The sequence below is a fragment of the Theropithecus gelada genome, chromosome 1 (genome assembly GCF_003255815.1).
Source record: "Theropithecus gelada isolate Dixy chromosome 1, Tgel_1.0, whole genome shotgun sequence".
Classification (NCBI taxonomy): Eukaryota; Metazoa; Chordata; class Mammalia; order Primates; family Cercopithecidae; genus Theropithecus; species Theropithecus gelada.
Genome location: NC_037668.1, coordinates 44,405,326 through 44,474,191, shown reverse-complemented (window position 1 = coordinate 44,474,191; position 68,866 = coordinate 44,405,326). Strand labels below are relative to the sequence as shown.

Here is a 68,866-nt window from a genome sequence, read left to right as displayed (position 1 = left end):
CCTCTCCCCCGGGACACCCCCGAGGAGATGGAACCCCGAGGGCACGGCGTGGCGGCCTGTGCGGGCCGCTCGCGTTAGGACCCAGAGGCTCTGGGGCTGGAGGGCGGGCGCCAGCCCCGTCGGGGGCCCGGAGGGGGACTCGGAGCGGGCCAAGGGGCGGCTCCGGCTGGCGGACTCGGAGCGGGCGGCGGAGTGACCCGGACAGGTAGGCGCGGGCCTGGCGCTCGGGGGCCCCGGGGGGCGGTCAGGGGCGTCGGCGGGTCCCCCGGCGCGGGGACGGGGGTGCCAGGCTCTCCGGGTCCCTGATCCTGGGGCGACCGCGGAGGTCCTGAACCCAGCGCCTTCAGAGCGGACGCCAGGGGGGCACCTGGAAAGTTTGGGGTTGCTCTGCAGACAAAACGTGAATTGGGAAGGGCGGGGAGCCCGAGTTTGGGGGGAGCCAGAGGTGAGGGCGTCGGGGGATGGGACATCTTTTGTTCTCCCGGGGAGGTTGGAATGTGGCGGGTGGGGTGGGGGGCCCCGGTGGGAATGGCCGAGACAGAGACGCAGAGAGACAAAGAGAGATCAGAGACGGGAACACGAGGGCGCGCGGAACAAGTTTCCGCGGCTGACTGTTCCCAGCTGTGCGGCGCTGCAGCATCTGGGTTCCCCCCGCTGGGACCCCTCCCCCCCTAGCTTGGCTCTGGAGCGGGCAGAGCCCTCCGTCTGAGGTCTGAGCCAGCGTCGGGGCCCCCTGTCCCCCTCCTCCCAGGACGCAGGGGAGTCGGGGTTGGGGGAGGCCGCAGCTGTGGAAGAGGCCAGAGGTGGGGGTGGGGCAGCCTCCCGGGCAGGTCCTGGCCTCCCGCACGCCCCCAAACCCCTTGGTCTAGAAGTGCTTGGAGATGTGGTCCCCTGGGAGGAGCCCATGAACTCCACACTGACTTCCCTCTTTCCTGTCTACCCGCTAGCCCGTGGGCCTCCCTCCCCCAATAAGCCTGGGTTTGGGGGCCAGTCGTAGGGAAGAAGACTCCACGGAGGGGACCAACAGGCATCCCCCAACACCTTGCAGCCCCTCATGCCCCAATTCAGCGCCTTCTGCTGAGCAGCGGGGGCTCCAACCGGCCTGACCGATGGGGAGAGGGACAACGATGGGGAGAGGGACGACGATGGGGAGAGGGGCGACGATGGGAAGAGGGGCGACGGTGGGGAGGGGGGCGACGGTGGGGAGAGGGGCGACGAAGGCTCTGGGGTCTTTTCATCCCCCTTCCATGAGGAGGTCAAGGGTCTTCAGAATGGGGTGTGGGGAGTCAGCTATCCCTCACCTCTGGGGCAGCTTGGTCCTGAGCCTCCTCTCCCCGCTCCCACTCCACCTCAGTGAGGTGCCCAAAACGCATGAGAGGGCCGGGGGTCAGGGAGGCCTCAGGATTCAGAGGAAGGAGGGAAAGACCCCATGCTTTCTCCCCTTTCCCTCCCCTCCCCCTGGATTCCCAGTGGGGAAAATAGAGCAAAGTTGGGGTTTCCAGCTGGCTTTCTGGAAAGACTTCCTGGGTTGCAGCCGGGAGGGGCCCTCCTGGAGAATGGACCCCACCCTCGCAGCCCTCCCTACAGAAGGCTGACGGACCTGAGGTGGCCCTCCACGGAGCTGGGGCTGGATGTGGGGAACCGGAGGCTTCCCCAAGTCCCACCGAGTGGCCAGGACTGGAGGCTGGGCTCTTGAATGTCAGGATCCTAATGAAAGCCATGACCCGGTGCCCTCTCCTTCCAAATGACATACATACTTGCCTACAATGTCAGGGGGTGCGGAACCCCCAGGCCGGGTGATGTCACGGTCCCTTCAGTGCTGCCGTTCTGGAATCCAGAGGAGTCCCCTCAGACTTCACTCTAGTGTTTCCTGCTGCTGCAAATAGCCCAGGTCTCGTGAGCCTGTGATGAACACAGCCAGGTCTTGCGAGGCCTGGAGGCCTGGCAGGAGAGGAGTCTTCTGGGCGCTGGGAGCCCTGCCCGGCCTGGCCGCTGTGGGGGCCCGGCAGGCCCATGTGTATGTGGTTTTCTGCTGAGCAGGATGCTCAGGGCCCAGGGGCTAATTGGGAGCAGGTGGTGGGCTTGGCAGAAGCTGCTCAGTCCAGGCGGTGATGCCGGTTGGCCACAGCTGGGGTCCCAAGGATGGGCCTGGTTCAGCGATTCATGCAGTCAGTGCCTTGGACACCCGGGGAGGCACTGGGCCAGAGGGCTGAGCATGGGTGTGGGTGAGGACAGAATGGCCCGGGCTGGGAGCACGTTAGGAATGTCCCCTTAGTGAGCAGGGCAGGGTCCACCCTTCCCTGACTGTGTCTAGTACACACATGACACGGGGTGTGCTTGTCAGGATCAGCCCTGGAGCTGGGTTGGAGGCCTTATTCCTTGTGACCTGAACACCTGGGCAGGCCAGCAGGGACTGGGATGTCCCTCCACTCCAGCCCTCCCATGCCTGGCTTCTGGGTGCCACTTTCTCCAGGGTGAAATCAGGGGATCAAAGGTGGGCTCTGCTGTCCTGGGTGTGGCCCTGGGTAGAGCTCCCACCGGTCTTTCCCCAGCTGTCCTCTCTGACACCACTCCGGCCTGCCTCTTCGTTGCCATGAGAGCTGCCTACCTCTTCCTGCTATTCCTGCCTGGTAAGTGGCTCCTGGGGCAGAGGGTAGCTCCCCTTATGTGGGGGTGGGGAGTAGGGTTAGTAGGGGGGATTAGCAGTGAGCCTGTGTCATGACTTATGGCCAGAACTCAGCTCCCCAGCTCCCAGGGCCTCCTGCCTGCTTGGACCACAGACTGGACTGGCCAACACTGGCAGCATCTGGAGGCAGCTCCCGGCCCTTCCCCCAGCCCTCCACAGCAGCAGGCAGGCAGGGCTCTGGAGGGCACGTCCCAGGCACAAGGACTCCGTGGCACAAGGCACAACGCCCCTCTGGGAGCCGATGTGCAGGTGGAGGTGCAGGGGCACCCAAGGCAGGGAGTCCGGACGCTTGGGTTCTAGATCCATTCAGGGCCCTTCAGCTCTATACAGTCTCGACCTTGGGGGGGTCCGTACTGGCCAAATGAGGAGAATCAATGAGGACCACAAAAGTCCTAGCAGGGCCAAGATTCATTCATTCAGCTGTGATGTGTTGAGTCCCTACAACGTGCCAAGTGCTGGGCTAGGCCCTGGGGATTCAGCGATGAACCAGGCAGACATATCGTTGCTCCTCATCATGCGGCCAGTCCAGGGAAGGAGGACAAACAGGAAACAAGCAGATGTGAGAAACGCCAGCATGTGCTGAGTGCCGGACGGAAATCAGCAGGAGGGCCGGTGGGCTGGGGTTGGGGCGGCCTCTCATGAGTCTGAAATTCCAGGGAAGACCTGAAGCAGCTGAGCAGGCCTCACAGGCCCAGGGAGCATCAGGTGCAAAGGCTCTGAGGGAGGCAGGAGCATGTGGAGTCCCAGGAACAGCCAGGAGGCCAGCAACAGGAAGGGGCAGGATGAGGTCAGGGAGGTGACCACGACCAGGGTGGGGAAGCGTCTTTACCATCGAAGAAGAGTCTGGATCCTCTAGGAATCTGCTTGTAGGGTCCTAGGTTCTTACAGACCTGCCCTTGTGACCCCCGCCTCACCTCCCCAGAAGCGCCTGAGGCCCCCATTGCCCCTCCCCGTGGGGTATCCCACATGCTTTGCCTCCCCACAGCAGGCTTGCTGGCTCAGGGGCAGTACGACCTGGACCCGCTGCCGCCGTTCCCTGACCACGTCCAGTACACCCACTATAGCGACCAGATCGGTAAGGGCCTTCCACCCCCAGCCCTGCCGGGTCACGGAGGCCTGGCTGCTCAGATGTGCATGGCTCAGCCAGGGACCGCACTGGACAGGCTGATGGGAACTCTGGGGGTTGGTCCCTGGCTCAGCGGGGACCTTGTTTGCCCCTGGGGCTGGGGGAGTAGCCTGACTCCCACCAATTCCACTTTCATCTTTGTTTGCAGACAGCCCAGACTACTATGATTATCAAGGTAACAGGCTGGGGGTAGGCGGGCAGCTGGGGTGGGGAGAGCCCCTGGGAGGGGTAGAGGGAGCAGACCCCCTTATCCTCCCCTGGCTGCAGAGGTGACTCCTCGGCCCTCCGAGGAACAGTTCCAGTTCCAGTCCCAGCAGCAAGTCCAACAGGAAGTCATCCCAGCCCCAACCCCAGGTAGGCGCCAGACCCTGCTCCCACCCCTGCCCCAGCTCCTGCCTCACCCTTCCCCACTCTGTCCACCCTGGGAGTGGGGGTCTGCCAGGGCTGGGAGAGGTGACTCCCCTTGCCCTGAAGATACCCCTCCCAATGATGTCTGCCTACCTCTGTCTCGACACCAGAACCAGGAAATGCGGAGGCGGAGCCCACAGAGCCTGGGCCTCTTGGTAAGGGCTTTCTTGAGCCAGAGAAATGGAGGCACGGCCTGAAGTTGGGGTGGAGTAGGGGGCGGTGCTGGTGGGCTGGAAGTCTTTGTCCCTTGCCCATGTGGGCTGTTGGCAGTAATGTGGGCAGTATGACTGCTGTAGGCTGGCATCCCCAGGCCCCCCTAGGCAGCTCCGGGAGGTCCCACCAGTCCCCAGCGTGCCTGACTGGAGGCTAAATTGGCAGCCTAGGAAGGCCCCTGTCCTCACAGTTACTGGGGGGGGCAGGGAGTGTGCTGGGGACTTCCTGTCAGCCAGAGAGACTGGGTGGTGCCCATGTGGAGGCGAGGAAGGGCCAGGGAGCGCAGGCTGGCTGAGCGGTGCCCCTCCGGCTGCCCCAGCTGAGAGCTTGAAAGAACAAGGTGTGTGTGTGTGAGAGAATCCGTGTGCTCACCCTCGTGTGGGTTGGTGTGTGTGTTCCTGTGTGGGCTTCTGTGAGCGTGGGCAGATCTGCTTGGAAGTTGGTATGGGCTTTTGTGACGATGCATGGGTGGGTGGGAATTTCTGTTGAACTTAGGCTTCTATAGTAAGTGTGGTTGTGAGTTGATACATGAATATTACAGCCCTGGTAAGTCTGACAGTGCTGCACGTGTCTACGTGGGCATGTGTAGGTATGGGTGTCTGCACGGGGCCTGAGGGTACAGGGGGGACTAGGCCCTGCGAGCCAGCCTCAGGTGGGTGAGGCTGGGGGCCGCCCCCCAACTCTGGGCTCCTAGTCTGACCCCACCTGTCACCAGACTGCCGTGAGGAACAGTACCCGTGCACCCGCCTCTACTCCATACACAAGCCGTGCAAACAGTGTATCAACGAGGTCTGCTTCTACAGGTGAGCACAGGTGGGCAGCTGTCGGGAGGACTCCGGAGTTTGGGGGGCTAGAGGGCACACGGGACAGCTCTGGCCAGCCAAGGTGGGAGTTGGAGGAAAGATAGTGAGTCCTGAAGTTGAGCTCAGTTCTGTGGTTGAGCCTGGGCCAGGGACCTCCACTCCTGGACTCCAATGCCGGGTTCTGTCTGGGCTATCCCAGTGGGGTTGGGTGGAAGTGGGGCTGAGACCTCCCATGCCCTGTCCCTGCAGCCTCCGCCGTGTGTACATCGTTAACAAGGAGATCTGTGTCCGTACAGTGTGTGCCCACGAGGAGCTCCTCCGAGGTAGGAAGGCCTCCTCCCCAAGACCTCCCCTACCCTACCCCCAGGTCCACTTCATTATCTGGCTACCTAGTCACCCACCTGATGTTTATTCAACACGTATTATCCACCAGGCCCACTTCCAGGACACCCTGAGCTCCCCTCCCTGCTACTTTTCATCCTCAAAACACTCCTATCACCAGAGCTGGGGGAGGGACAGCGGTTCTCATCTCCCAGCTCCACCCTGACCCCCCTCCTTCCTGCCCCTAATAGCTGACCTGTGTCGGGACAAGTTCTCCAAATGTGGCGTGATGGCCAGCAGCGGCCTGTGCCAATCCGTGGCGGCCTCCTGTGCCAGGAGCTGTGGGGGCTGCTAGGGTGGTGCTGGCATCCGGAGTTCTGGCCCTCCTGGGATCTGGGGCCCTCGGGCCCTGCCTGACCTGGTGCTTTTTCCCCCATCCCCATGTTCCTTTTATTCTGTAAAAAGTTAGTGGACTGCAGCCCTGGGGGCTGCAGGCTTCGGTGCCTCAGGCCACTCCTTCAGCCTGTGGCCACCTCTGGGGCATGATGGGAGCTCCCCACTGCCTAGTCTCTGCCCCTCAGGTTGGGGGGGCATCCCAGGCCTCTCTGTGGGACCTTGGCCCCTGACGGGCCTTCTCAGCCCCTTTTGAGGACAGACAGTCCCCCCTTCACAGTCCCCTGAGGTAGGCTACGTCCCCCCACCCCAGCTGGTCTGCTTGGATTTCCTACAGCCCCCCTGGGCATGGACCACCTTTATTTTATACAAAATTAAAAACAGTTTTTACAAAAGATCGAGTCACTTTTTCGGTGGAGAGCACAAAGGGGCCAGCCAAGTGCCCCCAACGCAGACTGTCCTGAGAGGCTCCCCACCCCTTGGAGTGAACGGTCTGCTCAGGTGCCCTGTGCTTCTGCAGTCCCAGCCCCACCTCCTCACCCACCGGCTCCAGTTCTGCCCTGCCCAGAACACTGCGTCATGACAGTGTACGTGCGCACGCGTGTTGCAGGAATTGCATGGGAGATGGAAGGCTTCAGGGACACAGCTTTCTCATGATCAGGGCTGCTTGGTGAGGACATGAGTTCCCATCACCAGAGGGACACAGTGAAGATGGGAGGCTGCCCATGGGGTTGGAGGGCATGGGATCAAGGCAGGCGGACTGACATCCAAGGCCTTTGAGAAGTTGGGGAGATGGGTGCCATTAAAAGAAAAAAAACGGCGGGGTGCAGGGGCTCACACCTGTAATCCCAGCACTCAGGGAGGCCGAGGCGGGCTGATCACTTGAGGCCAGGAGTTCGAGACCAGCCTGGCCAACGTGGCGAAACCCTGTCTCTAGTAAAAATACAAAAAAAATCAGCCAGGCGTGGTGGCGTGCGCCTGTAAACCCAGCTGCTCAGGAGGCTGAGGCACAAGAATTGCTTCAACCTGGGAGGCGGAGGTTGCAGTGAGCCAAGATCGTGCCACTGCACTCCAGCCTGGGCAGAGCAAGACTGTCTCAAAGAAAAAAAGAGGGCAAAAACGAGCAAGCCATTATAACACCTCCCTCTGACCAGCACGTGGGGCCTGGGCTCTGCGTGAAGGCTCGCACACTCCTTAACTCTGAACAGGCATATGTGGTGGATGTAATTCATATCCCCCTCTTAGAGACAGGAAAACTAAGCCCAGAGACATGAAGTAACCCACCCAAGGGTCCCACCCACAGGTCCACAGCTGTCAGCGGCAGTGCTGTGGCCAAATCGGGCAGCTGGACTCCAGCAGATGAGGATGAGTGTTAATTTCTCCTTCAGACACTGATTGAGCACCTCCTATGTGAACTTCCCCAGTCGCCCTATGCGGTAGGTTCCCATTTTACAAATGAGCAAATTGAGGCTTTAAGAGGTTAAGCAGGCTGGGCGTGGTGACTCATGCCTGTAATCCCAGCACTTTGGGAGGCCAAGGCAGGTGGATCACCTGAGGTCTAGAGTTTGAGACCATCCTGATCAACATGGTGAAACCCTGTCTCTACTAAAAAAAAAAAATACAAAAATTAGCTGGGCATGGTGGCGGGCACCTGTAATCCCAGCTACTCAGGAGGCTGTGGCAGGAGGATCACTTGAACCCGGGAGACGGAGGTTGCAGTGAGCTGAGATCGTGCCATTGCGCTCCAGCCTGGGCGACAGCTTTGCTCAGGATCACCCAGCGGAGCCAGGCATGTTCACACCCAAACCTGCACTTGTTTGCCATGCTGCCTGGAAGGCCTGTCACTGTCCCGAGGGTGGGCTTGGATCTAAGGAGGGGCCAGAGAAAGGGGCAAGAAAGCACAGACTGGAAAGAGTCGAGCTGCCCAGGCTCGGCCCAGTCCCAGGCTTCAACAGCCCCATCTGTTCTATGCACCGGGTGACTCAGGACCCCAGAGGCCTCCCCATCTGACATCCTGTGAGGCTGGCAAGTTCCCTTCCCAACACAGGCCTCTCTGCCTCTCCCTGCCACCTCCCCAAGCACCCCTCCCTACAGGGCCCCATCCCTCTTGCCCCAGACCCCACCTGTCTCCCCCCGACCCCGTCTCCTCCAATCGTCTAGAAGAGGGACACATCTGTACAAACTTTTTAGAAAAGGAGATCTTGTTACAAAAAACAGTTCTGAACAGTTAACATTGTAAAAAGGTATAAAAATACAGGGACTCTGAGCATTCTGAGGCATTTCCTGACACACACTCTCAACTAAGGCAGACAGATCCCTGGGAAGCCAGAGTCAGGGACTGGGCCTCTGACCCCTGCCCTGGGCCTGGCCCCTCTCCTCTTTCCCACAAACCCTTGCTCCAGGGCTGACCAGAGACGAGGGCTCTCCCCAACCCTGGCTACGGCTCAGCCCCTCAGGGAGGAACTTGTACTATCTACAGTGGCTCATCCTGGAAGAGGGAGGCTGGACTGAGGTGGGGCCTGCAGGCGATGCCGGGAAGCCTCGCCACGCCTGGAGCTGGAGTACCCCTCCTCAGCACTGCCAGCGGAGCGCCTCCTCATCCCACCCTAGCTTGAGGCCCCCAAGGGACTGGGCTCTGGGGGGTGGGCTGTCCAAAAGGAGGGCCCTCCCCTGTCCCGGGCATAGGGCCTTTTTCCAGATGCCAGCAGGGGCTCATTTCTCTGGGGGGCCGGAGGGTGGGGAGAAGGGTGCTGAGCTCCTTCGAAGCTCCTGCTGCAACTGTCCCTTCAGTGTGGACACCTGGGGAAAAAACGGAAGATAAGGCCAGTCAGGTCGTCAGCCTGGCTTCAGAGAAAGGAAGGCAGCTGGGAACCCAGAGGGACACAGTGCCACGGTTTCAGGAAAGGTCTGACCTGACTGAGAGCCAGGGGCTGTCCTGCCCTTCTCATTTTGTTCCTTACGGCAGAGTCAGGCGTCTTCTGACTGTCGGCACCTTTCAGGGCAACTCCACCCCCATTCTTTATCCCCATCATCACTTGGGTGGGTGTGGCTCTAGCCCAGACCCAAGGGGTGGACATGTGACCCAGCCTCCAGCTGACAAGGCTGGCTCAGGCATGGTCAGGAAGGGGTGTGTGATCTGAGCAGGCCAGTGAGGGACAGCCCTGGGACTTCTGCCCCTGCTGTCTTCAGGGATGAGATTGCTGGGAGAACCTGAGGCTGGAGCTGCTGAGGACACCTGGCCACCTAGGGAGAAGGCTGCCCTGAGCATGGAGCCAGGGGGAGCAGAGCCATGGCAGGAAGGCCTTGGGCCCAGGAGCATCCCGTGGCCCCTGGTCTGGTCTTGGCTGATACCAGCACAGAGCCAACCCCGCCCTTTTCGGTTATGGGAGCCATCAACTGCCTATACCCACGAGGTCTTGACTGGGTCTCTCCCTTTCCTCCAGCCCCACACAGGATCCTGGCCCAGCCTTCTGAGGGGGCCTGCACACCTGCTCCTCCAGCCCACGCACCCTCTGGCGGTGGGCCCGCTCCTGAGCCTCCAGCGTGCGCTCAGTCTGCACCTGGGCACTGCGCAGCCGCTCCACCTCCTGCTGCAGCTCCAGCTGCTGCTGCTGCGCATCTACCTCCAGCTGGGCTGGGCTGTGGCTCTGCTCCAGCACCACCACCTGCGCCTGCAGAGAGGGGCTGTGGTCAGGGTTCTGGCCCAGTGTGAGTGTGTGTGTGCATGTGTGACAGGTTGTCAGGTACCTCCCTGGGACGTGGCCAGTGCAGAGAGGGAAGGCAGGAGAGATCCTTGTGTGTCTTCCATCCTGCTGGCCCTGACAGTGAGCCTGCAAGCCCAGGGTGAGTGCACCCAATGACCCCCACTCAGGTAGGTGCGTGCACACACACACACACACACTCACACACTCAGACGTCATACACACAGGCACAAAGGCAAGCATGTAAATCCCTACCTGGACTCACACAGGTGCACGTGTATGTGCAAAGGCCCAACTCCCACATACATGAAAACGTCTGTACACAAACACATTCACAATACCTAGACACGCCATACCATGAACAAGATTCATGCTCCATACACAAGAATAATCACATGGGTTCTCACACTGCCGCAAGGCCACAACATACATGAACCCACAGGCTCACGTGCAAACAGGCCTTTAGTGTCTTTTCCGTACACCTTATGGAGAACCCCTCCCTCCATAGCCCGGCTGGGTCACTGGAAGGCTCAGAGCTCCTAGAGGAGGGGTTTGTGGGCCCTGGGCTGGCTGGGCCATCAGCAACACTGGGATTGCTGAGCACTCAGACTGGGGATGAAGTTGGCGTCCCGGACTGGGTGGGGTCAGACCTCCAGCTGCTGGATCTGCCTCTGCGCCTCTGCCAGCTCCAGCTCAGCTCCCGTGAGGGTGCGGTCTAGGCGGCCCTTCTCTGCGCTCAGCCGCACTGTGTCCTCGTGGCTACGAAGCTTCTCCCGCTCCACCTAGGCAGGAGAGCCAGAGGAGATCAGGGTGCCAGGAGGAGCTTACTGAGGGGGCTCGGGTTCCTGAACCCCAATGGAATAACCTAACCCCACCAGAGGCAGCACACCCTGGGGATGTGCAGTGGGATCCACCACAGCTAGGCCCCAGAGGAAGTGAGGGGAGAGCCCAGGGAGCAGCCTACCTTGTCCAGCGTCCTCCTGAGGGCTACACGGTCCTTCTCCAGCCGCAGGGCTGAGCGCTCCACCTCCCGCTTCTCGGCTTCCAGCTGAGCCAGGGCGCGCTGCAGGCTGCCCAGGCGCTCCTGCAGCAGCCGCCGCTCATCTTGCAGCTTCTGGACCATGTGCAGGGCTGCAGCCTCACCCTCCTGCCGCTGCCGCAGCACCTGCAACAGAAGCCAGGCAGGCCCTGAATCCCTCTGGGCCTGAGCATACTTATCTGAAGCTTGGGGATAATGAGGCTGGCCCACTCACAGAGCAGGCGACGGTGAGGCCCACATCAGAGAATTGTCACCTGAAGCCAAACCTTTCTCTCAGAGTCTCAGTTTCTCCATCTGTATAACAGAACTATGCTCTGAATGAACCATGTTTCCTTACTGGAGGTCGCACCAGGGTTTGGGATGAGGTTGAGATGGGTGGGAACGTCCCCACCCTATCCCAGGGCCTCACAGTCTTGGGGACAGAGGGGGCACACCCTGGCCCTCACCTCCCGTAGCTGTTGTAGCTGGCCCTCGGCCTCCACCCGCTGCAGCTCCAGGTCAGCCACCTCGCCTCGCAACGTCTGCACCTGCTCACCCAGAGAGCTGCTTTGCTTCCGTGCCTCAGATAACGCCTGCCGGGCAGCATCCAGCCGTTCCTGGGGGACAGGGGCTGATGGTGCCAGGCTGGCCTGGGAGCCCTAAGGAGTCCTCTCTATTCTCTACCTCCGGATAGGTCCACAACCCACAAAACAGGCAGTCTTCTCACCTGGAGGGTGGGGTGCACACCAGACCCATCCACGGCCTATCCACTGACCTGCGTAAGGTAGGACCCACTCAGACCCCAACTCTCCCCAATAAACCCTGCACCTGGGTCGCCCGAAGTCTATACTAGTAGTCTTGTCTTCTTAGGGGACATACCCAGAGCCTCTTCTCATTGGCTGATGGTCTACTGGGTCCACGCCCTCCCTTCAAGCCTGCTCTCATTGGCTCCAACTGACTGCCCCATTGGCTGGCTCTTTACCAGGGCTCCCCTCCAGGCCTGCTCTTACTGGCTGACTCTCTCACTGGACCCACCCCAGCCAGACCCTGGGCCCGAGACCTGGAGCACTTGGCGGTCATGTTCACAGGCGGTCAGAGCCTTCTGTAGATGCAGGTTCTTGTCCTGGGTGCTGTTGAGGCTGGCACTGCTCTGGGCTAGGGCCTCTGTCAGGCCCCGCACCTTGTCCCGCAGGGCCCCCTCGCTTTCCTCCACCTTGGCCAGGGCCCCGTTCAGCCGCTCCACAGTCAGTTGCAGGGTCCCTGCCTTCACCTCGCTGTCTGCCACCTGGCAGGAGGACAGCCAGAACAATCAGGGGGCTGTTCCCATCTGGCCTCTACACCTCTGCTCCTACTGTGACCTCCACCTGGCATGCCGAATCCACTCCCTTCCCACTTCTCTCTGGGCCTCCATCATTGAGACCCTCTGTTCCTAAGAACTCCCGAGGCTCAGCCTACTGCAACCTGGGCCCCACGTCACTGCTGGCTAATTACTCGTGCCCAGAGTGCCATCAACCTAGCTGTCTCAGACTCACTGGTCTCCTCCCTGTCCTCATTCCTCTCTCCTCTCTGCCATGGAAGAGAAAGGGTAACCACCACCACACTAAAATTTTCTATTTTTGACTTTGGTGGGTGTTCAGGCAAGGCTAGCCAAATTATTTAACATTCCAGTTAGAGCTGAGCTTCCTAGCAGTTAAGGCAAAAAGGGAAATGAGTGAAACCTACATCTCTAACTTATCCCAGATGACTCCTATGTATGCAGATTCTGTCATCAAATAGCCCTGAATTCTAATTTCGGCTCTGCCTCTTACTAGCTGTGGGATCTTGGACAATGACGTCACCTCTCAGCCTCTATTTGTCCATCTGTGAAATGGGGATGTTGGTAATACTTGCCTCACAGGGTTGTTGGGGGATTGCATAGTGCCTATAAAGCTCTTGGCACAGGGCATGCAAATGTTGTGGCCGTGATTTGGAGAGGGGCCCACCTGTCTCTGCAGGGAGTCCACCCGATCCTGGAGGGCCTGGGCTTGGGCCTCGCGATCACTCAGGCCCAGGCGGCTCCGCTGCAGCTCCCCCTCAAGTGAGCGCCGCTGCAGCTCCAGCTTGACGGTGCGGCTCTCGGAGGCGTCCAGGACCTCCTTCAGGCGCCGCTTGTCGCCCTCCAGCTTTGTCTCATTGGCCTTCATCTTGCTGATCTTCTCCTGCAGGTGGCGCGGGGCTCAGGCCCAGACATCCAGTGCACCCCACAGCCCTCCCGCACACGCCCTGGGGCCTATAGGGGAAGAGTGGGGAGCAGCCTCGAAGGGTGACCTGTGTGACCTGGGGCCAGCCTGGGACCCTCTGGGGGCCTCGATCTCCCCATGTGTTCCCAGGATGAATGGACATGAAGATCCCAGAGCCCACCTTTCCAGTTTTAGCCCAGGCCAATGGAACCCAGGACTGCCCCTTCCCGCCGTCTGGCCCCATTTCATATCTGCACAGTGGGGATACTGGATTGGTCCCAGGGTACCACAACCTGGGTGCTCACAGAAGCCCTGAGGAAGGGGCTGTAGAAATGCAGATTCCGAGGCCCTTCTCCTGCCCCACTGACTCACGTGCAAACTGAGCTGAGCCCGACAGTTCTGAGGGGGCCCTGCTGTTCTAGGGTTTCAGGTTGTGATTCCCCCTCCCCTGCCCAGGGTCAGCCAGTGAAGAAGGCCTGGGGAGTGGGGATGGGACAGGAAGGCAGACTAGGGGTCCTCCAATCCCTGGTTCTATCCTAGAGACAGGGTGGATCAACAGGGGGTGTTATTAGAGCCTCCCCAGCCCCCATCCTGAGCCTGGCCCCTCTGCCACCCTGCCCACAGCCCCAGCCCTGCCCTGTCTGGGGCCCCCACTCTGGCTCCTGCCCAGCTTTGTTCCTGGCCTCCTCCCGCAGCCCCTGCGGCTGGGCCCACGGCCAGGGCTGAAGCCGCAGACACAACAATCCAGCTAAGCTCGGCCCCAGGCCAGAGGCAGGGGGTTGAGTGCGGGGCAGTAATAGAGGGACAGGCTGGGGAGGGCGGAGAGGAACTGTGGCTGCACTGTCAGCACCAGGGCCTGAGTTTCCTGCCCCAGACAGGCAGACACACACACTGGCACACGCAGCTGTCCCCCAAACACACACAAAAACCCCAGAACTACAGAGACATAAAACAGAGGCTCCCTGAGTACCACCTGTGATAAGCGCCTATGTGTATCACCCTGTGAGGTAATCACTGCTCCTCCTTTTACAGATGAGATGAGGAAAACGAAAACCAGGCAGATGACAGCTCAAAGCCCAAGCTCTCTTTCTTTCCTTTCTTTCTTTCTCTCTTTTTTTTTTTTTTTTTTTGACACAGTCTTGCTCAGTCGCCCAGGCTGGAGTGCAGTGGCCCGATCTCGGCTCACTGCAAGCTCCGCCTCCCGGGTTCATGCCATTCTCCTGTCTCAGCCTCCTGAGTAGCTGGGACTACAGGCACCCACTACCGCACCTGGCTAATTTTTTTGTATTTTTAGTAGAGACAGAGTTTCACCATATTGGCCAGGATGGTCTGGATCTCCTGGTGTCAGGTGATCCGCCCGTCTCAGCCTCCCAAAGTCCAAAGTGCTGGGATTACAGGCGTGCGAGAGCCACCACGCCCAGCCTTGCTCGCTTTCTTTTCTTCTTTTTTTTTTTTTTCTGAGACAGGGTCTCACTCTGCCTTGCTAGAGTGTAGTGGCATGATCACAGCTCATTGCAGCCTCGACTTCCTGGGCTCCAAGTGATCCTCCCACCTCAGCCTCCCGAGTAGCTGGGACTACAGGCCCACACCACCATGCCCAGCTACTTTTTGTATTTTTCATAGAGATGGGGTTTCACCATGTTGCCCAGGCTGGTCTCAAACTCCTGGGCTCACGGGATCCACCCACCTCGACCTCCCAAAGTGCTAGGATTACAGGCATGAGCTATTGCACCTTGACCAAGCTCTTTTTTCTACAGCCAGTGACCACAAGTGACATGAGAGGATGGAGTCTGAATGTGATTTCACAGACTCACAGGCTGGTCACCTCAGTGGGTTGCAGAGAGACTCAGGCAGACAGACACAGGGAGACACACGTAAGAGTTAGACAACCACTCGGGTACACAGATTCCCTGTCGCCCCCGCTGGCCCTCAGCTCACGCCCACCTGGCTGGCCCGGAGCTCGCTCTCGGTGGCCTGCAGGCTCCTCTCCAGTGTGGCTATCTGGTCCAGCGTGGCCCGGCGCTCCCGCTCACTGCGCCGCACACTCTCCTCCTGCAGCGCCATCTCCGCCTGGACCCCGCTCAGCCGCCCATCCACACTGCGCCGGGCTGCAGCCACCACCCACGCCGTCAGGCATGGCCAAGCACAGCCCCGAGACCCAAACCAGGTCACAAAATGTCCAGCCTACACTCCACCCAGTGCAGGGCCAGCCTGTCTGCACCCTTCATAGTGTGCAGGTCTGCACACAGGTGAGGCTGTCCAAGGAGGGTCCTCTTGGAGACAGCCCCGAGTCAGGTCATGGGGGCCACAGCAGGGTCAGAGGCCAATCCCCCGGCTCCTGCCTCAACTGCCCAAAACGAGAGACCAGGGACCCCAAGGATCAGACTCACCTTCCTCACTCTCAGCCACTGCCTTCTGCAGCTGCCTGGCCCTCAAGGTTGCGTGGTCTCTCTCCGCCTCCATCTCAGCCAGCTGGCGACTCAGGGCACTGGTCTGGGTCCGAAGATCATCCTGCAGCCCCAACATGGGGGAACGAAGGAAGACCCCTGCTCTGACACCCTGCAACCCCTCCAGGGCCCTGCAGGTTCCCTATCCAGCCACGCATGCCCAGGCTTACCCGTTCTCTCTGGGCACTGCGCAGCTCCTGCAGAAATTCCCGGAGGGCCCCGCGCACGGCCTCCGGGTCCAGGTCTGGAGGAGCCGGGGAGGTGGCAGGTCCTGGAGATGGTGGCTGGGACCCAGGGCTGCATTCTAAGTTGCTGGGGCTGCTGAGCCCGTCCCCGCTTCCTAGAAGAGAACACTTGCTCAGTGATGCAGGAGCCACGGGCCTCCCACGCATCTCACTCACTCCCAAATGCATCTCACTCACTGTCATCCCTGCCTTTCCCAACAGCCCTCAGAATCAAGCCCAACTTCTCTGCTATAGCTTAGGGGCCTTCTTGCCCATCCCAGCTGAAACCCTCTCACCCTTTACAAACTGGCCACCCTGCATCCCCCATGTTCTAGAACATTCTTTGTCCCAGCCCTAGGGCCTCTGTACATGCTGCTCCCCCTCTCCCCATGGTGTCTCTTTGCCTGGCCCGTCCTTTAGGGCCGCCCCCTCCCTCAGAGGCCTCTCTGGCCCCAGGCTGGATTACAGTGAGCTCATCCCATCCTCAGGGGTGTCTGATGTCTGCCACCTCACCCAGACCATGAGCACCATGAAGGCTGGGCCTCGTCTCTTCCATCCACCACTGTTCCCAGGGCCCAGTGCAAGGGTGACTGCTGCATAACCTCAATGTCTCTCCATACCGAGTGCCTACTGTGCTAGGCACTTCATCTTCACGACAACTTCCTGACAGGTAAGGAACAATTTACCCTCTTCCCAGGCAAGGCTGGCACACAGCAGTTAAGTGATTTGCTTGTTCTCTTGACTGGATGTGGTGGCTCACGCCTGTAATCCCAGCACCGTGGGGTCTGAGGCAGGCGGATCACTTGAGGTCAGGAGTTCAAGACCAGCCTGGCCAACATGGTAAAACCCCATCTCTACTGAAAATACAAAAATTGGCCAGGCGCGGTGTCTCACGCCTGTAATCCCAGCACTCTGGGAGGCCAAGGCGGGCGGATCACCTGAGGTCAGGAGTTTGAGACCAGCCTGGCCAACATAGTGAAATCCCATCTCTACTAAAAATACAAAAATTAGCTGGGTGTGGTGGCGGGCGCCTGTAATCCCAGCTACTCGAGAGGCTGAGGTTGGAGAATTGCTTAAACCTGGGAAGCGGAGCTTGCAGTGAGCCGAGATCGAACTGCTGCACTCCAGCCTGGGTGACAGAGCGAGACTCCGTCTCAAAAAAAAAAAAAAAGAAAGAAACAAAGGACTGGGAGCGGTGGCTCACGCCTGTAATCCCAGAACTTTGGGAGGCCGAGGCGGGCAGATCACGAGGTCAGCAGTTCGAGACCAGCCTAGCCAACATTGTGAAACCCCATCTCTACTAAAAATACAAAAATTAGGTGTGGTAGTGGGAGCCTGTAATCCCAACTACTCAGGAGGCTGAGGCAGGAAAATTGGTTGACCTGGGAGGCAGAGGTTGCAGTGAGCCGAGACTGCACCATTGCACTCCAGCCGGGGCGACAGAGCGAGACTCCGTCAAAATAAGAAGAGGAGAGGAGGGGAGAGGAGACGAGAGGAGGGGAGGGGAGGGGAGGGGAGGGAAGAGGAGAGGAGAGGAGGGGAGAGGAGGAAAAGAAAAAAGAGAGAGAGGAAGAGAGGAGAAGAGAGGGGAAGAGAAAAGAAGAGAGGAGAACAGAAGAGAAAAGAAGAAAATAGAAAAATTAGCTAAGCATGGTGGCCCATGCTTATAGTCCCAGCTACCTGGGAGGCTGAGGTATGGAGGCTGAGGCAAGGAAATAGCTTGAACCCCGGAGACAGAGCTTGCAGTGAGCTGAGACTGTGCCACTGCACTCCAGCCTGGGCGACAGAGCAAGACTACATCTCAAAAAAAAAAAAGGGGGGGGGTGGAGCCGGGGGCGGTGGCTCACACCTGTAATCCCAACACTCTGGGAGGCCAAGGCAGGTGGATCACCTGAGGTCAGGAGTTCAAGACCAGCCTGGCCAACCTGGTGAAACCCCATCTCTGCTAAAAACACAAAAAATTAACTAGGCGCAGTGGTGCACGCCTGTAGTCCCAGCTACTCAGGAGGCTGAGGCAGGAGAATTGCTTGAACCCAGCAGGTGGAGGTTGCAGTGAGCCGAGATCGCACCATTGCACTGAAGCATAGGCAACAGAGTGAGACTTGGGCTCAAAAAAAAAAAAAAAGTGATTTGGTTGTTCTCAATGCTGGGAAGTTTCAGGGCTGGGGTGGGAATCCAGGCAGCCCCACTCCCTGGCAGAAAATTGTGCACTCTGCTTGGAGTGATGGCTGGGAGAGGTGGAGCGGGTAGGGCAGGTGGAACCAGGGCACTACCTGGAGGCTGGCACTGGAAGTGCAGGACACGGGTCCTGCCATAAGCATCCTGCCTAGGTGGCGGAGGGACACCGAAACTTCCCCGCAGCCACGAACTTGGTCACCACCCAAAAGGCCTCACTCAGAGGTTCCCAAAGAAGCAGGCCTGCCCCTGAGGGACCAGCTCTAGAAGGTCCCATCATCATCTCGTGAGACTTATTCACTATCATGAGAATGGCATGGGGAAGAAAAAAAAAGAAGAAGATCCCATCGTCTCGGGGTAAAAGTCCTCGTAGAGGCCTACAATGTCTATTGGAGCAAACCCTTCGTCCCCAACCCTCACTCCCCTGCTTGATGCTCTGGGACTGATGGCCCCTGCTGTCCATAGGACAGGGGCACCTCCACTCAGGACCTCCCTCCCCCAGCTGCTCGCTCATGTTCTCCCCTTACCCATCACCTCCTCAGTGAGGCGCCTGCTGCCCCTGCATGAACTGCTCCAGCCCTTCCCTTGGCTTTGTCCTTTTTTTTTTTTTTTTTCTGAGATGGAGTCTCGCTCTGTTGCCCAGGCTGGAGTGCAGTGGCACGATCTCGACTCACTGCAACCTCCGCCTCCCAGGTTCATGGGATTCTCCTGCCTCAGCCTGCCGAGTAGCTGGGACTACAGGTGCCCACCACCACGCACGGCTAATTTTTGTATTTTTAGTGGAGACAGGGTTTCACCGTGTTAGCCAGGATGGTCTTGATCTCCTGACCTTGTGATCTGCCCACCTCAGTCTCCCAAAGTGCTGGGATTACAGGTGTAAGCCACCGCGCCTGGTCTCCTAATTTTTTTGTTGTTGTGGCAAAACATATATAACCCAAAGTGTCCCAGTTTCACCACATTTTTTTTTTTTTTGAGACAGGGTCTTGCTCTGTTGCCCAGGCTGGAGCACAGTGGCATTATCACAGCTCACTGCAGCCTCGAATTCAAGGGCTCAAAAGATCCTCCCACCTCTGCCTCCCAAGTAGCTAGGACTACAGGCATGCGCCACCATGCCTGGCTAACTTTTGTTGTTGTTTTTGTTTTACAGAGATGAGGCTTTCCCATGTTCCCCAGGCTGGTCTCAAACTCCCAGACTCAAGCGATCCACCTACGTCAGCCCCCCAAAGTACTGGGATTAACAGGCATGAGCCACCACACCCAGCCCATTTTCACTTTTTTTTTTTTTTTTTTGGAGACAGAGTTTCACTCTTGTTGCCCAGGCTGGAATGCAATGGCACAATCTTGGCTCCCTGTAACCTTCGCCTCCTGGGTTCGAGCGATTCTCCTGCCTCAGCCTTCTGAATAGCTGGGATTACAGACATGTGCCACCATGCCCAGCTAATTTTGTAATTTTAGTAGAGATGGCTGCTCTCGAACTCCCGACCTCAGATGATCTGCCCACCTCGACCTCCCAAAGTGTTGGGATTACAGGCATGAGCCACCATGACCGGCCTTTTTTTTTTTTTTTTTTTGAGACGGAGTTTTGCTCTTGTTGCCCAGTCTAGAGTGAAATGGCGTGATCTCGGCTCACCACAACCTCCGCCTCCTGGGTTCAAGAGATTCTCCTGCCTCAGCCTCCCGAGTACTGGGATTACAGGCATCTGCCACCACACTCGACTAATTTTTTGTATTTTTAGTATAGACAAGGTTTCACCATGTTGGCTAGGCTGGTCTTGAACTCCTGGCCTCGAGTGATCCACCCGCCCTGGCCTCCCAAAGTGCTAGGATTACAAGCATGAGTCAACGTGCCAGGCCATTTTCACCATTTTTAAGTGTACAACTGAGTGGCATGAATTACATTCACACGTTGTGCAGCCATCACCATCATCTGTTCTCAGATCATCCCGACTGGAGGTCAGGAGTTTGAGAGCAGCCTGTCCAACATGGTGAAACCCCAACTCTACTAAAAAAAAAAAAAAATATATATATATATATATATATATATATATGCGCATATACACATACACATATATACACACATATATACACACATACATATACATACACACATATATATACACACATACATATACATACATACATTGATATATCTAATACTTGCACATATGTAATATGTAAGTACTATGCCATTTCATATCAAAGACTTGAGCATCTACCAATTTTGGTATCCAGTGGGGTCTTAGAGCCCATGCCCCTCAGATACCAAGGGATACTGCATATTACATATGTGCATCCTGCCATATACTCCCATACACTTTCAGTCATCTCTAGGTTACTTATGATACCAAATACAGCTAAGTGGAAATAGTTGTTATACTGTATTGTTTTTAGTTATTCTTTTTTTTTGAGATGGAGTCTTGCTCTGTTGCCCAGGTTGGAGTGCAGTATCATGATCTCAGCTCACTGCAACCTCTGCCTCCCAGGTTCAAGTGATTCTCCTGCCTCAGCCTCCTGAGTAGCTGGGAGACTACAGGCACGTGCTGCCACGCCTGGCTACTTTTTGTATTTTTAGTAGAGATAGAGTTTCACCATGTTGGCCAGGCTGGTCTTGAACTCCTGATCTTAGATCTGCCCTCCTCATCCTCCCAAAGTGCTGGGATTACGGGCGTGAGTTACTGCACCCGGCACACCCTGGCAAACTAGGACAGCCCCAAACAAAAAGTTTAACTACTAAATAAAGCAGTAACCCCCAAATCCCCCACTTTCCTCAGCTGTAAGTAACCTCTAATCTGCTTTCTGTCTCTACGAATTTGTTTATTCTAGATATTTCATATAAGTGGAATCATACTGTATTTGTCCTTTGGTGACATGGATTTCACTTGGCGTAATGTTGTCAAGGTTTATTTGTGTTGTGGCATGTATCAGAATGTCATTCCTTTTGAAGGCTGGATAATATTCCATTGTATGGCCATGCCACATTTGGTTTATGCATTCATCTGTAGATGAACATTTGGGCTGTTTCCTTTGACTATTGTGAACAATGCTGCAATAAGCATTGGTGCTCAAATATCTGTTCATGTCCTTGTTTCCAATTCTTTTGGGTATATAGCTAGGAGTAGAATTGCTGGGTCTACAGTAATTCTATATTTAGTGTTCTGAGGAGTTGCCGAACTATTTTCCATGGTGACTGCAGCATTTTACAATCCCACCAGCAATGTCCCTTGCCTGGTTTTTCCTTTGGAAGGATTTCCTGGAAGGGGTCAGGCCTGGTGGTGTATACATCTGAGGGAGATATTGGGGTCACAGGTGTGGTGTGGAGCTGAGGAAGAGAGGCTGAAGAAAGTGGGATGTTGCTGGAGAGAGGGCAGGGGTCAACGAGGAGGATGGAGGTTCAGAAAATCAAAAAAGGAGTCAAGGGCATTAAGAGCCCTCCATCCCCCATCCAGGAAGGGTGCAGTGGCTCATGCCTGTAATCCCAGCAGGAGGATCCCTTGAGTCCAGGAGTTCAAGACCAGCCTGGGCAATATGGTGAAACCCCATCTCTACTAATAACACAAAAATTAAGCAGACATCATAGTGCACACCTGTAGTCTCAGCTACTTAGCAGGTTGTGGTGGGAGGATAACTTCAGCCCAGGAGGCAGAGGTTGCAGTGAGCCAAGATCACACTACTGCACTTCAACTGGGGTGACAGAGTGAGATCCTGTCTCAAAAATTGAAAAAAAAGAACCACCCCACCTCCCCCAAAAAATAAGTGGCCTAGACCGGGTGCCATGGCTCATGCCTGTAATCCCAACACTGAGAGGCCTAGACAGGAGGATCGCTTGAGGCCAGGAGTTCAAGACCAGCCCGGGCAACATAGTGAGACCCCTGTCTCCACAAAAATCACAAAAATTAGCTGGGTGTGGTGGCACACCTGTAGTCCCAGCTACTCAGGAGGCTGAGGAGGGAGGACCACTTGAACCCGGGAAACAGAGTGAGGCCTTGTCTAAAAAAAAAAGCAGCGCCCTTGAGAAGCACGGATCAATGAAGGGAGGGACCTTGGTGAGGGGGCGGGGCTAAGAAGCGGGCCTCAGTGGAGGGGTGTGGTGGACTCCTTGAAAAAAAACCGGCGATGTGGGGGCGGGGCCTCAATGCGGCCCGCCCACCTCCCCCTCTTCCCTGCAGCGCGGCGCTGCCTTTACCTCCTGTGGGTGCGTCCCGGGCAGGGGAGCCGGGCACCGGCCGCGGGGCTGGGCTGGGCGCACGACCGAGGCCGAGGCCCCGGCGCAGAGCCGAGCGCAGGCCACCCAGCTGGGCCTCCGCCGCGCGCCGCTGCGCCTCCACGCGGGCCAGCTCGGCTTCCAGGCCTTGTGCCCGGCCCTCGGCTGCGCTCAGCCGCAGGCCCAGCTCTGCAGCCTCGGCCCGCGTCGCCTCCAGCTTCAGCTCTAGGCCGCGGGCGTGGTCCAGCTGCTGCTTTCCAGTGCCACGCGCCTCCTCCAGGGAGCCCAGCAGGCGTCGCTCGCGGGTCCGGAACTCGCCTTCTTGTTCCTGCAGCTTCCGCTGGGCTACCTGGAGCTGGAGTGATGCCAGGAGGTGGGGGTCGGCAAGGCCTCCCCCAACCCGATGCCCCACCCCTAAGGCCCAGACTGGAGCCCACCATCCCTGGCTGTGTGGTCAGCACAACCCTTTATCCTTTAGTGCTCGCCACTCAAGCAGGAGGTGCAAAAACATCCCCGTGGGAGGAAATACTATAATTTATTAATCTCTTTATTCTTTATACAAGCCTTGTAATGTCCATAGTTTATTAGTAATAACAGCTAGCATTTGAATACACAGGGCTTATCAGTGCCAGACACTAAGTAACTTTCCAAAAAAATTAACTCTAATTACTACTCTATGAATTGATCTCACTTTACAGAAGATGAAACAAGCACAGAGATGCTAAGTAACTTGTCCAGAGCTGGGATTCAAAGCCAGGCATTCTAAAGGCTGTTTTCTTGGTTGTTGTTTTTGTGGGTTTTTTGTTTGTTTGTTTTTGGAGACAGAGTCTAGCTCTGTCACCCAGGCTGGAGTGCAGTGGCGCAATCTCAGCTCGCTGTAAACTGCCTCCTGGGGGGTTCAAGTGATCCTCCCACCTCAGCCTCCAAGTAGCTGGGATTACAGGTGAGCACCACTATGCCCAGCTAATTTCTGTATTTTTAGTAGAGACGGGATTTCACCATGTTAGCCAGACTGGTCTCGAAATCCTGGCCTCAAGTGATCCACCAGCTTCAGCCTCCCAAAGTGCTGGGATTACAGGTATGAGCCACTGTGCCCAGCTGTTTTTGTTTCTGTTTTTTAAACTTTTTTTTTTTTTTTTTTGAGACAGAGTCTTGCTCTGTCGCCCAGGCTAGAGTGCAGTGGCGGGATCTCGGCTCACTGCAAGCTCCGCCTCCCAGGTTCCCGCCATTCTCCTGCCTCAGCCTCCCGAGTAGCTGGGACTACAGGCGCCCACCACCTCACCCAGCCAGTTTTTTTTTGTACTTTTTTAGTAGAGACGGGGTTTCATCGTGTTAGCCAGGATGGTCTTGATCTCCTGACCTCGTGATCCGCCCATCTCGGCCTCCCAAAGTGCTGGGATTACAGGCTTGAGCCACCGCGCCCGGCCTTTTTAAACTTTTTTAATAGTTTGACAGCAGCTTATTAATCACATGTACTCACAGCCCTAAGGGGTAGGGGAAGGCAGGGAGGCACACCACACAGGGCCACACAGGGGCTGCAGGCTGGGAACACAGTGAACAGCCAGGAAGGTTAAGTGCCCACTGGTTCCAGAGGGAAGTGTGTCCAGAGGCTGTTCCCTTAACCACTAAGCTACATTGCCCCTCCTTGCCCATAATTTATCAATCAATCTGCACACAATGGGGGCATGCATTAAAAAATCATTTACCGATGGGATGCAGGGTCACACAGACACAAAGCCATCCCTGCCATTTAGAGAGTCAACCTCTCACAGTCACCAATTTCACTGGAAACCCCATCTACTGAGCAGCTGGGTGCCAGGACCTGTGCCAGGGCCCTTCATACATGCCTGGCTGTGCTAGTCCATCTCTTATGAGCACTCTGAGGCACAGAGATGAAGTGACTTGCTCCGGGCCATACAACAGATTCACAGCGATGAGACAGCCGGAAAAGGCAGAGCAGGAAGAGTGTGGGCTTTGGAGTCAGACAGACCTAGGTGGCTGTGTGACCTTAGGTAGATCCCTCGACCTCCCTGAGGGTTCTGTAAAATGGGGCTAATGGTAGGACGGGCGTGGTGGGTCACACCTGTAATCCCAGCACTTTGGGAGGCCGAGGCAGGTGGATCACCCGAGGACCAGAGTTTGAGATGAGCCTGGCCAACACGGTGAAATTCTGTCTCTACTAAAAATACAAAAAAATTAGCTGAGCATAGTGGGGAGCACCTGTAATCCCAGCTACTCGGGAGGCTGAGGCAGAAGAATTGCTTGAACCCAGGAGGCAGAGGTTGCAGTGAGCCAAGATCGCGCCAGTGCACTCCAGCCTGGGCGACAGAGTGAGATTCCATTGCAAAAAAACAAGTAAAAATAAAAATGGGGCTAACGGTACCTACCCCATGGGGCTGCGGGGAGAGTCAAACAAGGTCGTATTTACAGGGCCTCTCCGTGCCCATTTTGTGGCGGCATACAGTAGACCCACTGTTCTTTGGGCTGTTCTTATTATAACTTGGGAAGGGTCTCAAGGAGTGGGGGAAGGAACGAGCCCTAGGGAGTGGCCTTTCAGAACGGTCCCAGCATTGGGGTGCCTACCTGCTGCCTGCTGGAGGGAGGGAAGATGCACCAGCCCACCCGCCTGCTCAGTTACCTCCTGCCGCATCACCTCCAGGCTGGCCTCGCCCTTCAGCAGCCTCTGCCGGAGGCCCAGGGTCTCCCGCCGGCTCTCCTTCTCTGCCCGCTCGCCCAGCGCCAGGCGGCCCTGCAGCTCCGCCAGCTCCCGGCCCAGTCTGGTGTTCTCACTGTCCAGCATCTTCATCTGTGAGACAGTGGGAACGGCAGCGGGTTCAGCTCTGCCCCTGTGCCCTCCTAGTCCTGGCCCAAGGCCACTTGGGACCTACTGCTCTAGGGACACCTATATCAAATACCACCCATATCCACTGGGAGCCGGCCCCTAGATAACCACACTGAGCTCAGGCGATGCCAGGCACTTGGGCACCAGTGGCCTGTTTACCATTTAATCAGTGGGCCAAAACTACCTTTCATGAGGGCATTGGTATAGTAGAAGGAGGGCTCAGCCCTTAGCAGACCAGGAGTTCACAGGCAGGAACCATAGCTCCCTGGGTTATCTTTCATCTCTACAGTGGTGATGAACATATTTGGAGCGCTCACCATGTGTCCAGTCCTGTTCTAAGCACTTAAGTTACATTAACTCATTTAATCTTCGTACAGTGCTATATGAGGGAGGTAGAAACATCCCTATTTAACAGATGAGAAAACTGAGCCTCAGAGTGTCAGAGTAACCTGCCCAAACTCACAGAGCCCACACACGCCAGACTGGGATTCGATCTGAGACAACTGCAACGTTCTAAGCCCCCATTTCCCCACAGGAGCAGCTGGGGGTACTGCCTACCTACCCCATGTGCTACAGCAGGGGTAACAGGATATGCCATAGCATGAAACACGCCCAGCAAAAGCTGGCATGCAAATGCCAGCTCCTTTCAGGGAGTCTTGTGGTTTCTCAGGAAGGGGCCTGGGTGAAGGGGGCTGTGGTATCTCTGGCTATTAGAGTATCAGAATATCTCTGGCTATCCGGTTGTGATATCTCCTTTTTGTAACTAAAAACAATTTTTTTTTTTTTCTTTTTTTGAGACGGAGTCTCGCTCAGTCACCCAGGCTGGAGTGCAGTGGCGCGATCTCGGCTCACTAGAAGCTCCGCCTCCCGGGTTCATGCCATTCTCCTGCCTCAGTCTCCTGAGTAGCTGGGACTACAGGCGCCCGCCACCACGCCCGGCTAATTTTTTTGTATTTTTAGTAGAGACGGGGTTTCACCGTATTGGCCAGGATGGTCTTGATCTCCTGATGTTAGGTGATCCGCCTGTCTCGGCCTCCTAAAGTGCTGGGATTACAGGCGTGAGCCACCATGCCAGGCCACAAAGTTTTTTAAAAAAATTTGGGGGGGCCAGGCGCGTGGCTCACGCCTGTAATCCCAGCAAAAATTTGTGGCCGGGTGCAGTGGCTCACGCCTGTAATCCCAGCACTTTGGGAGGCAGAGGACAGTGGATTGCTTGAGCCCAGGAGTTCGAGACCAGCCTGGCCAACACGGTGAAACCCCGTCTCTACTAAAAATACAAAAAACTTAGCCAGGCGTGGTGGCGGGCATCCATAATCCCAGCTACTCGGGAGACTGAGGCAGAATTACTTGAACCTGGGAGGTGGAGGTTGCAGTGAGCCAAGATCACGCCATTGCACTCCAGCTTGGGCAACAAGAGTTGAGACTCCGTCTCAAAAAGTAAATAAATAAATAAAATAAAAATAAAAATTTAAAAAACTTTTTAAGAGACAGGGTCTTGCTTTGTCGCCTAGGCTGGAGTGCAGTGATGTGATCACAGCTCACTGCAGCCTTGACTTCCTGGGCTCAAGGGATACTCCCACCTCAGCCTCCTGAGTAGCTGGGACTCCAGGAGTGTGCCATGACAACTAGCTATTTTTAAAATTTTTTGTAAGGACTGGTTCTCACTATGTTGCCTGGGTTGGTCTTGAACTCCTAGGCTCAAGCAATCCTCCCATCTTTGCCTCCTGAAGGATAAGATTAAAGGCATGAGCCACCACAGCTGGCTAATTTTTTGCATTTTTAGTAGAGACAGGTTTTCACCATGTTGCCCAGGCTGGTCTTGAACTCCTGGGCTCAAGCAATCCTCTGGCCTCTGCCTCCCAAAGTGCTGGCATTACAGGCATGAGCCACTGCACCTGGCCTGGTTGTGATATCTCTGGGTGAGGCCAGCAGGTGCTTCTTCAATGCATGCTGCTCTTGATGAGTTTGGAGATCATCTAATTCACACGTCAGCAAACTACAGCCCACAGGCCAAATTCGGCCAGTCTCCTGTTTCTATAAGGGTCTGAGCTAAGGATTTTTTTTTTTTTTTTTTTTTTTACAGTTTTAAATCGTTGAAAATGGATCATTTCTAAAGGAAGAACGGTATTTCTTGACACATGAAAATGACAGAAAATTCACATTTCAGTGTCCCTAAACAAAGTTTGACTGGAACCCACACCCCTCCGTTCATGCACTGTTTGGGGCTGCTTTCTCACTACCCCGGCAGAGCCAAGTAGCTGCAACAGAGACTGTGTGGCCGGTAAAGCTGGAAATATTTACCATTTGGGCTCTTTACAAAAAACTATTTGCCAACCTCTGACCTAGTTCACGAAATGTGTACCTTTTGTTGTTCGCAGATTCCTCTGAGAACTGGACAAGGACACCAGCTCCTCACCTTGGAGAAATGTGAGCCTGAGTGTGCACACAAATGCACGCAGACTTTTGCACAGATTCAGGGATTCAAGGACTGCTCAAAGCCCATCCATTCACACCAAGGTTAGGTAAGAGGACTTGTCATAGTTCAAGCCCCTGGTTTTACATAGGGGGAAACGTGATTCCAGAAAGGGGGAGCTACTGGCCCTAGGACACACAGCAAGCCCTGGGGCAAAGGGTGGCACAGGGAAAGTACCTGACGCCGGAGCTCCTGCAGCTCCCGCCGAGCCTCCAGCCGCGAGCGCTCCACCTCCTGCAGCCCAGTTCGCAGCTCCCCGGCCTCCTTGCCCACGGCTGTCCGTGCCTCCTCTAGGAGTGCCAGCTTCTGCTCCTTGTCCTCATTGGCAAGCTTCAGGCTGGAGAGGGCAGAGGTCAGGGGCTGCCCTGGGTTCTGGGAGTAGTCAGTGGCTCTACACAAAAGCTGCCTCCTCCAGTTCCTGGAGAGGGTCAGGCACTGCCCGCCTATGTGGCCTCTCCCAAGAGCTGAGCCCTCCAGGGCTGGGGCCCAGGCCCTCGGCTGGGAGGGGTAGACCAGTGACTCCAGGAGGGGACCTGGTTTCCAGGGTGATGAGGCGGGTGGGTCTGAGTCTGGACCCAACCCTGCCCACTGCCCCTCTGCCGCTTTCCCCAATCAATAGGGAGGAAACCTTCCTAAAATGAGCCAGATGCCAGGCTCTGCTTAGGAGACAGAGGATCCGTATCTGGGCAATTTCCCCAGAACTTTAGGGCTGAAGTTAGATTTCAGGGATGGGATTCCATGAGAACTCAGGGCTGGTCCCCCTGTGACGCCCCACCTGATGCGCTCGCTTTCTGCCTTCTTCACAGCGGCTCGAAGCTCCTCGTTGGAGCGCCGCAGGGCCTCGCGCTCCTTGGCGCCCTCGCCCAGGCTGCGCCGCAGCTCCCCTGCCTCCTGGCGCTGCACCTCCCGGCCCTCCTGGCTCTCACGCAGCTTGCGCTGGGCCTCCAGCAGCTCCCGCCGCAGCCCATCACGGGCATCCTCCAGCAGACGCAGCTGGGTCCGAAGCTCTTCTGCCTGTGAGCACAGCAGGTGTCCCCAGGCCAGCGGTCAGGGACCACCCCTCAAGCTGGGTCTTGTACCCCAGATCCCTGGCCCCAGGGAGCCTGCCCCATCCCTCTGCAGTGCTGAGACCGCAGGCTGTGAGTTATCATTTGAGCAAGGCGTGCTGCAATGAGTAATGTTTTCACCTGAAGTCACCATCAGTCAGGACTGTCCTGAGCACACCACGAGGGCAGAGACCCCACTCACCCCTCCTTGAGGCCAAATCCCACCTGTACACGACAGGCGCTTCACAATGCTTGCTAAATTCCACCTGCACACAACAGGTGCTTCACGATGTTTGCTAAATCCCACCTGTACACAACAGGCGCTTCACAATGCTTGCTAAATCCCACCTGTACACAACAGGCGCTTCACAATGCTTGCTAAATCCCACCTGTACACAACAGGCGCTTCACAATGCTTGCTAAAGCCCACCTGCACACAACAGGTGCTTCATGATGTTTGCTAAATCCCACCTGTACACAACAGGCGCTTCACAATGCTTGCTAAATCCCACCTGTACACAACAGGCGCTTCACAATGCTTGCTACCTCCTTTCTAAGTGCTATTCATTGGTCCTCACATGCAGGGAGGAATCTTATACTCTTCCGGGGCCCTGGGGAACTAGGCCCCCAGGCACACAGCGCCATTTAGGGTATGCTGCTCAGAAGAGGGGGCGGCTGCTCACCTCGCGAAGACAGGAGTCCCGCTGCTTGCCCAGGTCTCGGGCCTGCTCTTGCAGCCTCCTCACCTCCTGGGCGTGGGCTGCAGCAGCCTCCTCCAGCTGGGCCCGTAGGTCCCGCAGCTCGGACGTCAGAGCGTTCACGGTGCTCTGGGACAGAGGGGCTCCTCAGACTTGGTCCTGCTGTGTCCCCAGGCCCTGGCTGCTCCCAACCTGCTCGGTGCACTGTCCACTTTCAGCTCTAAACACGGCCCCTCCCGCTGGCCTGCTGGACCCTCTGCCAACCCCTGGATGCATAGTGAGTGCTGCCCGTGTAGCCAGGCTCTCCCTCAGGCCCAAAGGATTCATCAGGGCAGGGCTGAGCCACCTCCCTCAGATGGGGGCTCCCAAAGGAAGGGCTAAACCTCCTCTCCCACAGCCTGGAAGCTTCTCCAGGACGGGGCCATGCCTCCCTGTGGTGGGGTCTCCTCAGCCAGGGATGTGCCTCTCTATGAGACAGCAGCCCAGCTGCCCAGCCCGCCCTACCCGGTCCTGCTCCTGCCGGCTCTGGGCATCTCGTTTCTGCCGCTCCATCTCCAGGGAGATGGTGGCCAGGCTGTGCCGTGTACCCATCAACTTCTCTGACAGCGCCGTCTTCTCAGACTCCTTCAGAGACAAGGCCTGGGCAGAGGCAGGGGACAAAGGGCTTAGGGGATGGGCTGGTCCTGGGGGCATGCTCAGGCTTCTTCCTGCCTGGGAAATGTGCCCACTGGGGGCTTAGAGGCCTGAGTGTGCCACCGCAGGTGGACCCAGGGCAGACGTGCAGCCCTGGAAAAGGGCACAACGGCAGTCACAAGAATCCCAGACGTGGATACCACTCATAGAGTTCACTAACCCGCCACAGCACCCTGACAGCAGAGTCTTTCATTCTACCCATTTTACAGACGAGAAAACTAGACTCAAGGAGGTAGAGCGACTCACCCAGGTACACAGCTAGTGAGGAGAGGAGATGGGCGCAGTCTGCCCTGTCTCCATTACGTTATAGGAAAGTTAGGGACTTGTTATTTGTGGGGACGGATCAGTTGATGCCTGTGGGCATCGTGGGGACTGCTCTGAAGGCAGCCCTGAGGATCCATGCCCGGCCTGGGTGGGACGAGGCATGGGAGAATACGGAACAGCTTTCCTGGTGTCACAACTGTCACTGTCACTCAGTGAGTGCTCACTGTGTACCAGGCATGGAGCACAGTAAGGCCTCACGAACCCTCTTCTAATCCTCCCGTCCTGCAGGTGAGGAAACAGAGGACCCCAAGAAGGCAGTGGCCTGCCCCAGGGCTCTTAGCTGCCATGTGGCGGAGCGGGGTCCACCCCAGAACAGGAGCAGCTCAGAGAGCAGCAGAGGCCACGCCAGGGCTCACGAACCTGCTGCTTCTCGCTCTCAGCCAGGAGGAGGCCCTCGTCGCGCTCCTGCTGCAGGGTAGCAATCTCCTCACTCAGCTCTTCCTTCTCGGCCTCCAGCCGGGCCAGCAGCTCCTCCTGCTCACGCTGCAGCTGACTCTGCAGCTGGGCCCGCTCGGCCTCCAGCTCCCGCCATGCTGCCTCCTAGGGGGCCAGGACCGGACGCGTGTGACACACCAGGAGGGGCCCAGGCAGACCCCCCAAGACATCAGGGCAGCAAGAGCCATCTGGCCCCCATACCCTCAGCGACAGGGAGGGTGACCAGGTAACTACAAGGGGGTGACGGAGACACGCCAGGGCTTTCTGAAAGTGCCAAGGAGCAGCAGTGGGCTGGCCTGGTGGTCCCAACATGATCCCCTGAGGAGGGACAAGCAGCTGTCAGCCAGGTAGAGAGAAAAGACAAAGAACCCCAGGCCAAGAGCACAGCCCCTGGAAAGGCCTAGAGGATGCAGGGTGCAGAGGGAAACGGGACGCAGTGAGCCACAATGCCAGAGCCCCAGGCAGTGGTCGGGCCAGGCCAGGCCATGTGGGCCACGGGGATTCTAAGGACAGTGAGGGGGAGTGGGAGAGAGGACTCCAGCCAAGGTGACAAGGAGCAATCTGATTTTTAGCTTAGGGGATGTTCCAACAGCTGTGGAAGAGGGACTGGGGTTGGGATGGAGGGTAGTTAGGATTGGCTGTGACGAATGAATGGGGTCAGGGGTTGCCAGAGGAGCTGGAGAGAACACAGACTAGGGGACATTAATGAGGCCAAGCCAGGCAATGCAAAGGGCAAGAAGAGCAAGGGGGAGGTCACAGGAGTTTAGATCCCTGGGGACTGGAAAGGCGGGCAGGCAGAGCCCACAGGCAAAGAGCAGCCCACTTGGGGAGCCCAGGGGCAGGTGCCTGCCTTTTTTTCTTTCTTTCTTTCTTTTTTTTTTTAAATGGAGTCTTGCTCTGTCGCCCAGGCTGGAGTGCAGTGGCGTGATCTCCACTCACTGCAAGCTCAGCCTCCTGGGTTCACACCATTCTCCTGCCTCGGCCTCCTGAGTAGCTGGGACTACAGGCACCCGCCACCATGCCTGGCTAATTTTTTTGTATTTTTAGTAGAGACGGGGTTTCACCGTATTAGCCAGGATGGTCTCGATTTCCTGACCTCGTGATCCACTCACCTCGGCCTCCCAAAATGCTGGGATTACAGGCTTGAGCCACTGCGCCCAGCCTTTTTTTCTTTTCTTTTCTTTTTTTTTTTGAGACAGAGCCTTGCTCTGTCACCCAGGCTGGAGTGCTGTGGTGTGATCTCGGCTCACTGCAATCTCTGCCTCCCAGGGTCAAGCAATTCTTCTACCTCAGCCTCCCGAGTAGCTGGGACTACAGGTGCAAGCCACCATGCCCAGATAATTTTTTGTAATTTTAGTAAAGATGGGGTTTCACCATGTTAGCCAGGATGGTCTCGATCTCCTGACCTTGTGATCCGCCCATCTCGGCCTCCCAAAGTGCTGGGATTACAGGCATGAGTCAGCACGCCCGGCCAAGCTGCCCCTTCTTTAAGAGCTTCACCATAGCTCATGCCTGTAATCCCAGCACTTTGGGAGACCGAGGCAGGTGGATCACGAGGTCAAAAGTTTGAGACCAGCCTGAGGAACATGGTGAAATCCCATCTCTACTAAAAATACAAAAATTAGCCAGGCGTGGTGATGCGTTCGTGTAATCCCAGCTAGTCAGGAAGCTGAGGCAGGAGAATCGCTTGAACCCAGAAGGTGGAGGTTGCAGTGAGCCGAGATTGCGCCACTGCACTCCAGTCTGTGCAACAGAGCGAGACTCTATCTCAAAAAAGAAACGGAAAAAAAAGAGTTTTATCGCCACCTGCTGGAGAAGCATGATAACAACCACCCAAGGCCATGGGGCCTGCAGGGTGCGTGGCATCCCCTGGAGCCATGCAGTCATAGCCTGCACCTCTGTCGGAGGTAGCCCTGTCTAGGATTTGGTGGCCCAGGGCTCCTGTCCTGAGGGCCACTCTGGAGAGCATGCCAGTGCCAGCAATAATAACTTATGGAGCATTTGCTAAGTACCAGTCACTATGCTCAGCCCTCTATGCGGATGGTCTCAGTTCATCCTCAATACCTTCCACTATCCTGTCCCTATTTCTACAGGTGGAGAAATGAAGGCACAGACACCTTGGGTAGCATCACCAGTAAGTGACCAAGATTACATTCAAACCCACGCGATGTAACCCCAGAGTCAGTGTTCTAGTAACTTCCCTGGCCCCTTGCCTTTCTATATACTCAGGTCTGAGTGGCCCTTCATATGCAAACAGTACTTAGCAAATGAAAGTGCTTTCCTGCTGTATGTTAGGTCAGCATTTCCCAAATGTGGTTGTGGACCCTCTGCATCAGGATTACCAGGGCTGGACCAGATTTGGGACCTGGGAATCTGCATGTCTAATAAGGACCACAACCTCCCCCACTGCCCGCACCCCAAGTCCTCCCAGCTGTCCCCAGGGCCCCCACAACAGAGAGGAAGTCCCATTTCACAGATGTAGAGACCAAGGCAGAGGAAGAACGACGATGAGACACTGGCTCTGAGGCCTGCCCACCCCTCCCCAGCTGCCTGAACCTTTTCGCGCTGGAGTCGCTGCAAGTCCTCCTCGTGGGCTGCCCGCTGCTCCCGCAGAGAGGCCTGGGCCTCCCGCTCAGCCTGCACCAGCTTCTGGGCCATCAGCTCCTTGTCTAGACTGGCTTTCTCCTGTGTAGCTAGTATTTGCTGCCGCAGGCCCGCCAACTCCCCTGCACAAGAGGAATAGGGGAAAGGGCAGGGTTGGGTTCAAACTTTTCCTTGGGCCAGCAGACTTAGGCCAGGTGAGCCACATGGGCAAAATCCCAGAGGCAGAGGGCCTGCCTGGCAGCTAGTTTGGGTCCTCTTGAAGAATTGGCTTGCCCTCTCTGGGCCTCAGTTTCCCTATCTGCTACATGGGCCCACTGGCCCTGACCCCTTTCCTGCCTACCTAGAATGGCATTAAAGGCATAAAATGACTGATAAGAAGGCCTCCCAAATGGGAAGGATGCCAAAGATATAACAACCCTAGGCCAGGCGCAGTGGCTCACACCTGTAATCGCAGCACTTTGGGAGGCTGGGGCAGGTGGATCACCTGAGGTCAGGAGTTCGAGACCAGCCTGGCTGGCCAACATGGCAAAATCCTGTCTCTACTAAAAATACAAAAATTAGACGGGTGTGGTGGTGGGCGTATGTTGTTATAGCTACTTGGGAGGTTGAGGCAGGAGAATCGCTTGAACCAGGGAGGCAGAAGTTGCAGTGAGCCGAGATTGCACCATTGCACTCCAGCCTGGGCGACAAGAGCGAGACTCTGTCTCAAAAAACAAACAGGCTGGGTCCGGTGGCTCATGCCTGTAATCCCAGTAGTTTAGGAGGCCGAAGCAGGTGGATCACCTGAGGTCAACAGTTCGAGACCACCTTGACCAACATGGTGAAACCCTGTCTCTACTAAAAATACAAAATTAGCCAGGCGTGGTGGCACATGCCTGTAATCCCAGCTACTTGGGAGGCTGTGGCAGGAGAATTGCTTGAACCCGGGAGGCGTGGAGGTTGAGGTGAGCCGAGATCATGCCATTGCAATCCAGCCTGGGCGACAAGAGTGAAACTCTGTCTCAAAACAAACGAACAAACAAAAAACAACCCTATTACTGACTCAGCACTAACTATAGGTTAAGCACCCAGCTAAGTATTCTAGATATAACTTCATTTTGTCTTCATAACATGCCTAGGTAGTTTATCCTCATCCCCATTTAACAGATGATGAAACGGAGGCTCAGAGGAGATCAACAGCGACTTCCCAAAGCCGCACAGCTACACATAAAGCATCTCCTTTAATGACTGACATAAACATGCCTGTCAAACGTTAACTATCAGTATTAATGGAAATGACTACAGGAAATGGAAATGGTATAGCCACTATCTAAAAACCATCTCCCGGGTTGGAAATCCCTTCCTGGTTCTGTCTGGCTCAGGTGTACATGGACAGGAAAATTAATTTCCATGACCCAAGTAGGTGCTTAGTTAATGTTAGGTGAGCAGAAAGAAGCCCTGAGTTCAGACACTGGATGGGAAACAGTGTAGGGAAGCGGGGCTGGGATTTGGGGGCCAAGAGAGTCATCTGAAAACCACAGAGAACTCGACTTTCTAACAGGCCTGATGAGGGATGAACTGTAGTTACTGTTGACTCAGCCAGGCACCATGCCACGGCCTTACACGCTTTTCCCACGTCATCCTGGCAATAGGCTTAGAAGGTGGGCACTGACACCTCTAATAATCAGATGAGGAATCTGCAGCCCAGAGAGGAAAGGGGCTTACTCAAGGGAAGGTCAGGTCTAAGTGGTGGCACAGGACTAGAACCCAGACCAGCCAGACTCCTACTCCAGTGCTCCCAACTTCTGTGAGACCCCAGACCCTGGGAGGTTGCAGTCTGGGCTGGAGCCTGGTGTTCCCCCCAAGTCCCCAGCCCCTCGTACCAGTAAGGGTCTCCTTGGCCAGCAGCAGGGCCTGCCCCTCGGCTTCCAGATGCTCCCGGCGGGCCTCAAGCTGGGCCAGCTGCCGCTGCACCTCAAACAGGCTGCCCTCCAGGGCTTCCTTCTCCAAGCTGCAGCACATACAGTCCCTGAGGCCCTGGGACTCAGCCTCCCTGGCCCCAGGAAACTGTGGATCTCAGGGAGTGGCCAGGCATGGGCCAAGTGCCAACCTACCTGCCTGGCCAGGTCCACACTCCCTGGGGAAGCCTGAGCCACAGCTAGGACATGTTGGCAAGCCAGACTCCTTGGTAACTGCCCCTGGGGGCCCATGCCTGGGTGTGGCTGGTCATGGTGTGGCCCTGGGAGGACCCCCCAAGGCAGGTTGGGCAGAGCCCAAGGCCTTACCGCAGGCGTGTGGCCTCCTCTGACAGGGTCCTGCCTTCACGCTCCGCAGCCGCCAGCTGCACAGCCAGGCCAGCGCGCTCCTTGGCTAGCGCCTCCTTCTCCCGGGCCGCTCGCTCCAGCGCCTCCACCTGCCGCTGGGCCTCCCGCTGGGCCTGCTCCAGCTCCTGCTCCCGCCCGCTCAGCTGCCGGGAGAGCTGGCCCCCACCCAGAGACTGAGCAGCACTCCCAGCATCCCCCAGCTTGTTCGTCGTGCAGCACCCCAACTCTGGGCCTAACCCAGTCCTGGCAAAAGGCCTAGGTTCGAGCCCAGGGTCTGCCCTCATGTACTATATGTATTTGGGCAAGTCATGACCTTCTCTAGATCTGCAGTGCACGTCTGTACAAAAACGAGGGCCCGGCCGGGCACGGTGGCTCATGCCTATAATCTCAGCACTTTTGCTGGTGGATCACTTGAGGTCAGGAGTTCAAGACCAGCCTGGCCAACGTGGTGAAACCCTGTCTCTACTAAAAATACAAAAATTAGCTGGGCATGGTGGTGCACGCCTGTAGTCCCCACTACTTGGGACACTGAGGCAGGAGAACAGCTTAAACCCCAGAGGCAGAGGTTGCAGTGAGCCCAGATCATGTCACTGCACTCCAGCCGGGGCAACAGAGCAAGACTCTGTCTCAGAAAAAGAAAAAAAACAAAACCAAAAAAAACGAGGGCTCTCACTCAGCTTTGGGACTAACAAGTAACAGAACCCTTGTATTATGCTAAACTTGCAGAGAAGTTGAATATAGAAAACAGACACAAGTGCAGCTGCTCAGCAGGCCTCAAGGTGGAGACCTGCACCCTGCTCCTTGCACCCCCTGCCCCATCCTCTAGAGGCCCCTCCCAGAAACTCAGGGGCTCCAGGATAGACACTGCATGAAGGTCATTGGATCCTTCAAATCCTAAGGTCTCTTCCAGATGTGATGTTCCCAAAAGTCTAAGATTCCAATTCTAAAAGTCTTGACCTCTTATTAATCTGTATCATTATTATTATCATTATTATTATTTTGAGATGGAGTCTCACGCTGTTGCCCAGGTTGGAGTGCAGTGGCACCATCTCAGCTCACTGCAACCTCTGCCTCCCGGGTTCAAGCGATTCTCCTGCCTCAACCTCCCGAGCAACTGGGACTACAGGCACCAGGTACCATGCCCAGCTAATTTTTTGTAGAGATAGGGTTTCACTGTGTTAGCCAGGATGGTCTTGATCTCCTGACCTTGTTATCCATCTGCCTCAACCTCCCAAAGTGCTGGGATTACAGGCGTGAGCCACTGCGCCCGGCTAGCCCCATGTTACAGATGGGGCAACTGAGGTATGGGGAGGTTGGGCAGCTTGTCCAAGGTCCCCAGCTAGCAGAAGTGGGGCTGGATTTAACCCAGAAGCAGGCTCCAGAGCCTGTGACTTAACCCAGGACTGGATGCCAGGGGCTGGGAGCCCGGCCTGCCCCACATGCTGTCCACACCGCCCCCACACACGGCTTGGCCCACCTGCGCTAGCTGCTCCTGTAGCCGACTGCGCTCATGGCGCAACGTGGGGAGTTGCTGCTCCAGCGCCTCCTGGGCCTGCTCTGCCACACGTAGGGAGCCCTCCAGGCCCTGCCGCGCCACCTCCTGCTCCAACCGCAGCTCCTCCAGCCGCTCCTGCTCTTCCCGCGCCACTGTGGCCTCCTGCTCTGCCTGCCGCTGCCGGCCCTGCAGGGCGGCCTTTTCTTCCTCCAGCTGTGGGCCGGGTACGAGTGGGGCCTCATGAGCAGGGCGCCCCTCCCAGGACCAGGATGCCTTCTCCACCCACCTACCACCCACAATAGCCCAGGGGAGGCTCCAAGGGAATAAGGGACAGTGCCCTTGGGTGTGTGGGACGCTGGGGAGGGGGAGATGAGGGCCCATGGAGCTTCTGTGCTTTGATGCCTAGAGAGGATAGACAGACAGACGGAGACAGACAGAGAACCAGAGACAAAAAAGGAGGCAGCGGCCAAGACAGGTGCAGGGCTGGGCCCGGAGTGCCTCACTGAGTGGGGAGGACGGGTGGGCAAGGCAGGTGGGCCCACAGGTGCACAGCGTACCTGGGCAACAAGGCGGTTCAGATCCAGCTTGTCCTGAGCAAGGCTCTCGTTGAGGGCGCTCAGCTTGGACAGGGAGTCCTGCAGGGAGGCCTCCTCTGCCCTCAGCTTGGTCATGGAGAGTTCGAGCTCCACGCGGCCAGCCTCAGCCTGCAGAGTCAGGCCCTCAGAGATGAGGAAAGGCAGAAAGGTTGGGAGGAGGTGAGGAGAGACAAGAAGAGACCCAGAGAGATGGACCCTCGGAGACAGGGGAGGGGAGACAAGGAGGGGACATAGCGTGAGATGGGAAAAAAAATCACCGCAGAAAGCCTGCTGCTTATGGAGCCATTTAAAAGCCACACAACACAGAGCTGTGCAAAAATAGCTCAAGCTGCAGGGCAGGACCAGAGTTCAGAGGATCCCCTGAGTAGGGTCTAGGGACAGCACTGCTCAGAGCCCAGGCTGCAGTAAACAAGGCCGGCCCCCCCGCCAAGGACTCTCTGGGCTGTAGCCCCAACTCTCAGGCCCCAGGAGCTGAGTCTCAGGCACTGGACGACCCTGAGCTGTAGGCATTGCCCCCAAGAGCATCTACAAGAGCAGGGATATGGCCATAAAGAGAGGTCAACCCACTTCTACCTGGGACCAGAGGTCCAGAGGTCTGTGGCCTGCGACAAAGATCAGCCTGTATCCAGAAGGAAGGGGTCAGTCTGTGACCTGGCTCAGAGGTCTGCCTGACACTGGGACCAGTCCATGCCAGAGCGAGAAGTCTTGGGGCTGGGGGTCAGAGGTAGGTTTGTGGTTGTGCAGCAAACAGGGACCCACCTTGGTCAGCGCCTCGGCCACCTCGGCCTTCTCGGCCTGCAGCATGTCCCGCTGCAGCGTGGTGAGGCTCAGCGCCTCCCTCACCTCCACCAGCTCCTTGGCCAGGACTGAGCGCTTCCCTTCCAGCTGCTCTAGTTGTCTATGGCTGCGGGACAGAGGACGGGTGGGTGGCCCATGTCACTTTCCTGCCCTGAACCTCCTGTAGCCAGCGAGATGCTGGGCTGGGGACCAGGCCTGAGGCAGGAGTTTGGAGAGAAAGAGCCTGGCCCACAGGGCAACCAAGCCCACTACACTTAGCTGCATGACCCTGCGCCTCCGTTTTCACATCTGCAAAACGAGGTAACACTTGCCTCGTGACATTGTTTTCTTGAGACAGAGTCTTGCTCTGTCACCCAGGCTGGAATACAGTGGCGCGATCTCGGCTCACTGCAACCTCTGCCTCCCGGGTTCAAGCAATTCTCCTGCCTCAGCCTCCTGAGTAGCTGGGATTACAGGTGCCCACCACCATGCCTGGCTAATTTTGTAGTTTTAGTAGAGACGGGGTTTCCCCATGTTGGTCGGGCTGGTCTCGAACTCCTGACCTCAGGTGATTCCCCTGCCTCAGCCTCCCAAATTGCTGGGATTACTGGCATGAGCGACCACGCCCGGCCTGTTTTAAGGATACAGACTTCACATATGCTTAAAATGGTGCCTGACACATGTCCCCAAGGGCCTTCAGAAACAAGAATCACATGCACCACCACAGTCTACTAAACATTATCATCGATCACGTCCCAGAGAGGTAAGCAGCGCAGTGGGGAAGAGGTTAACTCTGAAGGCAGAATGCCCGGGTTCAAATCCTGGCTCTTCTGCTAATTAGCTGTGTGACCTGGGGCAAGGAACATGGTTTCTCTGTGCCTCAGTTTACCATCCACAAAATGGAGATAACAGCTTCTACGACACAGAGTTATCATAGAATTGAATGAGAACTGAATTGCTTAAAATGGCATCTGGCACTTAGTGAAATTAGTAAGGATATTATTATGATCATAACTAAATTTAAAAAATACTATTGTTAATATTACTACTGTTATTTTAATTATTGTTGTTATTATCATCCAAGTTCTACCTTTTAACTAGTTCTCTGATCCCAGGTAAGTGACGACACCTCCCTGAGCCTCAATTTCCTGAAATGGGTCTGGTTAGAAAACCCAGCATCAGAGGGGTCCAGATGGTAGGAGGCCCAGGACCCAGTGGGTGCTCCCTAACCCCCCAGGGGCACTGTCAGGGGATCTGAGGCACATTTGAAGGGCCCTGACAGGGAGGCGAGATGCTGCTCACCTGCGCTCAAGCTCCCGGCGCACCCGTGCACCATCCTGCACCGCGTCCTCCTGCTCTTCCTCCAGCCGGTCCCGCTGGCGCCGCAGCTCCTCCTGGGCAGCCTGCAGCTTCTCCCGCTCCTGCCGTAGCTCCTCGGCCTGCTGCTGGGCCACCTGCAGGCTGTGGGCCAGGTTGCTCTTCTCCCTTCAGGACAAGGGGAGGGGAGGGGAGGGGATGCTGGGGCTGCTCTCCCCAGGGAAGGTGGCTGGCTGCTCCTCTAGCCATGAGCTACATCTTCCCATCTTCCAAGGCAACTGCCTCCAGGAAGCCTTCCCTGACCACCCTGCCCATGGCTGATTCATTTCACTCAAACCCTCCAGCAGAAGAACCTGGCTTTCCTTCTCCCCAGCCTGTCCACTTGGAGGCCCAGTGGAGTGAATGGAGGCACTGGGGTGACCTCCAAGCACCCCACCAGGTAGAAGAGGCCACGCTGGGCTCCTGGGACACACGGGCAATTGTGCCACCAGCTCTGCTAGGCCATGTGACCAGGAAATGCCCCCTATAAACACCCCATGCCTCTCAGTTCTGGGAAGCCTGATAGAGCTGAGTCTGCAGATCCCACAGCTTCCTGCTACATAGGCACATGGTGCCCACAGCAGGGGCGGGAGGAGAAGGCAGCAACGGGGACCCCAAAGACTTGCTGTGAGCTGCCACTTTCCTCACTGGCAGTAGGTGCAAAAAAACTTCACGACATGATTTTTTTTTTTTCTTTTTCCTGAGATGGAGTCTCACTCTGTCACCCAGGCTGGAATGCAGTGGCGTGATCTCCCCTCATTGCAAGCTCTGCCTCCCAGGTTCACACCATTCTCCTGCCTCAGTCTCCTAAGTAGCTGGGACTACAAGCACCTGCCACCACACCCAGCTGATTTTTTGTATTTTTAGTAGAGACAGGGTTTCACCGTGTTAGCCAGGATGGTCTTGATCTCCTGACCTCGCGATCTGCCCACCTCGGCCTCCCAAAGTGCTGGGATTACAGGCATGAGCCACTGTGTCCAGCAATTTTTTGTTTTTTGTGTTTTTTAGATGGAGTCTCACTCTGTCGCCCAGGCTGGAGTGCAGTGACACAATCTCGGCTTGCTGCAACCTCCACTTACAGAGTTCAAGCGATTCCCCTGCCTCAGCCTCCCGAGTAGCTGGGATTACAGGCACCTATCACCACGCCCAGCTTTATTGAATTTTTAGTTAGAAGCAGGGTTTCTTTTTTTTTTTTTTTTTTTTTTTTGAGACAGAGTCTCGCTTAGTCGCCCAGGCTGGAGTGCAGTGGCGCGATCTCAGCTCACTGCAAGCTCCACCTCCCGGGTTCACGCCATTCTCCTGCCTCAGCCTCCCGAGTAGCTGGGACTACAGGTGCCCACCACCTCGCCTGGCTAATTTTTTGCATTTTTAGTAGAGACGGGGTTTCACCGTGTTAGCCAGGATGGTCTCGATCTCCTGACCTCGTGATCCGCCCGCCTCGGCCTCCCAAAGTGCTGGGATTACAGGCGTGAGCCACCGTGCCCGGCAGAAGCGGGGTTTCACCATGTTGGCCAGGCTGGTCTCAAACTCCTGACCTCTAGTGATCTGCCCGCCTCGGTCTCCCAAAGTGCTGGGAATACAGGCATGAGCCACCATACCCAGCCCTAACTTTTTTTATTTTTTACTTTTATTTTTATTTACTTATTTTTTTTGACACAGAGTTTCACTCTTGTTGCCCAGGCTGGAGTGCAGTGGTGTGATCTCAGTTCACCACAACCTCCGCCTCCCGGGTTCAAGTGATTCTCCTGCCTCAGCCTCCCAAGTAGCTGGCATTACAAGCATGCACCACCATGGATGGCTAATTTTGTATTTGTAGTAGAGATGGGGTTTCTCCATGTTGGTCAGGCTGGTCTTGAACTCCTGACCTCAGGTAGTCCTCCAGTCTCGGCCTCCGAAAGTGCTGGGATTACAGGTGTGAGCCACTGTGCCTGGCCAATTTTTTTTATTCTTAGTAGAGATGGGGTTTCACCATGTTGGCCAGACTGGTCTCAAACTCCTGACCTCAAGTTATCCACCCGCCTTGGCCTCCTAAAGTGCTGGGATTACAGGCGTGAGCCACTGTGCCCAGTCGACAATGTGCTGTTAAGTACAAATAGCAAAATGCCAAATGAGATGTTTGCTGTGAACACAACTACTTAAAAAGATCTCCTTTCCAGGCATGGAAAGCCTCAGTTTACTCTCACATGGACCTGAATTCCAATTCCCACCCTGCCACCCCCAGCCACAGACACTGTACGAGTCTGAGCGAGTCTCTCAAGCTTACAACAGAGTTCCGAATTGCATGAGTTTGACAGGCAGACTAAATGACAGAGTACATAAAAAACACTCGGCCAAGAGCCCGGCACACAGTAGGTGTTATAGGTATGAGCCACCACACCCAGTCTGAATTTTCACTTTTTAATATTTTTAATTAAATTTTAATAGAGCCAGGCACAGTGGCTTATGCCTGTAATCCCAGCAATTTGGGAGGCTGAGGTGGGAGGAGTGTTTGAAGCTAGGAGTTCAAGACCAGCGTGGGAACATAGTGAGACCCCCATCTCTACAAAAAATTTAGAAATGTTGGGGGCTTGTCTAGCATCCTTGGGGCTAAGATCAGAGTTGCCCAGGACCTGGGGAGGTGAGGTCTCAGAGGGTGGTGAGGGCACAGAGGAAGGGAGTGGAAACCTAACTCTCAAGCATCGGTCCCATATCCTTCCCCAGGCCAGGCCCAGGCCCTGGCCCCCAACTAGGAACAGTTGGGAGGTAGAGGTGGGAGGATCGCTTGAGTCTGGGAGTTCCAGGCAACAGTGAGCTGTGATGGAGCCATTGCGCCCCTGCCTGGGAAACAGAGCAAGAGCATGACTCAAAACAAAGCAAAACAAAACAAAACAAAACTGAATAATAAAAAATAAATGTTGGCCAGGCACGGTGGCTCACGCCTGTAATCCCAGCACTTTGGGAGGCTAAGGCGGGCGGATCACAAGGTCAGGGGATCAAGACCATCCTGGCTAACACGGTGAAACCCCCGTCTCTACTAAAAATGCAAAAAATTAGCTGGGCGTGGTGGCAGGCGCCTGTAGTCCTAGCTACTTGGGAGGCTGAGGCAGGAGAATGGCGTGAACCCAGAAGGCGGAGCTTGCAGTGAGCCAAGATCGCGCCACTGCACTCCAGCCTGGGCGACTGAGTGAGACTCCATCTCAAAAAATAAAAAATAAAAAATAAATAAATAAAAATAAATGTTGGCCAGGCGTGGTGGCTCATGCCTGTAATCCCAGCACTTTGGGAAACCGAGGTGGGTGGATCACCAGGTCAGGAGTTCAAGATCAGCCTGGCCAAGATGGTGAAACCTCATCTCTACTAAAAATACAAAAAAAATCAGCCGGGCGTGGTAGTGGGCCCCTGTAATCCCAGCTACTCGGGAGTCTGAGGTGAGAACTGCTCAAACCTCGGCTGCGGAGGATGCAGTGAGCCAAGATTGCGCCACTGCACTCCAGCCTAGGCCACACAGTGAAACTCCGTCTCAAAAAAACCAGCCTGGCGTGGCAGCGGGCACCTGTAGTTCCAGCTACTCAGGAGGCTGAAGCAGGAGAATGGCATGAACCCGGGAGACGGAGCTTGCAGTGAGCCAAGATCGCGCCACTGCACTCCAGCCTGGGCGACAGAGCGAGACTCCGTCTCAAAAATAAATAAATAAACAAATAAATAAATATTAATAGGCACATGTAGCTACTGGAGACAATATTAGCGCATAAGGCTCGACTGGTGTTATGCCCAGATGTTTATTTATTCTTCAGCAGCCCCCAGCTCAGACCTCCCGGGCACCTGCTCAGGAGCTCGTTGGCACTCCGCAGCCGCTGCACCTCGCGCTGGGCGTCCTCCTGGGCCTGCATGGCGCCATCGGTCTTGTCCCGCAGGCGCTGCAGCTGTTCCTCTAGGGCCCGCCGTTCACTCTCGCTGTCGCTAAGCTGCTTCCGCAGGGTGCCCAGCAGGTCCTGGCTTGCCTCATAGCGCCCACGCATGTCCTGGGGCGTGGGGATCACAGAGTCTAGAGGGGTCCTGGGAGGCCTCCAGAGCCCACCTACTCCCTTCTGGTTCTAGGGATACACACCAGCCTATGCTAGGCGGGGTCCAGGGTCTGGACCTGACCTGGGACAGGATAGGGGCCTAGGCCTGAGATCCAGGCTTCCACTCCCCTACTATGTGCCCTCACCACCCTCTGAGCCCTCACCTCCCTGGGGTCCCGGACAACTCCTATCAAAGTCTCCCCTCCCCCCATGCCACACAAACCCCCAGGAACACTAGTCTCCTGGGATCTGACCGGAACCCCCCCAGGGCTCCCAGGCCCCTCCCCTTTGCATCCTGGTTCCACCCTCAGACTCCTCCCTACCCTGACTCTGCCCCTAGTTGCCAAGTTCCTCTCATCCTAGGCTCAGATTCCCCTTGCTAGACCTTTTCCCAGGGTCCTGGCTCTGTACCTGTCTCCCTCTCTACCAAGACCCTAACACTGCCGCATTCCTCTCCCTCCACCAGCTGCCCAAGCACCCCTACTTCTGGGCTCCGTTTCACCGCAGAGCTCTCGGCCACCTCCTTGGGGGTCCTGACACCCTCAGACACTATTTCTAAGGGCTCTGGCTGCACCACAGGGCGCTCAGACTCCTGTTCCGGACCCTGGCCCCGGACCCGACCCCGCCCCTGCCCCCACCCCCACCCGGAGGGCGTGAGCACCTCCCCCGGGGCCTCTGGTGGCGCCCAGAACACTCAAACCCCTTCCTACCTGGACCTGCAGCTGGCGCTTGTGCAGGGCGGAGTGGATCAGGGCGAGCGTGGAGGAGTCTGAGCAGGCCGGGGAGGGGCCTCGGCGGGGCGAACGGCCTCGGCCCGGTGAGGAGCGCCGCGGTGGGGACGGGGTCCGCTGGCCCGAGAGCCCCCGCAGGCTGCCGTCGGACGCATCTGCCGTGCGCTCGGAGCCACTCAGCTGGACCCCGCTCTCAGAGTCCGACAGGACGGCCTGAGGGTAGGGGAGGAAGGCAGAAGGAGGCCAGAGTTAGGAACCGCGGGGTTAGCTGGACAAAGAGGCCCAGACTAGGCTGGGGGCCGCCTCATCCCAAATGATCCCTCCTACAAGAAGCCTTCCTGATTTCACCTCCTACACTAGTTCAGTTCTCAGCTCGCAGCTGAGGCCTCCGATTTATTGCGAAGACATCATTTGGCGTCAGGTGGGCTCCGGAAGGGCCGTGCCTCCCCTCTGAGACTGGGGGCTGCCCAGGGCAGGGGCCGGGTGAGTTAGCAGGGGTGCTGAGCAGCTACAGCCTGGGCCCTAGGCCCCCACCCATTTGCAGTTCAGTCCCAGGCCACCAAAAGGCGTGGCGGGGGAGCCCGGGACCGCCTGGCAGGGCCCTGTCTTCCCACCTCTCTGGGCTCACACCTGTGCCAGGTCCCTTAGGGTCTGCTGTAGCCCCTCTCCATCCTCTGTCTCCAGGGCCGCCTGCTCCTGTAGCCGCAGGGATTCCTGGAGTGCGGTTAGGGAGACAAAGGGTGGTCCAGGTTCTGTCTTATCTGAAACCTCCCCTTCCCCTCCCTCCCTGGCCCACCACTGACCAGGTGGCCTCTGAAGCCATGTCCATAGGCCAGCCACCTGGTAGACCTCACAGCAGGCCCGAGGCCCTCGCTGAACAGTCCAGGCCCAAAGAAGAGCTGTGTCCTGCCCCAGGTCACACAGTCGATTGGAGGAGAGCCAAACCTAGAACCCAGGCCAGGCCCCACACAGAGGGGTGACCAAACCAGGCTGTACCCTGGAGTAGTGAGTGTCCCACTGGTGGGGGAGGGGGAGCAGCTGGGTTGCCTGAGGCAGCATCTGGACCTGGAGAGCGCGGATGGGAGTTCAAGTCCTCACTCTCCCGCTTACTGGCTCTGAGACTGGACAAGCATTTCCCCTCTTGGGCCTCAGTTTCCCCATCTGTGTCATGAGGATTATGCTACAGGGCTGCTGGGGGAAAGAAATGGGATGGAGGAGGTGAGTGTGCTTACCACGAAGACTGCACACCTGTGAGGGCTGAACCTGAGTGTGAGTGGGATGCTGGGGGTGGCCCAGGCAGCCCAGCCCTAAGCCTGTGTCCATGGATCTGGCCGGTACCCCATCCCACCCTGCCACATCTCAGGGGAAGCTACAGCTCACCAGGGCCTCAAGCTTCTCAGTGAGGTCCTTGTTGACCTGATCCTTCTCCAGATTCTGCTTCTGAAGACGCTCCACTGCCAGGCCCAGCTCTGTCACTCTGGAGTTGGGGGAGCAACAGAGGTGAATAGGGGACCACCCCTGCCTCTCAAATCCAGTAGCTCTGTGTCCACCATGCTTCTCCAAACCCGAGGCAGGGACCCTAACATCCACCTCCCTGGCTGTGTGACCTTAGGCAAGTCCCGGCTCCTCTCCAGACCTCACACTTATCTGTGAAACAGGAGTGAGGTTCCCACCAGCTTTATCTCGTGGGAAAGCACTTGAGGACGTGTCCAGGTGGCAGAAGTAAGGGGCACAAGTTCTTTTTTTTTGTTTTTTTTGAGACGGAGTTTCCCTCTGTCATCCAGGCTGGAATACAGTGATGTGATCTTGGCTCACTGCAACCTCCACATTCTGGGTTCAAGCGATTCTCCTGCCTCAGCCTCTCATAGCTGGGATTATAGGCACGCACCACCATGCCCGGCTAGTTTTTGTATTTTAGTAGAGACAGGGTTTTGCCTGTTGGGCAGGCTGATCTTGAGCTCCTGACCTCAGGTAATCCCCCTACCTTGGCCTCCCAAAGTGCTGGGATTACAGGTGTGAGCCACCACACCCGGCCACAAGTTCTGTCATCAGAGGCTAAGCTGTTTATGATATACACCGGGCAAGTGCCTTCGGAACCTCAGTGGGGTGCCTGGGAAGACTGGCTGAGCTCGCAGAGGAAGGCCCTGTGCCTTGTGAACAGATGCTCCCTTCTCCCCAACCCTCCAGTTTTACCTTCTGCAGGGACGCCTGCCTTGTGCAGAACCCACCAGGTACCCACCTGGCACTGAGGTCAGCCTTGTCCAGGTCGCTCTGCATCTGCTGCTGGGCCAGGTCCTTCTCGCGGAGCACCTTGTCCCGCAGCTGCTCCTCCAGCTGGGCCTGCAGCAGGGCCTGCTTCTCCAGGGCTGCCTCCGTCCGGCTCTCTGCCAGCCGCAGGCCCGTGCTCAGTCCCAGGCCTGCCTCCTGGACAGCTCGTGATGTCCGGGCCAGCTCCCCTCCCAGCTGCAGCAGGTCCCTTGGGGAGAGAGCATAGGCTGGCGATGGGATGGGGCTCGCTCCCAACTACAAATTAAAACTATGCTGGGGCCAGGCGTGGTGGCTCACACCTGTAATCCCAACACTTTCTTTGGGAGGCCAAGACGAGCAGATCGCCTGAGGTCAGGAGTTTGAACCAGCCTGGCCAACATAGTGAAACCCCATCTCTACTAAAAATACAAAAATTGGTGGGGCATGGTGGCACCCGCCTGTAATCCCAGCTACTTGGGAGGCTAAGGCAGAATTGCTTGAACCCAGGACATGGAGACTGCAGTAAGCCGAGATCATGCCACTGCACTCCAGCCTGGACAACACAGCGAGACTGCGTCTCAAAAAAATAAATAAATAAAATAAAAATAAAAATATATTAGGCTGGGTGCGGTGGCATGCACCTGCAGTTTCAGCTATGTGGGAAGCTAAGGCAGGACTGCTTGAGCACAGGAGTTTGAGGCCAGCATGAGAAACATAGTGAGACTCCATCTCAAAAACAAAAGAGGAAGAAAAAAAAAAAAATACAACAACAAACCCTACACTGGGATGCCATTTGTCCACTATCAGATTCGAAAAAAAAAAAAGGGTCAAATAATACACAGGGAGGGGCTCTGGGGTAACAGGCACTCCCCTACACAGCTGGTATGAGGGTGAGTACAACCACACCCTCATGGGAGGGCACTGGGGGACAGTTCCAAGAACTATGCATGCATAGGACCTTCCCACCAGCTCCTCCTCTAAGAACGTATCCAAAGATATACCCCAGCACAGAGAAGATGGCTTGTGCACAAGGAGGTTCACTGCAGCATTGCTCGTGTAAAAAATCCTGGTGACAACCTGAATGTCTATCAAAAGGGGACTGCTACTAAGTACATGATGGTACATCTATTCAGTGGAACACTCTGTGGTCAAAGAAAATCAGTGAAAAAGTTCCTCCCAGTCTGACACAGAGTCACTTCCCAGTTAAAACTGGTAGGTGAGGAAAGCGTCTTCAAGAACTGTGAAGATGAAATTTTACCAGGCGTATATACAAAAAAGTGTGTGTGTGTGTGTGTGTGTGTGTGTGTGTGTGTGTGTGTGTGTGATCTGCTTTATTTGATTATATAAGATAACCCTGGAAGGTCACTTAAGAAACTGATAGGCCAGGAGCGGTGGCTCACGCCTATAATCCCAGCACTTTGGGAGGCCGAAGTGGGAGGATCACCTGAGGTCAGGAGTTCAAGACCAGCCTGGCCAACATGGCGAAACCCTGCCTCTACTAAAAATACAAAAATTAGTTGGGTGTGGTGGCTCATGCCTGTAATCCCAGCTACTTGGGAGGTGGAGGTGGGAGAATCGCTTGAACCTGGGAGATGGAGGTTGCAGTGAGCCAAGATCGTGCCACTGCACTCCAGCCTGGGAGACAGAGGGAGACTCCATCTCGGAAAAAAAAAAAAAAAAAAAAAAGAAACTGATAATGCATCTCATGGTAACTTGGTGGCCAAAAGAAAAAAGAAAAAAATTGTATATATAAAAAGAAAAAGAAGCTGATAATGCTGCTTGCCTCCAAGGAGGGAAGGGGAATATCTGGGGTCAGCGGGGAGAGGGAGCCATTTTACTGTGTACCCTTTTGAAATGTGAACCTTGTGAACATGTGACTTAATCAAAAGTAAAATATAAAAATATTAAAAGGCTACTTAAAATTTTTGTTTTTGTTTTTTTTGAGATGGAGTCTCTTTCTGTGGCCACCAAGGTAGGTGGATCACCTGAGGTCAAGACCAGCCTGGCCAACATGGTGAAGCCCCCATCTCTACTAAAAATACAAAAGTTAGCTGGGCTTGGTGGCTCACGCCTGTAATCCCAGCTACTCACGAGGCTGCAGCCACAGAATTGCTGAACCCAGGAGGCAGAGGTTGTAGTGAGCCAAGATGGCACCACTGCACTCCAGCCTGGGCAACAAAGCGAGACTCCATCTCAAAACAAAAAAAAAAGACAAAGCAACCATTCACATTTTGTGAATGTCTATGGATCTGGATTCAAACAAATTATAAAGAAAACACTAAAGCAAGACTATCTGTGAATTTTTTTTTTTTTTTTTTGAGACAGTTTCACTCTGTCACCCAGGCTGGAGTGCAGTGGTGTGATCTCGGCTCACTGAAACCTCTGCCTCCTGGGTTCAAGCGAGTCTGGTACCTCAGCCTTCCCAGTAGCTGGGATTACAGGCGTGTGTCATCACGCCTGGATAATTTTTGTATTTTTAGTAGAGATGGGGGTTTCACCACGTTGGCCAGGCTGGTCTCGAATTCCTGACTTCAGGTGATCCGTCCGCCTGGGCCTCCCGAAGTACTGAGATTATAGGCGTGAGCCACTGCACCTGGCCTATCTGTGACATTTATGAGACATATGGAAAATCCAGACACTGGCTATTTGATGGTATTAAGAAAAGATTATTGGCCGGGCGCGGTGGCTCAAGCCTGTAATCCCAGCACTTTGGGAGGACGAGATGGGTGGATCACGAGGTCAGGAGATCGAGACCATCCTGGCTAACATGGTGAAACCCCATCTCTACTAAAAAATACAAAAAACTAGCCGGGCGAGGTGGCGGGCACCTGTAGTCCCAGCTACTCGGGAGGCTGAGGCAGGAGAATGGCGTGAACCTGGGAGGCGGAGCTTGCAGTGAGCCGAGATCCGGCCACTGCACTCCAGCCTGGATGACAGAGCCAGACTCCGTCTCAAAAAAAAAAAAAAAAAAGAAAAAGAAAAGATTATTAAACCAGGTGTGTGTAATCCCAGCACTTTGGGAGGTCAAGGCAGGAGGATCACTTGGGCTCAGGAGTTCAAGACCAGCCTGGGCAACAAAGTGAGACCTCAACTCTATAAGAAATTAAAAAATCAGCAAGCCTGGTGGCATGCACCTGTATTCCGAATCGCACAGGACCTGAGGTAGGAGGACTGCTTGAGACCAGGAGGCTGAGGCTGTAGTGAGCCATAAAGAAAAGAAAAGATTGGCCGGGCGCGGTGGCTCAAGCCTGTAATCCCAGCACTTTGGGAGGCCGAGATGGGCGGATCACGAGGTCAGGAGATCGAGACCATCCTGACCAACACGGTGAAACCCCGTCTCTACTAAGAAATACAAAAAATAGCCGGGCGAGGTGGCGGGCGCCTGTAGTCCCAGCTACTCGGGAGGCTGAGGCCGGAGAATGGCGTGAACCCGGGAGGCGGAGCTTGCAGTGAGCTGAGATCCGGCCACTGCACTCCAGCCTGGGCTACAGAGCGAGACTCCGTCTCAAAAAAAAAAAAAAAAGATTTGTAGTGGAGACGTGGTTTCACCATGTTAGCCAGGATAGTCTCGATCTCCTGACCTTGTGATCCACCCGCCTCGGCCTCCCAAAGTGCTGGGATTACAGGCTTGAGCCACCGCGCCCGGCCACTAAAAGGTTTTTAATGCACGAAATGAAACACCTTGGCCCCCTGCCTTGGGGCTCTCTCCACAGCCTCCCAACACTGCTGTTGAGCTGACTGCTCACACCGATCAGATGCCCCTGTTCAAACATCAGGCAGGCCCAAGCTCCCCCGCTGAGGCAGGCTCTCCTTTCCCTGTACCAGTGCTTCGTTGCAACCCCCCTGGCTGCCATGGGCTCGCACCTCCCTGCCTTTGCTCATGCCTTGCTTCTGCTTGGAGTGCCTGCTGCTCTGCTTCAACCCTACCCATTCCTTGAGGCTCTGAGCAAATTCCATCTCCACAAAGCGGTTTTTCTGACCTCCCCATCCCTCCCATCCTTCTGAGCCTCCAGGACATTCCCTCTGTCCCATGTACATATCACTGACCACTCGCTTCCTTAGTCTAGAATTTTGGGGATCTACGTCTCTTCATCACTAGAGGCTGTGAGGTCCTTGGTAGCAAAGCTGAATATTCTAGTGGATTAAAATCAGGAACTTTGGCCTGGTGCAGTGGCTCATGCCTATAATCCCAGCACTTTGGGAGGCTGAGGCTGGCGGATTGCCTGAGCTCAGGAGTTCGAGACCAGTCTGGGCAACATGGTGAAACCCCATCTCTACTAAAAGACAAAACAAAAATTAGCCAGGCATGGCGGCATGCCCGTTATCCCAGCAACTCAGGAGGCTAAGGCAGGAAAATTCCTTGAACCCAGGAGGTAAGAGGTTGCAGTGATCCAAGATCGTGCCACTGCACTCCAGCCTGGTGACAGAGCGAGACTCCGTCTCAAAAAAAGAAAAATCAGGAACTTCAAACTCTGACTCAGCCACTTATGTACTACTGTGTGACCTCAGGAAGATCACTCAACCCCTCTGTGCCTCAATGTCCTCATCTGTAAAATGGGAATGAACACAGTTCCTACTTCACAGGGAAGCTATGAATATTAGTTGAAATGAAATATACAAAGAGTCTAGCTCAGAGTCAACATCTAATAAATGCTGACTGCCATGACTATGGTAATGGTTATTACAGGTTGCCTCTGTGTCCTCACACGCCCTTGTGCACAGTAGGTGCATTGAGTTGAATTGAAATTCAACTGAGTTGAGTTGGATGTAAAGAGCAGGGCTGGCTCTCAGCCGCTGCCCCGTCCGCGGCCAGGCCTCACCTCTCGGTGAACATCTTCACCTCGCTGACCAGCCGCCGGAACCCCACTACCTGCCTCCAGAGGAGGAGCAGGCGACTGTGCTCGTTGCTGAAGTAGGCGTTGAAAGACTGGAGGGAAGACATGCCGAGAGAAGGGTTGGGGTGACAGCAGGTTTACTCCCTCCCCCAGCTTCCCCCATCTCCGACCATTCCAGGAGGCACCACCATTCAAGGGAGTGGGTTTTCCTGTGGGCCTGTGTGCAGAGTTGTGTCCAAGCAGCCACGCTCAGCCTCCCAAGCCTCATGGTTCCCTCCTGCACAGGGACCTGGGTTTCAAATCCTCTTTTGGCTGCAAGAGGCAGCAAGGAAGGGAAAAAATGCCAGGGACCTAGCTTTGCCTCCCAGCTGCCAATTGCATGACTGTGGGCAGGTTACTTAACCTGTCTTTATTTATTTTGAGACAGAGTCTTGCTCCGTTGCCCAGGATGCAGTGCAGTGGCACGATCTCTTAGCCTCCTGAATAGCTAGGATTACAGGTGTGTGCCACCACGCCCGGCTATTTTTTGTATTTTTAGTAGAGACGGGGTTTCACCATGTTGGCCAGCCTGGTCTCGAACTCCTGACCTCAGGTGATCCACCTGCCTCAGCCCCCCAAAGTGCTGGGATTACAGGCGTGAGCCACAGCAACCGGCCTTAACCTCTCTTTAAAATCAGGAGAATGATAACACCTACCACATGCTGTTATTACGAGGAATAAAGGTCAATGCACACCATGCACATGGTACATGCTACGCATTGATAAAGACCAGCTATTGTGATGACGGCTATTTACTTCTGCTAACATGCTCCCTTGGACAGTGCTCCCTCTCCAGTGCACCTTCACCTTGGGTCAAGCTGGCCTCCCTGCACCCCCATGCCCACCTCCTCCTCACGCCTCCATGCTGCCTCCCGCTGCTCCAGCTCCTTGCGGCTGCGTGCCCAGTCGCTGGTCACCTTTCGTATGTCCTCACTCAGAGCTTGGTTGGCCGAGCCTGCCTGGTCAAGCTGTTCTCGGAGCATGGCATTCACCTGGGCCAGACTGGCACTCCTGAATGGGGCACAGGGGATCAGCAGGCACTCGCCCAGGGGGCCATCCTGCCAGCCCTGGCCCTCCCTGCTGCGCCCTCACCTCTGCTGCTCCTCCTCCAGCCGAATGAGGGCGCTCTCCAGGTCTTGGCTGTGTTCTGTGTTCTAGGTGAGAGAAAGGTTAAAGCATCAGGCTGGGCAGGTAGAGGGCAGGGCCTGCCCCTGCCCCACCCTGGCACCCACCCTCAGTCGCTGCTGCTCCAGCTCTCCGGATCTCTCCAGCAGCTGCTGCTCCAGCTCCGAGCACCTCTTCTTGTACTGGAGAATCTGGGGATGGGGAGCTGATGGTGAGCCCCAGGGGCTGGGGTAGTGCACAGTGACCACGTGGGAGGGCAGGAGCAGGAGTGGGTGGCCCTGACCTTGCCCTGCAGCCGCTGCACAAGCTGGGCCTGCCGCTGCTGGCCCTCCTGGTAGGCCTGCAGCTTGCGCCGGTAGGAGGCCTGCTCCTCCTGCAGCTGCCTCCGCAACTCCACGCTCTGCCGTACCAGCCCCCTGGGCTCCTGCGTCTCCAGCTCCCCAGACTCCAGCCGCAGAGTCTGCTCCAGCTGCAGGGAAGGGCCGTGGGTGAGAGTCCTGGGCCTCCTGGGAAGGCAGGCTCAGGCCTCTGTAGGGGGCACCAGGCTGGGCCCAGACCCACAATGCCTTGTAGGCTGATAGCCTGGCACCCTAGGGAGCAGGCACATGTGGGCAAGCCCAGGGGTAGTGCACATGTGCAGGGGGTGATGCAGCCATGCACAGACATGCAGATGGGGCATGCATGGACACATGCAGGTGAGCCCACAAACCCAAACCATGCAGGCAAAGCTCAAAGGTGCACCTGGGATCAACTTCAGGGGCCTCAGTACACCATGTGCCTCTCCTCCGGAACACTCAGCCCTGTCGTGGTTTCTGTTTATTACATTGATGCCTGTGTCTCCCCACCACGCCCCCACTCCAATGTGAGCTCAGGAAAGCCTGGATTTTTTGTTCCTCAGTGTATCTTAGTACTAGAATGGTGGCTGTGGTATGCATGGCTCACGCTCAGTAAAATATCTGTTGTGATGGTGAATTAATGGCATGAGCTCATGGGAATATATTCAAAACAGAGGTGTCAATCAACCTATGCATATCTGAGCTTAAAGATATGCACACAATAACACATACAGGCAACCTCAAACATCCTCAGGTGGACACGAATGAACCTCTCAAATATACAACATTAAGATTTGTAAAAGATGCGCACAGATGTTGCCCTATACAGTGCCTGTATATTAATGCCACCTTCTGGCTGGGTGCAGTGGCTCACGCCTGTAATCCCAGCACTTTGGGAAGCCAAGGTGGGTGGATCACTTGAAGTCAGGGGTTCGAGACCAGCCTGGACAACATGATGAAACCCCGTCTCTACTAAAAATACAAAAATTAGCCGGGTGTGGTGACATGCACCTGTAATCCCAGTTACTCAGGAGGCTGAGGCAGGAGAATCGCTTGAACCTGGGAGGCGGAGGTTGCAGTGAGCTGAGATCACGCCACTGCACTCCAGCCTGGGCAACAGAGCAAGACTCCATCTTTGTTTATTTTTATTTTATTTTACTGAGACAGTCTCGCGCTGTCTCCTGGGCTGGAATGCAATGGCGCCATCTCGGCTCACTGCAACCTCTGCCTCCCAGATTCAAGGAATTCTCCTGCCTCAGGCTTCCAAATAGCTGGGACTACAGGTGCGTGCCACCACACCTGGCTAATTTTTTGTATTTTTAGTAGAGATGGGGTTTCACTATGTTGGCCAGGCTGATCTCGAACTCCTGACCTCGTGATCTGCCCTCCTCAGCCTGCCAAAGTGCTGGGATTACAGGCACGAGCCACAGTGTCCGGCCCAAGACTCCATCTTGAAAAAAGAAAAAAAGGCGCCCTTCGTCCTCACCTCAGGAAAGCCTCTGCTGCTGCCGCCCTTCCTCCACCCCCAGGCAGCTCCCATCCGCATCATCAGACCCCTGTGGGCTCTGGCTGCCCCTACCACCCATGGAACCCTCTCAACTCCCTTAAGGCACCTGCTGGCCCCTGATCTTCCCCAGTTGTTGGGGAGAAGGGAGGTGAGAGAGGAGCAGGGCAGTGTGAGACCGCACAGTGGGTTGGGGGCACCCAGCAGGGACAACACCCCAGCCCAGCTGACTCTGACACTAGCCCCGCACTCACCATCTGTGGGTGCGGGTTACGCTGTGCACATTCTGTGAATTGGAGTGCTTTTGTGTGGACTAGTTTTAGGGTCTCACTATGTTGTTTGTGGCTTGTTTTGTGCATCTGTGTGTCTCTGTGTGGGGCCCGTGTCGTGTCCACACTGCATATCTGTGTGAAGCAGGTACTGTTTGCCTCTGGGACACAGAGGGGTTCAGGCCGTTGCCGGGTTCTCCTCCCCTTTCTCCAATGCTCAGAACCAGAGCCAGGACCCTCTCGGCCACACCTCACCCCTTTCCACAAACTTCACCCCGCACAAAACAGCCTTTCAATTTTACTTGCAATTCAAAAGGGAAGGAGGCTGCCACTAAGCCAGAGATGAAAGAAGTTGACTGTCTCCCCTAGCAACCGCTGCCCTCGGACCGCCATTCCATTTACTCTTTCCAGGTTGCTATGGACACAAGGGAGCCCAGGGGTCTGTCCTCTGGAGCCAAGGGAGGCGTGGCCACTCCCTCCTTTCCATTCTCAGCTGTGCCTACACCTGCTTCTCAGGGACAGCAAGAAGGAAGGACCCCCGTAGGGGGCCGGAGGTCCTCTCTCTTGGCTGGGAGGTGGCCTCTGGGAGTTCCTCAGTTTCCCTGCAGGACATGCAGTCAACAGGATACCTGACCCTCCCTCCACTCCCCATGCCGGGGGTGCTGCAGGGTTGGAAAGATCAGAACAATCTTGCTGACTGCCCCCCAACCCAGCCCACCATGCCAGTGAGGGCCACGGGGGCAGGCACTTGCCACCTGTGGCCATGGAGAAAAGGGGGTGGCAGGGAAAGAATGTTGCCCAACTGCAGAGCCCTGGACCAAGGGTCTCATCCCAGCACCACCACTGACCTTGGGCCTATCATGCCCCCTCTCCAGGACTTACTTTCCCTATCTGTGATAAGGTGATCTCCAGGCTCTGAAGTTCTCTGGGGACCCACCCTCCAGGAAAGGCCTTTGTAGTCATTCCTATTCCACCTCTGCCTCCAGGTGGAGCCTCATTCAAACCATGGTGGATAGAGGACAACTGAAGCAGCGGGCGCCCTCTGCGTGCCATTTGGGGCCCCCCTAGCCACAGGAGGGAGCCTTCCACACTAACCCAGACCCCCTGTGCTGCAGTCCCAGCCCCAGCTGCTGTGTCCCAGCAGAGGAGGAACCTGTCACCTCCCACCTCTTCCTTTCCCTGCCAACTGGGGGCAGGGCTAGCTTCAGAAGGTGGCATTTAAGAGGCAGGCCCTGGGGGTGTGGCACTGTGCCATGCATGGGCCAAAAGAAAAGGGAGGGCTGGCTCAGGGCCCCATCACCACTGACAATGCAAGACTGGGGCCAGCATGCCCTACACACCCGCTGCAGACCCTGGGAAAACTAGCTCTCCACTGTCCTGATGCAAGGGGCCACTGCAGGCCGCCTACCCGGCTCCTCTACAAGTCCCAACTTGTCGGGGGTTTGTCCAGCCAGACAAATCCCAGGACACGGACACGCCCCACAGTCACACGCAGGAACACACACCCTCCTCCCAGTGCGGGCTCCAGCCTGGACAAGCCCAGCTCAGGGGTCCCACGCCAACCCTAGCTCTGCCACTACCACACAGGAGACCCTGGGCCAGCCCCTGCCTCTCTGGGTCCCTTCCAACTTTGCGGGGGCCAGCTGTGCCCTGAAATCCTTAGCCCAGAGTCTCTTCCCGTACGTAGGAAACAAAACTTCATAACTTTGGTTCTAGACTGGGTTAGTCTAGAAACCAAACAGAGCCCCAGGGCTGCGAGCTGGAAGACCTGGTGTCTAGCCTTAACTGGCTGTGTGCCCCCAACATGGTGCTTCCCATCCCTGAGTTTCTGTTTTCTCCTTTGTTAAATGGGCATCATAATGGTCCCGAACTTGGTGTATTAAATGTGAAACACTCAGCACGTGCCTGGCACACAGTAGGCATTCAATAAACAGTAGCTACTATTAATACACTATTGCCACCTGCATGCCTCCCATCTGCACACATACACTCGGTCCCACTTGCAACTCCCTTACCAATCTTCAGCCACCACCAACTTCCCAGGGTTACCTCCCGGCCACCTGGAGGCCCAAAGCAGTGCATCAACAGCATCACGCACCCCTGGCACCGGCTCACACCCAGCTCCCACCCCAGGCTGTGGGACCCCCACAAGCCTGCAGCACAGGTGATGTGAATCCTGCCTGGACATGAAGACAGGCCTGCTTCTCCTTCCTTCCCTGCCTGGAACCCATTCCAATAGGCAGTGGCGGCAGGTCTTGTGGCTGCCCCAGATGGCCTGCAGAACACCGCGGGTGGCCACACCAGCCTCCAGCCAGCATCCAGCCACCGCCTCAGCCCCAAGGCCCGTGGCAGTGGTAGCACAGGGAGATGCCTAGAAACTCAAGGGGCAGGAATCTCTAGGGATCTCGTTCTCTGTGTCCCGCATCCCTAACAGGCCTGGGACAGATGGGAACAAAATGCCCCTATGCCAGGCACTTTATTCTACTATTTCCTATTACTCACACAACTCCACGTCCCATTACAATCCCCACTACAGAAAACACGCTTGAAGAATGTAGTGATTTGTTCAACGCCACTCAAGGTGGCAGAGCCTCAATCCAAGCTCAGGCCAACCTGACACCAGGGCCCATCTTTTGCCCCATGTGTGGGCCTGGTCTAGATGCCTCCATGCCCTCAAACCAGGGGAGCTCTGGCCTAGCCCACCACCTGGGCGGCACCCACCCTCTCGCTGACCGCGTTGTACTTAATGGCAAGTTCATCGCGCTCGGCACGGCTCTGGGCCAGCAGGTCCTCCACGCGGGACAGCTCCTGCTGCAGCAGCTGGTTCTCCTCCTGCAGTGACAGCAGCGATGCCATCTCCGTGGCTGGCAGCGGGACTGGCAAGGGACAGTGAGTACATGGTTGGCTTCTGGGTCCAGTGGGACATCCTCCCCACATGGGGGGAGGGCAAGAAAACCATCCAGGCCCCTGAGATGAGCCCAGGTGGGAATGGCTGCAGCACCAGGCCTGCAAACAGAGCTGAGAACAGGGAGGAAGGCAAGGAGGGGATACAAAGCTGGACATAAAGTGAACACAGCTCCAGCTAAAGTGTGGCCCAGCAGCTTTTGGAGGTGCAGGAGAGAGACTCAGTCTAGGAGCCAGGAGACCCCTGAGTTCTTGCTCCCTCCTTTTCCAATTACTATTCTTCTCTGGGGCCTGTTTTACTTATCTGTAAAATCGGTGGGGCGGGCACGGACTCACGCCTGTAATCCTAGCACTTTGGGAGGCGAGATGGGAGGATCACCTGAGGTCAGGAGTTTGAGACAAGCCTGGCCAACATGGCGAAGTCCTGTCTCTACTGAAAATACAAAAATTAGTTGGGCATGGTGGTATATGCCTGTAGTCCTAGCTACTTGGGAGGCTGAGACAGGAGAATCACTTGAACCCAGGAGGCGGAGGTTGCAATGAGCCGAGATTGCACCACTGCACTCCAGCCAGGGCAACACAGCGAGACTCTGTCTCAAAAAAAAAAAAGGTAGAATAGTAACCAGATCCTCCCAGAAAAGCATCGAAGCCGCACTCAAGGGAAGAGCTTCAAGGAACTTTAAAGGCTAGGACTCAGGATAGCGTGGGTCAGGTTGTGAGGAGGAGGAGAAAGACAGAAGAGGGAAAGAAAGGCCAGCAGGAGAAGCGGGGTTGTCCACCTCCTGTGGGTTTCCCTTCTACCCCGGGAGAACTGGACATACGCCCCAGGTGTCAGGGTGAGGGCCCCCTGAGTCTCTCTCTGTCTGGGGCTCCAGGGCACCAGCATCCCTGGTGCTCCCAAGGAGGGGGCCCGTCTGTAGCTTGTCAGTTGAACAGAGACAATGGTTAGAACACCAAAACGCCATCATGGAGAGCTGCCAGCACACCAGCTGCAACTGACTGTGCCCTTCCCAGACCCTCAAGCCACATAATGACATACCACCACCATGTGTGCCACCCACTGAGAGAAGCAGGGACCATCCACCTTCCTGCCCACATGGGAAATGCATGGACAGCGCCATCCACTCAGACTTCTGCAAAACCCTGGTCTGAGCTGAGCTGCCCTTTCCCTACATCTTGGGTTCAACCAGCTCACAACTTCCCCGGGTGGGAATATGGGATTTGGGGTTCACATCTTTGCAGCAGGCTACAGGCAAGCACGGAGGGGATGCTCAGCCCTTCCTTCTAGTTGCACCACATGCGGAATAAGTCTGGGCAAATTACATCCCTGAGCCTCCGTTTCCTCATCTGTAAAATGGGTTCTTCCATCATAGGGTTGTGCCTGCCCCACAGCGAGTTACAGTCATGATCATCATGGTGACTGCTCAGGAAAGGGACATGCGAAGAGGTAAAATGTGGGTGGTGTCTGTGGAAGGGAGCGGACGGGGGTGGCACCTGGGCTCTCAGGCCGGGAGAGGTTGCGGGTGACAATCTCCCTGATGCGGGCAGGCAGGCTGGTGGTCTGAGCGTCCTGGGCCAGGTCCCGCGTGCCCAAGCCCTTCTCCTGGCACAGGACGCTGCTCTCCAGTGTCTGTGGGAAAAGCGAGAGGGTCTTCAGGGGACCTGGGACCCGGGGCTCCCTGGCCTCGGGGGAAGAGCCAAGTCCTACCGCCCAAGATATGGGTCCCCAGGAGCCCCCGCAAGATGGAGTGAAGCCTGGGAATTAGAATCCAAAAAATCCCCGTGGGAGGAGCCTCTTGTGCGCTCCCCGCCCCTGGAAGAAGGCCACCCAGGGCCAGAGATGCGAACCAAACCCCACGAGCAACTCCCAAACCCCACTGAGGCAGTCCAGTGTTGGGGGCTCCAATCCGGCTCCAACCCTAGATGGATGAGGATCCGGCTATGCCAGAGGTCCTCCGAATCCCAAAATCTGGAAGTAGGGACCCCCCTTCTCCCAATGCAGGGCACTGGGATACTGGGATGAGGAAGCCACAGCAGGTGCACCCTGTGTGTACCTCTGCCCCCGCCCCGTCTTGCCAGGAACTGCAAACGGGGGCCCCTTATGCCCCACCACCACCACACCCCTCCCACCCCTTGACCCCCAAGACGTACACACCTCTCACCACTCCTGCTAAGTCCACACTACCCCGCCCCAGACAGGGTGGGCACAGCCCCCAGGACCCACCTGGATAACCGTCTCTAGTGTCAGCTCGACCTCCTGTGCCCCTGCCAGCCCCAAGCTCATGGGGGGGAGGCTGTGGGCACTCCTCCAGCCCCCTTTCCCAGGACCCCAAGACTAGCTCAGTCAGCACGCGCCACAGCCAGGCTGCTGTGCTGAGCACCAGGCAGATTAAGCTTAAATCCGGCGGCGCCCCCATGTGACCACTGGGGTAGGAGGAGCGGGATGGGGGCTGAGGGGGGAGGGGATGGGAAAGGACAGGAGAGGAGGGAAGCAGAGGCGGGGAGCTGAAGGAAGAGGAAGGATAAAGAGAGGGGAGAAGAAGGGAGAGAAAGGAAGGGAGGAGAGAGAAGAGGGAATGGGGGTTGAAAAGGAGGGGAGGTACCTGGAGGTCAGGACCTCACACACTCTCCACCCTCCACAGGTTGCTGGGTCCTAGAGCCCTCCAAGCCCAGGGGATGGGGTCAGTAGCCATGAGACAGGAAAGGCCAGAGTCCTAAGTCTTCAGGACCATCTTTGCTGGCCCAGAACTGGGGTCACATGGTTAGCTAAGAATGCAAGGATTGACAGCATGCTGGGAGCACGCTTTCCCACAACAGGTGTAGGGCAAAGAATGCAGGCTGTGAGGTCACCCAGAGCAGGCTAGGCACTTAGTTGGGCATGAGCGGTCCAGCCTGGACTGATGAGCATTTATGCAACACCTGCGGCATTCCTAGGTCTGACCTAGACACAGTGGCACAGCCTAGACCTACAAATGCCCCAGCCTTGCCCTGCGGGCACTTATTGGGAAGCTTCTGGCCCCTCCACACCCACCCCAGCCCCCACTTGCTGGGTGTACCAGCAACAGTGACTTTGCCTCTCTGAGCCTCAGTGTCCTCTTACGTAAGATGTGATAATATTGGCACTCACCTCATGGAGCTGTCGGGGGATGAAAGAAAATATCGTGTGTGCATAACCAGCACATGACACGGTGCCGGGGGGTCACAGGGTCAACACTCAAGAAATACTCATTTCATTCATTTGAAAATCCAAAAGGCACGGTCCCGGTCGAGCGCGGGCGCTCACGCCTGTAATCTCAGCATTTTGGGAGGCCAAGGCAGACAGATCAGCTGAGGTCAGGAGTTTGAGACCAGCCTGACCAATATGGTGCAACCCCATCTCTACCAAAAATACAAAAAATTAGCCGGGCGTGGTGCCACATGCCTGTAATTCCAGCTACTTGGGAGGCTGAGTCAGGAGAATCGCTTGAACCTGGGAGGCAGAAGTTGCAGTGAGCTGAGATCGTGCCACTGCACTCCAGCCTGGCGACAGAGTAAGACTCTATCTCAAGAAAATAAATAAATAAATAAAAATTAAAAAATTAGCTGGGGCATGGTGGCATGTGCATGTAATCCCAGCTAGTCAGGAGGCTGAGGCAGGGGAATCACTTGAACCCGGGAGGAGGAGGTGGCAGTGAGCCAAGATTGTACCACAGCACTCCAGCCAGGGTGACAGGGCAAGACTCTGTCTCAAAAACATAAAATAAAATAAAATAAAATAAAATAAAATAAAATAAAATAAAATAAAATAAAATGAGACGAGACCAAGCGTGGTAGTTCAGGTCTGTAATCCCAGCACTTTGGGAGGCCAAGATGGGAGAATCACTTGAGTCCAGGAGTTTGAGACCAGCCTGGGCAACATAGCGAGACTCTGTCCTACCAAAAACAACAAAAAAATGAGACTGATAGTACCTGCCACACCTGGCAGGTGGTGAGCTATTAGCCAATGGTGGCCACTGTTCCTTTCGTCATTAGCATCATGTGTCTGGGCTCCTGTCCTTAGAGTTGTAAGCCCTGAAAAAGGACAGGAATTGCTCATTCGAGGAGCTCCACTTTTAAGACACAAGTCTGCTGAAGTTCCCAGCTGAACAAAGCTCCTTCCTTCTTTAACCTGGTGTCTGAGGAGTTTTGCCTGTGGCTCGTCCTGCTTCACTGCTATGCCTCAGCCCTCGGCCTCTGGGTGCCTTCTGCTCCATGCTGTGCCCTAAAGGGGGCATATTCACATTATCTCATTAAATCCTTACTTTGACCCATTTCCAGATGAGAAAACTGAGGCTCAGAGAGATTGGGCTCTCACCTATTCAAGGTGACATGCTTCAGGGAAGTGGTGAGCCCACAGCTCATTCCACCTTCACCAGCAGCCTCCCAATAAGTGACTGAAGGGCAAGGCCGAAGCATTTGCACTTTGAGGCTCTACTACTGTATCGAGGTCAGACCCAGAATGCCATGGTGCTGTACAAATGCTCATCAGTCCAGGCTGGACCGCTCATGCCCAACCAAGGGACCTGTCCTGCAGATGGAAAACCAAGAGACAGGGCAGAAAAGATAAATGTTGCCAAGTTGCAATGGCAAGCAAGCCAGATTTGGGCAAAACTAAACCAGCCACTGTCCGGGTGCGGTGGCTCACGCCTGTAATCCCAACACTTTGGGAGGCCGAGGCAGGTAGATCGCTTGAGATCAGAAATTCTAGACCAGCCTGGCCAACGTGGTGAAACCCCGTCTCTACTAAAAATACAGAAATTAGCTGGGCATGGTGGTGGGTGCCTGCAGTACCAGCTACTTGGGAGGCTGAGGCACAAGAATCACTTGAAACCAGGAGGCAGAGGTTGCAGTGAGCTGAGATTGCACCACTGCACTCTAGCCTGGGTGACAGAGCGAGACTGTGTCTCAAAAAAAAAAAAAACTAAACTAAACTGGCCAGCAGCAGAGAGCTGCCACTACAAACCACAGGGATGCCCACTCTTCTCCCTCTAGGCAGCCTCCAAAAATCCCCTCTACAGGCTGCACACCTGCCTATCAGAGCAGGGGGAAGCCACAAATACAAATACCCCTGGGCCAGCATGTCCAGCCCTGCACGCCCAGCTCAGCAGAGGGGGCCCCAGATGTCCTTGGGGGACTGAACTGAATTGTTCTGTGCCTTCTCCTGACCACGGCCCTAAGGGTTGGGGGAAGGGGACAGGATATCAGCCCCTGGCACCAGGTGACACCCACCCTTGGCTCCATCCCCAAAGTTCTCCTGCAGAGTCCTGCTGGGTTCTGTGGGTCCCAGGAAGTCACATCTGAACCCTGTGTATGTTGTATGTGTCCACTACTTCCACCCAATTCTCCAAAAAAAAAAAAAAAAAAAAGACTGAATTCCTCTTAGAAATCTGGATGCTAACAGCTTCAGCATCTGGCCACCTGGACTCCAATCTTGGCTCACAGACCCTGCGCCAGAGTCTTCACTTCCCTGAGCCTCAGTTTCCTCATCTGCAAAATGGGATAATAATGGTGCCTGTCTCTAGCATGAGCATCAAATAAAATACCCCGTGCTAAGCTATATGCCTGGATATGGTGTGGCAGAAACTGCAATGTGCTCACCACAAAGCATTTCCGATTCTCTTAGGAATACGGCTGAAAGCCATTTCCGAGACTCCCGTGCAGTCAGATACGGCCACGTCGTCAACTTCTGGTCCACAGAATTCAGACAGAAAGAAAGCGTGCCACGTTAGGCTTGGCCCATAAAATTATTTCTCTCCTTCCTGCTCCATCAGCTAGAAGGAAATAATTCCAAGGTCCTAGGGGATGCTGGAACCACAAGACAGAAGGGATCTGGGTCTCTGGGTCACCACATAGAAAGCCACCAGCGAAACACCCAGCAGGACTTTTCATGAATGAGAAATAAACTTCCATTGTGCTAAGCCTCTGAGGATTCAGGGTTTCACTATCACATTAGCTAGTGTTACCTTAATTACTACCAGCAGTTAAATAGCCGGTAAGTGTTGGTTATTATTACTGTTATCATTACTATCATGAGTATTATTGGCTCTTTCTAGTACCGAAGCTAGAACCCTGTGCCTTGTTCTAGATGCTGAGCCATTATTTGGTGACCAAATACAGAAGAGACACCCTTTGTACCCTTCCCTCCCCACTACCACCCTCCAAACCTGCCTTTTGCCAGGGTTAGCAGCAGGAACTAGCCAAAAAGCTCCTCAGAGATTACTCATTTCAAACATAGCAGTACCTCTTATCCGCTTACCCCTTCTTTATCCTCCTGCTGCTGACTGGAAATTATGACAAAAATATTGAACCAACCATGAGCCAGTCCCTGTGCGCAAAACGTTACATCTGTCCCTTACCTGCTTTAACATTCCCGGCACCACGCTACTCACTTTACAGATGACAGCATGAAGTCTCAGTGAAGTTACATAATTGGCTCCAGTGCACCCAGCCACAAAGAGCTCAAGTCACAGCCGCGACCTAGGTGTGCCTGATTCCAAAGCCTTTTTGTTTTTTTTGTTTACTTTGTTTTGCTTTGTTTTGGAGATGGAGTCTCGCTCTGTCACCCAGTCTGGAGAGCAGTGGCACGATCTCGGCTCACTGCAACCTCTGCCTCCTGGGCTCAAGCAATTCTCCTGCCTCAGCCTCCTGAGTAGCTGGGATTACAGGTATGCGCCACCACGCCCAGTTAATTTTTTAATTTTTAGTTTGCCAGGTTGGTCTCAATCTCCTGACCTCAAGTGATCTACCTGCCTCGGCCTCCCAAAGTGCTGGTATTACAGGCATGAGCCACCACGCCCAGTCCAGAGTCTTAAATAATAACAGCAAGTTGGGTGATCCCAACACTTTGGGAGGCTGAGGTAGGAGGACTGCTTGAGCCCAGGAGTTTGAGACCAGCCCTGGCAACATAGTGAGACTCCATCTCTACCAAAAAATACAAAAAAACTGGCCTGGCATGGTGGCATATACCTCCTGTAGTCCCAGTTCCTTGACAGGCTGAGGCAGGAGGATTGCTTGAGCCTGGAAGGTTGAGGCTGCAATGAGCTGCGGTTGTGTCACTGCACTCTAGCCCGGGTGAAAGAGCAAGACACTGCCTCAGATAAACAAAAACAGTAACAGCAATGACTGCCATCCTGCAGCGCCTGCTGTGTGCCTGGCACCACCCCAGGACTCCGATGTGTATTACATAAGCCACTGCCTGGACTGCTCAGATGGCTCCCCAAGGGTCTCTCTGCTTCACTGCTCATCCCCTCACCCCACTCAATTTCACACAGTAGAGGTCATACCCCTCCCCTGCCCAAAGCCCTCTACTAGCTCTTACCGCACCTAAAATGAAGTTCAAAGTCCTTCTATGGCTCACAGGGCCCACCAGATCTGACTCCACCCCACTTCTCCCACCTCATCTCCTCTCTCCCCCTTGCTCATGGCCTTATTTTATTTTATTTTATTTTTTTGAGGCAGAGTCTTGCTCTGTTACCCAGGCTGGAGTGCAGTGGTGCACGATCAGGGCTTACTGCAACCTCCGCCTCCTGGGTTCAAGCGATTCTCCTACCTCAGCCTCCTGAGTAGCTGGGATTACAAGCAAGCACCACCACGCCCAGCTAATTTTTGTTTTGTTTTGTTTTTTTTTTTTGGAGACAAAGTCTGGCTTTGTTGCCCAGGCTGGAGTGCAGTGGCACGATCTTGGCCCACTGCAACCTCTGCCTCCGGGGTTCACACCATTCTCCTTCTCAGCCTCCCGAGTAGCTGGGACTATAGGCACCCGCCACCACGGCTGGCTAATTTTTTGTATTTTTAGTAAAAACGGGGTTTCACCGTGTTCTCCAGGATGGTCTTGATCTCCTGACCTTGTGATCCGCCCGCCTCGGCCTCCCAAAGTGCTGGGATTACAGACGTGAGCCACTGCACCCAGCTAATTTTTGTATTTTTAGTAGAGATGAGGTTTCACCATATGGGACAGACTGGCCTTAAACTCCTGATCTCAAGTGACCCACCCATCTTGGCCTCCCAAAGCGCTGGGATTACAGGCGTGAGCCACCACACCCGGCTGCTCACGGCCTTCTTGATTCCTCAAACACCAGGCATGCTCCCACCTCTGGGCCTTTGCACTGCCATTTTCTCTCCCTGGGACGCTCTTCCCCTTCCTCTGCACAACTCACTGCTGCTTGTCAGCCAGATTTTAGCTCAAAAATATCACCTTCTGAGGGAGGTATCCCTGACTCCCAGCTAAAGACGTCCCTCCAGTGGCTGTTCCGTTTTCTCCAACATGTATGTTGTCTGTCTCCTCCTTTTTTTTTTCCTTTGAGACAGGGTCTTGCTCTGTTGTCCAGGCTGGAGTGCAGTGGCAAAATCATGGCTCACTGCTGCCTTGACCTCCTGCGCTTAAGGGATCCTCCCACCTCAGCCTCCTGAGTAGCTGGGACCACAGGTGCGTGCCACCATGCCTGGCTAGTTTTTTACTTGTTGTAGAGATGAGATGTTGCCCAGGCTAGTCTCCAACTTTTGGGCTCAAGCAGTCCTCCCACCTCAGCCTCCCAAAGTGCCAGGTTGGCTTAGTTCACTGCCACTTCCACAGTGCATGGGCTAAGGCCAAAGCTCCACGAGGAGCTGCTGAATGAATTAATGAATGCGAAGAGCCAAGTAATAATGTAGGATGTTAAATGGAAAAAGAAATGATTCCCGTTGGCTCTGGCTGCGGTCATGTTGGGCCAAAGATTGTGTCAGCCACAGACGGGGATCACGGAAGGACACCAGTGAACACATCCTGCATCTGCCGCATCCCAGAAGTTCAGGGTGAAAACCAGGCAGTGACCCCCACAGGGGCCACCTGGGTGGAAAGGGGGCCTCCCCTCCAAGGGCTGAGAGAAAGACTGGGGAGGGGAGGGTTAAGTCAGGGAAATGTGCGCGGGTGGGGAGCCTCCCAGATCCAGGGGTTGAGTCCTGGAGTCTTGCCTGAATCCCGCTGGCCTCTGCTCCGCCACAAGATCTGTTTATTAAACACCTGCTGTGAGCCCAGCTAAAGAAAACAGAAATCTCTGTTTTCTGCCGTAAACAGACAGATGGCACCGTGAAGGCCCCCTCCCCAGGGTCCCCATTCCCCAGTCAATCGTCTTCCCGAGGGAGCTGTGAGCTGGTCACCAGAGGGGCAGACATCCGCCCCAGCATGGTCGTCAAGCTTAGGTTTGTGTGAAAATCAGGAGGGCGCTCGTTCAAAATGCCCACTCCAGAGACGCTGCCGGGCCCAGGGGCCTGACGCCGCATGGTGAGAGGCGCAAGGGGTGCAGGACCCCATCCCCGCACAGCATCCGGCGGCCCTGCCTTTGTGGCCAGCCCAACCGCGCGCTCTAGGCCTCAGTTTCTGCATCCGCACAACGGAGATGCTTCCGACTCGGCAGGGCTGCAATGAAGACGAAACCGCGTCCCACACGAGGAGGGCAGTACAGAGCGGGGACCGCACGCAGGAGCTGCAGAGGGCATCTGCGGGGGGCAGTGGCCGTCGCGAGGGCCTCCCACGGCCGCCCGCGGAGCGAGGGGACCCCGGCCGGCGGAGGGACGGCTGCGCCCTGCAGGCCGCTGCGCCTGAGCAGGCCCCGGCCTCCTGTCGTGCCCCCGGCCCGCGACAATCCGGGCAAGATGGGCGGCAGGACGCAGCGGGGCATCCGCGGAGCCCGTCGAGAACGCTCACTTGGCCTCTGGTGCCGAGCAGCGGCGGATGAGGCGCCCACAGCGCCCCCAAATCCGGGACGTGGCTCCAGCCCGTCCCCAGGCGCGCGGCCTCCTCCGCCGGGAGCGCGTCCGTCCCGCCCCCGCGCACGCGCGCGCCCCCGGCCTCCTACCTTCGCGCGCCTTCGCCGCAGCCGCTGCCGCCGAGGCCAAGCGGGCCGGACCGGGCAGGGGGAACTGGGGGCGGAGCCTGCTCCGCGCGGGAGTGGGGCGGAGGCGGGGGCGGGGCCGGGAGCCGGGAGCCAGGAGCCGCGCGCCGCGGGGCTTACAGAGGCCGGCCTGGGCGGACACGCCTACTGCGCCCTCCGGCTTGTTGCTTCGCACCGCCGGGCAAGCCAGGCGCCTCCTGCACGCACGAACGAGGATTTCAGGCGAACGAAGCACGACCCCCAAGGCCTCGCAGTTGCAAGCACAGTGCGGGATCGAAACCCCCGCCCGGCTGCAGAGTCCCCCTGCAGTCTCGCCCGGCCTTAAAGGCCTGAAACTCCTGAGCACTGACCCTTCGCCCAGCCAGACGGAGGGGACATTTCATGCTAGCCCCGTCACAGCCCCCAGCGACGATCCCGAGGCTTCGGTGATTTGATCCGTCGGAGAGAATGCCTTTGTTTTGCTAACTGAGGTACAGCCCTGAGGAAGGCACTCTGGCCTCAGTTTGTTCGCAAGACTCAACCTGCAAGCGCCTGTCTCGTGTCCTTTCCACTGTATGTTCGTTCCACCCCCTCACTGGACTTCGACCTCCTTCTGTTATTGAAGGCATTGGATGAAATCTTTTTTTTTTTTTTTTGAGGGAGTCTCGCTCTTATTGCCCAGGCTGCAGTGCAGTGGTGTGATCTCGGCTCACTGCAACCTCTGCCTTCGGGGTTCGAGAAATTCTCCTGCCTCAGCCTCCTGAGTAGTTGGGACTACAGGCGCCCGCCGCCATGCCCGGCTACTTTTTGTATTTTTAGTAGAGTGTTTCACCATATTGGCCAGGCTGGTCTCGAACTCTTGTCCTCGCGATCCAGCCACCTCGGCTTCTCAAAGTACTGGGATTACAGGCATGAGCCAGCGCACCCGGCCAAGATCATTCATTTTCAAAAGGAGAGGCAGCTCTGAATCTCCAGGGCTAAAAGAGGGATGTGTTTGGTTTGAAAAGGCATATTTAATTTAATGATTTTGTGTTTTTTCCAAACACAGTACCCAGAAAGAACGGCCAGCAGGCCCGCGGCTGATGGTTGGGTTCCGTGTTTCCTGCGTGGTAAGGAAGGAAGCAGGGAAGTTTCATCTTTGTCAAAGAGGAATCTGTTTGTAACATCTGAAAAACTGCACTAAAGGCTGCCAGTGTGTCCTTTGGGCTCTGAAACCCAGCCCAGTGCAAGCAAGGCTGTGGCCTGGACCAGGACCCTGCTGCAGGGAGGCACATACTTACCTCCTTGGCGGGGCCTCCAGCTCCCCTGTCTGTGAGGAGCTTAGGTTCCCTGCTGTGCTGACTCCTTGGCTCTGCTCAGCTCAGCCTGACCGGGCTACGGTCCTTTGAATC

General features: G+C 55.9%; 2 protein-coding genes across 4 annotated transcripts in view; one reads left to right on the top strand and one right to left on the bottom strand.

Annotated features, from left to right (window-relative positions):
- Positions 1 to 6,345, top strand: part of MFAP2 (microfibril associated protein 2) — a 6,363-nt gene extending 18 nt beyond the window's left edge. Inside the window, exons 1-9 of one of the 3 annotated variants that reach the window (XM_025384878.1) lie at positions 1 to 205; positions 2,553 to 2,630; positions 3,675 to 3,761; positions 3,961 to 3,987; positions 4,080 to 4,166; positions 4,331 to 4,375; positions 5,149 to 5,236; positions 5,486 to 5,559; positions 5,809 to 6,345. The exon at positions 1 to 205 is cut by the window's left edge and continues 18 nt beyond it. In XM_025384878.1, coding sequence (XP_025240663.1) covers positions 2,594 to 2,630; positions 3,675 to 3,761; positions 3,961 to 3,987; positions 4,080 to 4,166; positions 4,331 to 4,375; positions 5,149 to 5,236; positions 5,486 to 5,559; positions 5,809 to 5,912 — 549 coding nt within the window. In that variant the 5' untranslated portion in view covers positions 1 to 205; positions 2,553 to 2,593 and the 3' untranslated portion in view covers positions 5,913 to 6,345. Of the gene's footprint in view, positions 206 to 2,552; positions 2,631 to 3,671; positions 3,762 to 3,960; positions 3,988 to 4,079; positions 4,167 to 4,330; positions 4,376 to 5,148; positions 5,237 to 5,485; positions 5,560 to 5,808 lie in introns of all 3 variants that reach the window. The other 2 variants (XM_025384867.1, XM_025384889.1) reach the window with 2 other exon arrangements.
- Positions 6,346 to 8,118: 1,773 nt separating this feature from the next.
- On the bottom strand, positions 8,119 to 59,962 carry CROCC (ciliary rootlet coiled-coil, rootletin). Its single transcript, XM_025384848.1, has 37 exons — positions 59,834 to 59,962; positions 59,104 to 59,239; positions 57,427 to 57,581; positions 52,881 to 53,066; positions 52,705 to 52,788; positions 52,565 to 52,626; positions 52,318 to 52,483; positions 51,419 to 51,525; positions 46,591 to 46,827; positions 45,732 to 45,828; positions 44,982 to 45,065; positions 44,331 to 44,564; positions 43,379 to 43,578; positions 39,524 to 39,706; positions 38,204 to 38,348; positions 37,406 to 37,552; positions 36,831 to 37,061; positions 35,315 to 35,508; positions 34,913 to 35,040; positions 33,003 to 33,172; positions 30,372 to 30,551; positions 29,499 to 29,633; positions 28,980 to 29,123; positions 28,026 to 28,264; positions 27,428 to 27,587; positions 24,574 to 24,741; positions 21,918 to 22,290; positions 15,506 to 15,675; positions 15,279 to 15,399; positions 14,833 to 14,996; positions 12,652 to 12,867; positions 11,730 to 11,954; positions 11,137 to 11,286; positions 10,616 to 10,816; positions 10,302 to 10,433; positions 9,439 to 9,621; positions 8,119 to 8,749 (listed from the first exon to the last, which is right to left on the bottom strand). Exons 1-37 carry the CDS (start codon positions 59,891 to 59,893, stop codon positions 8,663 to 8,665), a joined length of 6,054 nt encoding a protein of 2,017 aa, XP_025240633.1. The 5' UTR covers positions 59,894 to 59,962; the 3' UTR covers positions 8,119 to 8,662.
- Positions 59,963 to 68,866: the final 8,904 nt, after the last annotated feature.

What these genes read in the sequence shown, in the direction of transcription:
- CROCC (XM_025384848.1), bottom strand. Translation starts at nt 59,893, where the DNA reads ATGAGCTTGGGGCTGGCAGGGGCACAGGAGGTCGAGCTGACACTAGAG. An exon ending in CTGGAGGAGGAGCAGCAGAG is followed by an intron (nt 52,484 to 52,564) that starts GTGAGGGCGCAG and finishes TGCCCCATTCAG; the next exon opens with GAGTGCCAGTCTGGCCCAGG. An exon ending in GTGAAGATGTTCACCGAGAG is followed by an intron (nt 46,828 to 51,418) that starts GTGAGGCCTGGC and finishes TCTCTCCCCAAG; the next exon opens with GGACCTGCTGCAGCTGGGAG.